Source organism: Ahaetulla prasina, chromosome 10, assembly GCF_028640845.1.
Source record: "Ahaetulla prasina isolate Xishuangbanna chromosome 10, ASM2864084v1, whole genome shotgun sequence".
Classification (NCBI taxonomy): domain Eukaryota; kingdom Metazoa; phylum Chordata; class Lepidosauria; order Squamata; family Colubridae; genus Ahaetulla; species Ahaetulla prasina.
Genome location: NC_080548.1, coordinates 114,540 through 182,180, shown reverse-complemented (window position 1 = coordinate 182,180; position 67,641 = coordinate 114,540). Strand labels below are relative to the sequence as shown.

Genomic DNA, 67,641 nt, shown 5'->3' with positions numbered 1-67,641 from the left:
CCTGATGTTCCACCCATCTGAAGCATTTGATCTTTATCTCCATTAAATCCTCCATCTCAATCAGTCCAAGCTCCCGAAATATAATAATGCATCTATATCTGGGGTGATTGTACGATCCTTCCTTTATAAAAAATTTCAATTGTTGTGGTGGCCTCAATTGTATTTAATTCCATTATCCCTCAAAACTTTTGTGATTGGTTTTAAAAATCTCCATGCCCTTTCTTCTCTTGATATATCCGGAAGACTTGAATAGTCTTCCTTCAAACTAAAGCATCTCCCAACTCTCTCACCTTGGCCATAACTTCCAACTTATCACCAAGATTTTAACCTGAGCACATTCCTGTTAGAACCATTTTGCCTTCTATATCCAATTCTAAAACACTTGCCAGGTCTGCTATTGTGAACGAAGTTATGTATCCAAATCATTAATCCATTTCAGAACCCGCTGTTTCAATTTATCCTCCTTTTCTTCTGAGATTCCTGATAACAAATTATATTTCCTCATCTCTTCTTCCAAAGACAAATTCTTATCTTGCTGCTCATTTTTATAAAATATTTACCAATTTGATCCACTTTTACCTCATGCACATGCATCTGCTCCATTTCATCTTTAATCATTATCATTTCCTCTGTTTTGCAAAGTTTTCATTCATCTCTTGCTTTAAATTCTGCATTTCAGATGTCATTTCTAAATTATCTATACGCCTGATAGTCCTGCTATTTTTCCCCAATTTTATTTAAAGCTGCAGCAAGTTGCGTTCTGAAAGTTGAGTCATTTTGAACCAAAAAAATTTCCCAAACTAGATTCAAACCAATTTTACAGAGGGTCTTAGTGAAGATCAAAGGACTGTCTTTTGAAGAATGCTTATTTGCGTTATCTTTCAAGTTCAAGGATCTCCACAAAGAAACACAAACTTCACAGCTAACATTAATCAGCCATTTTTCTCCACGCAGCAAAGCAGAAAGGAAGACAAACCAACTTAACACAAAATCCTTTTTTTTGTAATATAAACAAGCTATTAATTTCCTCAGAAAAAAAAAAAAATTAGCTCAGTAAAATCCTCTTACTGCCAAACAATCCAATAAAAAGTCAGTTTTCTCAATTAAATTTTTCTTCTAACTTAAAAAAAAAAATTCTTCTCATTATCAAATTCAGTCCTTAATATTCAGTCCTAGCCTCAATAGAAAATTTTTTAACACAGAACAAGATAGTTAATTTTGGAAAACAAAACAGTAATTTATTCCAACTTATCTTGTCTCCGGAATCAATGCTGTAGAAATTACCAATGAGATGATAAGTTTTAAATTCAATCTGCTGGGCTGTTAACACTTTCAGTTCATGATTTATTAACTTTCATCCAAACAGTGCATTCAAACGGCATAATTCATAAATCTTCATTAATAAGCCTGTGAAGAAGGAAAGGTCCTACCATTGTCATGCCACGCCATACATCAATCAAGTATTCTCATTGATAAATATCACCTGTGTTGGTTGAACAGAAGAAAGTCTGAGGATACATGAGAAGAATAGATAAGAGTCTTGGAAAATGAAGCTGAATCTCATCATCTTTTTTGAGTGATGAATTTAAATAGACACCAAAGAAGTGGCCGATTAATCCTCTCCATTCTCTTTATAATAAAATGAGGATAAGAAGATTGTTTTTATCTTTGTTTTGTTTTTGTTTTTTTCTGTTTTCTTATTGTTGTTTATATGTTAAATATGTAGTTTAATGTTTAATTGGTGGGCACAGAAAGGAAGATGCGATAGGATTAAAAATTTATATTTTAAATGGGAGTTATAAAAATAATGTCATGGAATGTGAAGGGTACAGGAATCAGATTAAAAGAAGATTGGAACTTAAGATTAAAAGGGTTTACCAGACATTTTATTTTTACAAGAAACCCATCAGAAATCTGAAGATTCAAATAGAATGTATATAAAAGGTATGCAAATATATGAAAAAGCATTTGGAACTTCAAAAGCTAGAGGAGTTGCAACACTGATATCAGATAGGTGTACTTTGAAAAATCAGTAATTTTGGATGAGATGGAAGATATGTAATAATTGTTGGAAATCTTAATGAGGAAAAAGTGACACTTGTTAATTTATATTTACCGAATGAAAACAAAGAAATTTCTTGAAAAAATAACAAAATTTTGGAGAATGAAAGTGTAGGAAAGTAATTGTGGCTGGGGATTTTAATTTAATCAGAGATAAAATAGATAGTACTAATCCCACCGCTGTGGAGGAGCAAATAAAATGGGATTTTAAATATGTGGATGCTTGAACTGTGATGTGGGAGAGAGGTTAAAGGAATTGAGAGTATACACTTTTCTCTAAGATATAATACATATTCTAGAATTGATTATATTTTCTTTCTAAAGATTTGTTGAATAATGTGGATAAGGTAGATGTGAATTTTAAAGATTCTGATCATGCAGAAGTTATGGTGGACTTAGATTTTAATTTTGAGAAAAAAGAAGCTATTGGAGATATGGAGTGTATAAAATGAAAAGGATAAAAATGGATACTTAAAAATTGGAGGAAAGTTGGATTAAATGATACGGGAGGTTAAATTTGAAATTGTTTGGGATGCGATGAAAGCGGTGTTTAGAGGGAGTATTAAATTATCAAGTAGGAAATATAAAATTATAAAATTAAAATGGAAGAGATAAAAATCAGATTAAAGAATTGGAAAATCAATTTTGCTTACTAAAGAAAAAAATTCTTCAGGAGCTTAATATGTTAAGAAATAAAATGATAGAAGAAGATACAGAGTTAGTAAAAGAAATTTGAGATTTTAAATAGGAATTTTTTAATTTAGTAATAGAAATTCTAAATTATTGGCAAAGATGGCGAAAGATAAAAGAGAAGAGAGAAATTGGAGTTTGATAGATGAGAGGTATAAGATGTTATAAAAAATTAGAGAAATGTGAAGTGGTTAGAAATTTTTCAGAATCTATATTCAAAGAAACCAGTTAATCGGGAAAATTGCAAAGCTATTTAGAAAATATGTGGTGAAAATTGATCAAACATATAAGGAATTGATGGAAGAAGATATAACACAAGATGAGATTAATGGAATAATACAAAATTAAAATTAGGAAAGCTCCAGGTGAGGATGGATTACCTGTTGAGTTTTATAAAGAATTTAAAGAATTAATAATACCAAGATTGCAAAAATTATTCAATGGAATATTACATGGTGGGGAAGCACATGGAATAGAACGGTGATATCCTAATTCCAAAACCAGATAAAGATTTAGAAAGGATTGAGTCCTATCGGCCCATTTCTTTAATTAATCAGGATGCAAAGATATTTACTGCTATTATAAGTAATAGATTAAATAGATTTATAGATAGATATATAAGTTATAATCAAGTAGGTTTTGTGAAGGGTAGATACATGAGTGATATTGTTAGAAGAGTATTAAATATTATAGATGTAGCTGAATATAATGGTGATAAAATTGGTATAGTATCATTGGATATTTTAAAGCTTTTGATTCTGTACAATGGGAAACAAGTAATTGGAGGCTTTAGGCTTTGGTAATAAGTTTATACATATTTCAAAATTGTACCAAAAGAGCAGTGCAAGAGTGAAGGTGAATGGAATATTAACTGAAGAGATAAAATTAGAAGCTGACGACAAGGATGTCCCTGTCCCCAACATTATTTTTATTGGCTATGGAAATATTGACAAAATGATAGAAAAGATGAAGAATTAGAAGGATATAAGGGTATAAGATAAATTTGTACGGATGATACTTTAATTATTTTGAAAATGTAGAGAAAGATTTGAAAAGATATATAAGCATTTGATAGAATTTGAGAAATGACAGGATTGAAAGTAAATTGGTCAAAGTCAGAATTGATGGATAGTAATGGTAATGAGTCTGAGAATATGCAAGAGCAATTTGGGATAAGGATTAAAAACATATTGAAATATTTGGGTATAGTGCTTTCACTTAAGGTTAAAGAATTGAAAAAACTTAATTATGATGTGGTGATTAACGAAATTGAGAAGAAGATAGATAAATATAAAATTTTAAAGTTGTCTTGGTTTGGTAGAATTGCAATGTGTAAGATGATGTTGCTGCCCAAGTTCAACTCTTTATTCGAGATGCTACCACTAAATTTGACAGAGAAAGATATTGAAGGATATCAGAAAAACTGGATAAATTTTGCAATGGTAAAAAGACCTAGATTAGTGAAGAAAATGGTATCAAAATCAAGGAAGGTGGATTAGGAATCCCAAATTATTTAATTATTGCGTATGGTATCCGGATAGTGGTAAAATATTAAAGGTGAAGATAACTTGAGAGACTTAGAGTTAGAGGATATAGAGAAAATTGGATCAAGGGTGTTTTTAGATAAAGCAATTTTAAAATGTGTAAGTAGAAGTTATTGGTTAAAGGGATTAAGTAGAATGTGGAATAAATTTGTTAAAATTTTAATTCCGGATATAATCTTTTGGGGAGACAACTGAATTTTATTAAAATAATATAAAACGAATGAAGTGATTAAAGAGGAAAATATAGAAATTAGAGATTGGATAAAAGTTAGGGAAATGAAAGGAGGAATAAAGAAATTATTGAAAAATTAGGTTAAGTTGGTTTGAAAAATACAGATAGAAAATGGACAAAAACTAAAGGAAAATTATTCGATAAATAGATGTGAAACTGAATTTGAATATTTAGTATCTCGGATTATGAAAGATGAAATAAAGGGACTCGTTAGTAGGGTTTATAAGATTATAAATTCTGATGAAAAATTACAAAGAGTGATGAGGACAAATTGGGAAAAAGATCTTAATATTGAAATACCAGAGTCAGATTGGAATGTGAATTGGAAGAGTAGAATTATGAGAACTTTATCTATAAGGATTAAAGAGCACAATTATAAAGTTGTTTGAAATGGTATTTGACTCCAGTAAGATTGTCACAAATGGATAAAAAATTAGTAAAAATGTTGGAGATGTGGATGGAATTGGGGACTTATGAACATATGTGGTATAATTGTGATAAGGTTAAAAAGTTTTGGCAACAATTGGAAAAAATGATATTTGAAATGATGGGAAAGTAATAACATTGAGAGTGGAAACTATATTATTGTTGGTAATTAAATAGAATTAACAAAATATGAAAAGAATTGATTAGAATTATGATTATAATAGGTAGAATTATAATAGCTAGATATTGGAAACTAGATGTGATTTTTAGAATAGAAGAGTGGAATTCTGAAATGTGAAATTAGCTTTAAATGATAAAATGACATGTGATATTAAAATTAGAAGTGGTGTGTATAAAGAAGATATTTTCTGGAAGACTTGAAACCATTTGGACTTTGCTTGAACATTGGACGCTTCAGTACCTGTACCTCGAGAACGTGGATTTTGGCAATCATGAGGATATATCCGAAGACCCAAATCTTCCTTTTATGTATAGCACAAGGGTGTAATAATGTATTTTTTTTTGTTTGTTTGTTGTAAAAAAAGTAATTAAAAAAAAAAATCTTTCCTGCATATTGTCTTTTAAAAACGCTGAGATTTTAGCCATCTCAGCCAAATTAATAACTTTCAATATCCATTCTTCTATTGTAGGTATCTCTTCTTTCTTCCAGTATTGTCCAATCAACAGTCTTAAAATTAATTCAGAATCAATTTAGTCTCAATCCCTGTACAATCCGTTATAATTCAAAGGAAAAATTGGCAGGAACTTTATCTTCTTCAGTACATTTGAATAATCCACCAAATTCTTATCCAAAAGACCTTAATTTTCTTGCAAGTCCACCAAATATGAAAATATGTAGCATCATCACAATCACACCAACATTTCGCTTGGATATTAGGATATATACATGATAATTTTTTGGGATCTAAGTGCCATCTATAAAACATCATAAAAATTTTCCTTAAATTCTGTGCTTGTAAACTTAACATTTCTAACCAAATTTTCTCCCATGTTTCCAACATTATTGGTTCCTGAATATTCTGTGCCCATTTTATCATACAACTTTACCAAATCCTTTTCCGAATCTATTTCAAGCAACACATTATACAATCTCTTTATATGCTCCTGGGTCTGATTTCTAATTTGCTTTATTAAATTTTCTCCTTTGCATTATACCAATTTTTGATCTTCTTTCCATCTAGCACTTATTTGCCCATATTGAAACCAAGTATAATTCCTCCTTCTTCATTTAATACCTGTAATGATTTTAATTGCAATCTACCTCCTTCAGCATACAAAAGTTCTTTATAAGTAATCATTTCCTGTTTCTGTTCTATATTTATATTCTCTATTGCATGTCTAGGGCTCACATATAGGAATCTTGTAATCTAATTTATAGGAATATTTTTCCAGACCAAGAAAAGAGCACTTCTCAACACATGATTCTTAAAAGCCCTATCCACTTTTTCATAAAATAAGTACGATGCCATCCATATAACAAGTCATAACCTTCTATATTCAAAATTCTTTCCTCTGTTAAGTTAAACCAGTCACTTATTACTGAAAGAGTTACTGCTTCATAATATAGTTTAAAGTTAGGCATTCTTAAACCACCTCTTTCCCGTGAGTCCTGTATTATTTTCATTTTAACCCTCGCCTTTTTATCCTGCCATATAAATTTGTTAATCCCAATCTGCCAATCTTCCAAATTTTATCCTTTTAATTATTGGTATCATCTGGAACAGAAACAAAATCTAGGTAACACATTCATTTTAATAGCGCAATCCTTCCCAATAGGGATAACTGCAATTTCTTCCAGCCACTCATATCATTCTGAACTTTTTGCCATAGCAAGTCATAATTATTCTTATAAAGTTTCTTGTTCGATGAGCTAATATAGACCCTAAATATTTAACCTTTTTACTACCTCAAATCCTGTCATTTCCTCTAGTTTTGTTTCTGTTGTATAGACATATTTTTAATTATCACTTTTGTTTTATTCTGATTTATTTTAAATCCTGATACCTTTCCATATTTATCAATTACTTCCAACAAAATCTACTTGAATTTATAGGATTGTTAAGTAACCACTACATCATCTGCAAAAGCTCTAACTTTATACTCATATTGTCTAATCTTAATTCCCTCTATTTTCATTAATTCTCGTATTTTATCTAATAATGGTTCCAGAGTCAAAACAAACAATAATGGTGATAAGGACATCCCTGTCTCGTTCCTTCATAATCTTAATAACTTCTGTCAAACTACCATTTATTATAATCTGTGCTGTTTGCTCTCCATAAATCGCTTTAATTATTCTAATAAAACATCTCCAAATTGCATTTTCTCTATTAATTTAAATAAAAATCCCAATGCAATCGATCAAAGGCTTTCTCTGCATCCAAAAATAAGTGCCGCTAGTATTCTTCTTTCCAAATATTCCAATATATTAATAATCTGTCTAACATTATTCCTCATCTGCCTCCCTTTTATAAAACCAGATTGATCAGTATGAATTCTTTGTTGTAAAACTAACATTAATCTATTTGCTATTATTTTTACAAAATCTTATAATCATTATTTAAAAGTGAAATCGGCCTGTAGTTACCAGGTTTAGAGCAATCTTGCTCCTCTTTTGGTATCAGTGAAATAAAAGATGTTTTCCATGATTCCACTCCTAATTGTATCTGATTAAATAATTCTTTAAGTGGGCCTAATATTTCATCCTGTGTTTTTTATAATAAGTTGCTGTAAGACCATCTGTACCAGGGTTTTCCCATTTTAATTGTTTAATTGCCTCCACTATTTCTCCAGTAGCTATCGGCCGATTCAGCTCCTCCTCTGTTCTAATGTTAGAATATTAACCTTATAATCTTTCAAATAATCATAAATGTCCCTATTCAATATTTTGTCTTTTTGCATATAGTGCAGTATAAAATTCTGAGAATGCCTTTTAATTTTATCCTGTTGATATATCTCTTTACCTTTATATTCTATTTTTTGTATGACACGTGCTTTCTGTTTCTTCCTTAAATTATATGCCAACCATCTCCCAGGTTTATTTGCATTACAAAAGGTATTATGTTTAGCATATTGTATATTCGTTGCCACCTGGTCTGCCATTAACATATTAAATTGACTCTGTAATATTTTTATAGCCTCTTTAAGTTTGTGATCTTGTGGGTTTTGAATTAATAACTGTTGCTTCCTTTGAATTTCTTCTTCCAAATACCTACGCTGCCTTTGTTTATTATTCCTTTGCATTGTCCAAGTAAATCAATATCCTCTAATATTGCTCGCCTCCCACACAGTTCCTATAGGTGTCCTTTGTACATATTAAAATCAAAAATTCTTTTAACTGTTTCTTACAATAAGTTACATTATCCTCATATCTAAACAGATTTTCATTCAACCTCCATGTTCTACCACCTTTTTCCTTGTAATAATTCCATCCATACTGGGCTATGGTCAGTTAAACACCTCGGAAATATCTTCTTTTCACCCTAGAAAGCAAGTCATTAGAAATTAAAATAAAATCAATACGTGAAAAGATTGATGCCTATCGAAAAAAAGTAAAATCTCTCTCATCTGGATTCCGTAACCTCCATATCTCTAAACTCAAAGTCTTCCATCATTTCAAAAAGGATTTTGGTAATTTTGTATAGGTATCTTCTTGGAGGAGGTTCTCTTATCTCTTCTTGTATCAATTACTCCATTCCAGTCTCCTAATAAAATAAACGAACTATAATCCCAGAGGGTCAACCTCTCATGTAACATTTTGTAAAACTTTTCTGATTAGGTGCATAAATACCTATCAGCAAAGTCTTTTTGCATCTATCACCAGTTCAATAGCAATAAATCTTCCTTGAATATCTGCCTCAATTAACTTAGCTGGTATATCCTGATATATACAACAATTCCATGCTTCTTTTCCAAAGTTGATGCAACAAAATGGTTACCCAATTTTGAATTAATTAAATATTTTAATCTGATAATTTTATATGTGTCAAACAATCACATTTTTTTTGTTAAAAAGTTTTTATTGGTCAAGATATATAAATACATATCAGGTATGGCAAATTTTCATTTTCTTATCTGATAAGAATTTTACTCAAATTTTTAACACATACAACAGCCATATGGCAAGCAGGTGACAGAGCTAAGTTTCAAATCTTACATTTAATAAAGAAGGGTCAAGAATAAATGAATATCATACGAGAATAAGGAAACACAATACCAAATATCTTTATTCCTAGTTTTGGATCTCAGAACCTGGGTTCAGCCTAACCCAAAGGAAGGCAGCCGCCACCGCCATGGTCTATAACCTCTTCTTCAATTCCTCATCTGATTCCAGGACTTTCCTCCACGTGTAGTAGAATTGTACTAATTTTTTTAAAAATCATCAATCCTCTGGCATCAGCCATCTGTGCCCACTCCTTCTGGTACAATTTGCTTGACAAAAGTAATATTTCTTTCTCATTTCACACCTGTCTGAATCTGCCTCAGAATGGCTATCTCCTGCCCTTAAGTCAATGTCACTCCTATGTTTTCTAAGAATTTCATCTTGTTCTTCTCACAAATTTAACATGAACTCTTGGGAACTATGCACCATATTGTGAATTAACTCTATAAACTCGATCCAGTAATGATCAGCACCTTAAGAAATTCTAAATAATTTAGTCACAACATCTTCAAATCTTCTTGGTCCACTTTTCCAAATTTTGAAACCTAAATAAGACATTTTATCCATCTGTAGTCCAAGCACAATATTGCCTGTCTTTCTCTTTTCTGCACTGCCATCTCACCCTCCAGACCTTCCACTTTCTGTTTCTTTGAGACTTGTTGAGTATCCTTTAAATCCTTTTGAATAGTCACAATTTCTGCTCTTATTTCCGTTTGCCTCTTTCAAATCATCCAGTTTCTTGTCCATATTGATAACTTTTCAGAATTCTCTCCATCTCTCCAGCAGTTGGTCTCTGACCTTTGCCATTTTAAAAAAAATTCAAAATCCTCAGGCAAGCACAGTATCCTTGTAATTTCCTCCATCCACCAGGGGCACTCACAACAACAGTCCAGAGTACAGTTAGTCAACCAGGAAGCCAAAAGTGATGTCATCAAGATTCTCATAGTGAAGGCGGACTCGCCACCACTGTTCCCCAGAGGAGGGCCTCAAACCTCCCTCCTAAATTCTCCATCACCTCTTCTCTCCAGAGCTCACAAAAAGTAATCTTCTTATAAGTTCTCCTCTCCAAAAATGACTCGTGCTCCTTCCAAAGGGGGAAAAGCACTGGAGCACTCCACTCTTACGATATCCTTCCCTTCTCCATTCCTCAATTCTCCGTTCCTGTTCACCACCAGCTGCTATAAATCAAAGCCCTGTCACCTGTACAGCAGCATAATGGCTCCCTGGCCTCAACCCGCAGCTCGCCAGCATCGGTCCCCAGTCCTGTATGTTAGACTGGCCCTCCAGCAGTGTCCTTTGAACAACCTCCGGCCATTCACTGAAAAAATAGGCGAGTTCTGGACAGGAATAATCACATCATTTTTTGTTTCAAGTATGAAATATTCCTTCTTTTCTGAGCTGAATTCAAATATTAACATTCCATGAGATTCTGCCATTATGGCCTCCTGAAGCTTTAAAACAGACAAAAGCTCCTCCTGTATCTTCCGTCTAGCTCCTCCACAGCTTCATACAGATCCTGACTTTTACTTTGAGACTGTTGCTCTTCTTTATGCTTAAGGGCTCCTCTTGTCACCCTTTGCTCTTGTGGTTCCTCTAATACTGGCAGCAATAAAGGCTCTTGGATCACCACGCCTTCTTGAGTCTCTTGAAGTTTTTCTATCATTTCTATTTCAACTTTCAAAACTGTAGAAAGAAAATCCTTTGCCTTTAAAACAGTGTCAATTCTATATCTCCTTCCTTGATAGAAGACTGTCAGTCCAACTGGCACCTCCCATCTGAATTGAATCTGATGTTTTTTAAGTTCTTGTGTAAACAAATTCCTATCTCTTAACATCTTTGAAGGAATCTCTTTCAACACCTTCAACTCCTGTTCTCCAATTTTTAAAGTTGTCTGATATGAAACTTGCAGAATCTGATTTCTCATAGTCCTTTTCACAAAATAAACCACAATGTCCCGAGGAAGCTTTCTCTGTCTTGCAATCCAGGAATTAACTGTATATATTTTATCAATTTGGTAAGATACCTCTTGGGGGTCCACTTCAATAAATTCAGCCAATGCTTCTGATATAATTTTTCTTGTCTTCTCCACTCTTCTTGCATACCACGAATTCTAAGAGCTCCTTCCATAAGTTTATATTGTAATATCACAACCTGATCTTCATTTTGATCCACTTTTTTGAACACCTTTCATTTTGTCTTCTAAATGCTTATTTGACTGAGAGATCTGCATTTCCACTTCTCAATTTTTTACTCAGTCCTTGAACTGCCATGAGAATATCTTCTCTTATTTTTGCATTAAAATTCTCCATCATCTCTTTTGTCTATTTTCAGAAAGTTTTAATTGTTCTTTCAATATTTCCTCAAGACTTGGTTCAGATCCCCTTCTTCCAGAAGGCTTTAAAGGTTTAGCTGCCATTCTGTCTTCAAAAGAATCAGGAATTCAAACTTAATAACTCTCCTTCCTTCCTTTCAGTATAAAAAAACTCCGTTTGTAACAATCCACAAATAACGCTGCTTCATCGTACTAAAATTTTTTACTTTCACTTTCAGACGCCATTTTAAAAGTCAATTAATCAAAGACAAAGAAAGGTTTCAAGTTTCAAAAAGGGAGTCGGTACTTGCCGTGCTGATTCTGCATCAAAGATCGAACGCCAGAAATTCCTGCTTAGAATATCAATCAATTTAATAAGTCCTTTAGAGCAGAAGCGACATTCCCACTCCTTTTTCCTGATAAAAACAGGAGCGTGCTGAAGTTGGAGGGAGTGGAATTCGGTGGGGTCATAAATCCAGGAAAATTCGCTCTTGAGAGCAAACCCCCTGTCAGACCTGCCACTTTCCCACAACTCTGATAACCTCTTTCACCCAGAGGTTATGCTAAGCTCAGTGAACAGTGATTTTTTTTCTGTTTCACTGACTTTTACAATCTTCTAACACGGAGTGCTCTGTTAGAGCACCCAGCAGGAGGGTGACGTCACTGGAGCCTCTCTACCACTTCGGGTTTTTGAGTCATATCTTCCAATGGGAAGTAGGTGATTTCGACCATGTCCTCAGATTCCAGCCTTTGCGCCCCTCCCACGCTTTCAGCTTGCTGCCCTTCCATCTTCACTGGGTCTTTGCACCGCTGTGGAGGTTGCGGAGGCTGGGGCCCAGCACCCCCCTAACGGGCCCCTTCCGAGCGGAGGAGAGGGTACCGTTAAGCAAAAGAAAGTTAGGGGTTTTGGAATACTGTCATGGTTCCAGAAAAACCTTTTCTGCATAAAAAAACTCAGAAGCCATTGTCTTTCAGAGTTCTTTACTAGCATAAGGAAACTGGCACATGATGAGTGAAATTCCAAAACTGAACTTCCGGATTCTTTTCCCAGTTATACAAACCCCAAGAGTCCCACCCCCCTAACCCCTTTGCTGGTCACATGGTCCCACGTTCTCCCAGTTCATTCGAATATCTTCCAGCCACTCCTCCTGCAGATGTGAACACCATCCGACCGTTGAAGAATGTTACATCCTCTTCTTTCAGGGAAAAATGTGGCAGAGTCTGGAACCCTAAGGCCTAGTATGGGTTCCAGGCCTGACAGTCTAGTTATTCTGGTGTGTAGCACTCTATAGCTTCATTTTGAGGGTAGGAGTTGAAACAGTTTATGTCCAGGATGTGAGGGATCTGTAAATATTTTCACATCCCTCTTCTTAATTCGTGCAGTATACAGGTCCTCAGTGGAAGGCAGGTTGATAGTAATTATTTTTTCTGCAGTTCTAATTATCCTCTGAAGTCTGTGTCTTTCTTGTTGGGTTGCAGAACCAAACCACACAGTTATAGAGGTGCAAATGACAGACTCAATAATTCCTTTGTAGAACTGGATCAGCAGCTCCTTGGGCAGTTTGAGCTTTCTGAGTTGGCACAGAAAGAACATTCTTTGTTGTCCTTTTTGATGATTTTTTGATGTTAGCTGTCCATTTTAGATCTTGTGATATGATAGAACCTAGAAATTTGAAGGTTTCTACTATTGATACAGTAGAGTCGGCAATGACTAGCACACATGCGCGAGGGGAACCTTACCTTTACCTTTACTGTGTTGTCTAGTATTGTGAGAGGTGGAAGTATGGAAGGGTTTCTCCTAAAGTCTACCACCATTTCTATGGTTTTGAGTATGTTCAGTTCCAGATTGTTTCGGTCGCACCACAAGGCTAGTTGTTCGACCTCTCATCTATATGCGGATTCGTCATTGTCTCAAATGTGACCAATCACTGTTGTGTCATCTGCGAACTTCAGTAGTTTAACAGATGGATCATTGGAGATGCAGTCATTGGTATACAGAGAGAAGAGAAGTGGGGAGAGCACACAGCCTTGGGGGGCCCCTGTGCTAATTGTACAGGTATCTGATGTGATCTTGCTTAGCTTCACCTACTGCTTCCTGTTTGTTAGGAAGCTTGTGATCCACTTACAAGTCTGTTCAGGTACCTGTAGCTGGTTTAGCTTAGTTAGAAGACTGTCTGGAATGATGGTATTGAATGCTGAACTAAAGTCTACAAAGAGGACCCTTGCATAGGTCTTTGGAAATTTTGGTTCAGATCTTGCTTTTTTTTTTTTTTTTTTTTTTTTTGCCGCTATGATTTTAAACTCAGTAAAAGTACATTTTCTCTATTTTAATGGAGTTGGAGGTTTTCTTTCTTGGGTTTTGAACAGAGGCAGGCCTGACATAAAGTAAGATCTGCTTTATTGGCCAACCAGGAGACCTAGTCTACTAAGGGGCTGAGCACACAATGTCAACCCATGGAAATAACCAGGAAAACTGGGGAGCCATGGGTTCAACCTCCCCCCAGCCACACCGCTGCCAGGAGGAGACAGAGTGGCTGGAGGAGTTACAGCTTGAGGAGAAACTGGTCTGAGCCAGATGGTTGCTGGGCATAGAACACATGTAAGACCTGGAAAAGCACCCCCTGGGGAAGATTGTCACCAGATGCTGGTGGGGAGATGATGCCTTGCAGGAAGCCGACAAAGAGGACATCCTGCTGCCCCATGCCCTGCAACCCCTATACAAAACACTCAAGAGTCGAAGAGCTGGGGGGGGGGAGACCTTGCACAGATGCATGCCCTGCCAGTAAGTGAAGGAACTGGAGAGGCAGCAGGAGGAGCCGGCATCTCTGCAACCCCAGCTGTGATTCCTGTAGCTCAGAAGGAGCCAGTTCTGGCAGCAGCCATCCCAGCAGCCACCTTGCTCAGCCCAGGTCCCCCTGGGAAGGCATGCCCCGGAGGCACCGAATTCCAAAGGTTCCTCAGCTGGGAGAAAAATACGGACAGGATCCCAATGCCCTGGGATTCTTCCTAGCTCAAGTCTGGAATCACATACAGAAGTATGGGGAGAATTTTGCTTTAGTGGCAGCCAAAGTGAGTTATATCACCATGGCCCTGGAAAGGATTGCAACATATTGGACGGTCACCCTTCACAACAATGATGTCACGCAGCTGAGGGATTACAAGCAAGCTTTCCTCCTCTGCCACAAAAGAGGTTCTGAGAGCTGCCAAAGGTAGGCCAGTAGCCAAATCAAGATCCATGGTGTGCTTCAGATGTGGGAAGGAGGGGCACTGAGCAGCTGATTGCTTCACCAAGCCAGGCTCCAAGCCAACAACTGCTGGGGACAGGAAGCCCAAGAAACAGCCAGCAAAGCACCACAAAACAGCACTGAAAGGGGTGGAGGTTGTTGAGTTTGCCCCTCCTGGCCAGGAGGAGCTGGGAACTCTGACCACCCAGGAGGAGAGTGAGACCGACTCCAGTGACGATTCCCTGGTAAGTCAGCATGTAGCCTCCATGACCATTCCAGTGAATCTGTGGGTGCCTTTGTCTGGGGCCCAGGGGAAGATGCTACCCCTTTTAGACTCTGGGTGCACAAGATGCGTGATTAGCTCTGAGGTGGTAAAGAAACTGGGACTGAGACTGAGACTGAGAACACTGAGGGTGCCCATAGCATTTTGCCAGATGGATGGGTCGACAGCTGGGGGAGGCCCATCTCACTCTGTAACTGAACCAGTGGAGATGTGGATGGGGGATCACCAAAAGACACTGAGTTTCACTGTAGCCTCTGGAATGGAGCAACCCCTCTTGCTTGGATTATCCTGGCTCCAAAAATGAAACCCTCTTGTGAATTGGAGGAAAGGGCGTTTTAATGAATCTGTTCCACACAGCCAGGAAGAGGGAGAGGCAAAACCCCAGCCAGAGCCGAGGCCACGAGGGAGATAGGAGCTGCAGCGAGTGCCTTGATGGTAAGGAGAAAATCCCAAAAGAATACTGGGACCTCAGGGAGGCATTCAGTGAGAGGAGTTCAGATGTGCTCCCACTCCATCACCTCACAGACTGCAGCATACAAAACCTGCTGGGGATGACATTGCAGTGATATGACGCATCTCCACGGGGCTCCATGGGATTGCACCAAATTCAACCTGCCAGGAGGTTCTGAGGTACCCAAATCTCCCTGGAGGGGTGATGGACAGAGACAACACCCTGATGATCACAAGAACACTGACTGCATATTCCTTGTTTGACATGGAAGAAGCTCTCAATCCAGTGGGAAGAAAAAGACGGCCATTGCGTGCCTGACCGGAGTTGTGACAGCAACCGATGTACCAAGCATAGAATTTGAGGAATAGTGTGATCAATCTGGGTAAGATTTTTTCAATTTCTGTTGTGGGATTTACCCCCTTAAAATAAACCTGGGAGAAAGTGGGACTCAAAGAGGAGGTGGAATTATTTGTTTTCCACCCCCAAGAATAGCGACGACCAAACTTGTGAACTATTTATAGAACTGGAAGTAGAGAAAATAGATTTTTTTAAAAAAGCTTCAAAGCTTTTAAAATCTTCAAAGCTTTTAAAAAGCTTTGAAGAATTTAAGCTAACAAAAGAGAAAGGAGAGAAATAGAGCAACAGCGACATCTACTGGAGAAAACTGCAGAGAAGCATAAGTAATGAAAGTATGAACGTGACTGTATATTGAAGATAAGCTTGGCAAAAGGGGGAAATAATGGTCTAATTGGGATTAGAACATTAAGTTTGACAACTTGCAAGAGTAATTAGATGAGGGAATAGATTAGGGAATAGATTAGGGAATAGAAGGAGAATTCATCAGTTTTTCAGAAGACATTAAACTGGCAGGAATAGCCAACACCCCAGAAGATACACTCAAGATCCAGAAGGATCTCAAGACACTTGCACACTGGGCCCTATCTAACAAAATGAAATTCAATGTAGAGAGTAAGTGAAATATGTCTCAAAAGCAGTAACTATGAGTCATCAATCTGAGTCATTAATGTGCGGTGACAGCCAAAAAAGCCAATGCATGCCTAGGCTGCATTAACAGAGGAATAGAATCAAGATCATGGGAAGTATACAGCCTTAGCAAAACCACACTTGGAATACTGCATCCAGTTTTGGTCACCATATTTTAAAACAAGATGCTAGAAAAGCATGTTGCAGTAATCCAGACAATAGGGAATGTTATTCCTAAATGGGATCAAATGGATTATCAATTCTGTAAACTACAATGACAAATGGAAAGGGTGAAACTAATCCAAACATTTATAGCCTCACCTTTGTGATATTACAGTTTTTCCAGTCAGGCTTTATTTGGGTGGAGCCCCATCCCATTTCACCTGTTAGGTGAAATCTGCCAAATACTCTTCAACATCTTCATAGATGATTTAGATGAGGGGATAGAAGGGGAACTTATCAAATTTGCAGATAACACTAAGCTAAGCCGGGGAGGACTAGAAGTCAGTGTCTCCTGGTGATCCAGAACTTCTGGTTACAACCTCAGCAAGAATAGCTGGAAAATAGCGGCCCTGCCAAGTCCCACAAAAATCCAGCTGGTAACTGCTGCCAGGAGACCCTTCAGGGTCACAGCCATCTTGTAGGGATGGTGAAGGAAGAAGAGGCATTTTGCTGACCACAAGGAATCCGCAGATTCCTTGTTAGGTCCGAAGCAAGCTCTCCCTGAATAGCAGCAGGCACGGCTGCCACTGCTGGCAACCATGAAGCCATGACAATCAGGAACCAAGATTGTGCAGGAGCGGTGTATGGACAGAACATTGAAATTGGGCGAGATATTTACCAACTTTTACTTTAATTACTTGCAATAAGAAAAGATTATGAAAAGAAAACTCCTACGCTTAAAATAGTGGTGAATTGACACATGGAGAAAAAAAATGGAACTGGAAAGGTGAAAAAAAAGCCCAAGAGAAGTTATAAAACACATTCAGTGTGGGAAAAAGCCCAAATAATCTGAAAATGACTTTAGGGAGAAATTATTTGTTTATTTGAATTTCTAAATCCCTGGGATTTATCCGACAATCAGCTGTTTTTGACAGATTGCTTAGGTTTATTTATTTATTTATTTGATTTTTATACCGCCCTTCTCCCGAAGGACTCAGGGCGGTTTACAGCCAACATAAAACGCAATTATAAATTGAATTAAAAACATTTTAAAAATCTTATTCAAATTGGCAAACCCCATTTAAAAACTATAATAAAAATATAAAACCCCCAATTTAAAAACCATAATGTATCAGGCCAGCCCTGCACGGTGAAACAGAAAGGTCTTGAGTTCACGGCGGAAGGTCCGGAGGTCGGGGAGTAATCGTAACCCCAAAGGAAGCTCATTCCAGAGGGTGGGTGCTTGCACAGAGAAGGCTCTCCCCCTGGGGGTCGCTAGCCAACATTGTTTGGCTGATGGCACCCTGAGGACGCCCTCCCTGTGCAAGGGCCTCTGGTGGCTCAACGGACTAAGTCTGTCTGTTATTAACACAGCTGCTTGCAATTACTGCAGGTTCAAGTCCCACCAGGCCCAAGGTTGACTCAGCCTTCCATCCTTTATAAGGTAGGTAAAATGAGGACCCAGATTGTTGGGGGAAATTAAGTTGACTTTGTATATAATATACAAATGGATGAATACTATTGTTTAACACATTGTAAGCCGCCCTGAGTCTTCGGAGAAGGGCGGGATATAAATTCAAATTTTTTTTTAAAAGCGCACAGGTCAGTGGGAGGCTGTCGGTGGCAGCAGGCGGTCCCGTAAATAACCCGGTCCTGTTATTTACCTTGGTTAAAGGTGGTAACCAACACCTTAAATTGCACCCGGAAGACCACTCGCAACCAGTGCAGCCTGCGCAGGAGAGGTGTTATATGGGAGCCACGAGTAGCTCCCTCTATCACTCGTGCAGCCGCATTCTGGACCAGTTGGAGCCTCCGGGTGCTCTTCAAGGGGAGCCCCATGTAGAGAGCATTACAGTAGTCCAGGCGGGAAGTGACAAGGGCATGAGTGACCGTGCATAGGGAATCCCGGTCTATGAAGGGGCGCAGCTGGTGAATCAGGCGCACCTGATAAAAAGTTCCCCTGGCGACGGCCGTCATATGTTCTTCTAACAACAGCCGAGCATCCAGGAGAACGCCCAAGTTGCAAACCCTCTCCATAAGGGCCAATGACTCGCCTCCAACGGCCAGTGATGGAACTAGCTGGCTGTACCGGGATGCCGGCATCCATAGCCACTCAGTCTTGGAGGGATTGAGTCGAAGCCTGTTTCTCCCCATCCAGACCCGCACGGCCTCCAGACACCGGGACATCACTTCAACAGCCTCGTTGGGGTGGTTAGGGGTGGAAATGTACAGCTGAGTATCATCAGCGTACTGGTGATATTGCACCCCAAAACCACGGATGATCTCACCCAGCGGCTTCATATAGATGTTGAACAGGAGAGGCGAGAGAATCGACCCCTGCGGCACCCCACACGAGAGGCACCTCGCAGCCGATCTCTGCCCCCCTGCCAACACCGTATGCGTCCGGTCAGAGAGATAGGAGGAGAACCACCAAAAAACGGTGCCCCCCACTCCCAATCTCTCCAGCCGACACAGCAGGATACCACGGTCGATGGTATCAAAAGCCGCTGAGAGATCTAATAGGACCAGAACAGAAGAACAACCCCTGTCCCGAGCCCTCCAGAGATCATCCACCAATGCAACCAAAGCCGTCTCCGTGCTGTACCTAGGTCGGAAACCTGATTAGATTGGAACATAAGAGCCATCTACTGGAGAAAGAGAAGTACTACAACACTATAGCCACAGTATATTTAATGAAAGCTAATCTAATATACACAAAGTCTAATACACAGAAAGAAGTAAGTGAATGGTCTAGTGAATGGTCTGACCTTGACTCTGTTGTTAGAAGACGACTGGGAAAATTCAGGAACATTCAATAGTGGGGAGGGGGGTTCTTTCCTTTTGAAGAGTTTCAAAAAGAACTAATTTGCAAATAAGTAAATCTTACTAAAATTGACTATTTGATTATGGATTGAAAAGTTTGGAAGAACTTAATGGAGTAACCTGGACAAATTTGGACTTGGACTATTAATGTTATTGAATAAAATATTCTGAGAGGCAAAAGAAGAAAAGGTCAGAAGAAAAGAGAGAAGAAGGAAATAAGACTTTAAAATTTGGACAATTAGGGAACTATAAGGCTGTAAACTATTATGAAATAAGATGTGGGGTTTGGGAGGTATAACTATTTGGATTGATGTAACTTGATTAAATAGAAGTTTCTTAAATATTGAAATATTGAAATAATAAAAATATACTTTTTATAAATTGTATTAAATCACTATAAAATGGATCTAGAGATGACTGAAGAAAAATTGTGCATGTTGAAAAGTCTGCATGAATCCTTAAGAAATTACAAAGAGACAAAGGAATTGTTTAAAGGTACAGAATTATTCCTGAGGTATACACTAGAGACATTAAATATTTGATTGTGAATATTATTACAGCAGCTAGGATTGTATTTGCTAAAAATTGGAAAAATGAGAAGTTACCTTCGCAAGACGAAATAATTAGAAAAATGATGGAATGTGCAGAGATGAGTAAATTAACATTTGAAATTAGACAGCAAGAAGATAAGCAATACTATAACATATGGGATTTATTTTACCATTGGTTAGATGGAAAGATATGTTAGAAAAGATAATATAAAATATATAGATGAAAGAGATGTTTATTAGGTGAATGCACAAAGAAGATATGTTAATACCCATGCAGCACGTTGTAAATTATTTTGATTGATTTGATATTGTTTTTTTTCTGTTAAAATAAATAAAAAACTTTTTTTAAAAAAGGAACAAAGAGGAGAAGAGACTAATAAGTAGAAGACAAATATATAACATCATAATTTATAAGTGTACAGAGAGAAGAGAGAGAACCCCTTTAAAAAACAAAAACCAAAGGAAGTTTTGTAGATGGTTGCTCAAAAAACGCAGCAGAAAGAGGCAAAAGGCACCCAGGAGGAAAAGTTTGGTAGATACAAAAAAATTAAAAAGAGATACAAGATTTCAAGAGAGAGAAATAAAAGACTGACCAAAAAATCAATAAACAATGGAAATTTAGAAAGACTGAGATGATGGATAATGAGAAAGTATATCAATACAATGGGAAAAACCCCAAACCCCAATAAGTTTTAGGTTAGTAAATGTTAATTTAAGACTAGACAATTTAACCAAAGTACTAATATTAACAGTGTGTTAAAAGATATTATGAATTTAAAATATTGATTAGAAATGGTGGGGACTTTGAGCTATATATTCTGTGATGGATTGAATACTGTTAATAATTGTTTTTATTTGCAATCCTATACATTTGGAATATTGATGTTATGGTTGACAACATATACTTGACAACACAGTATCAACAGTAGAAACCTTCAAATTTCTGGGTTCTATCATATCGCAAGATCTCAAATGGACAGCTAACATCAAAAACATCATCAAAAAAGGACAAGGTATTTTACGTGAAGAGTTCTCCACTCCTCCACAACCAACAAAATACCTTATCCCACCAGACTTGAAATCCTGGGTTTAGAAAACTTGGAACTCTGTCGCGTCTAACAGAACCTGGGTTTAGCTCATAGAATCATCTATTGTAATGTCCTTCCTGTTAAAGACTACTTCAGTTTCAACTGCAATAATACAAGAGCTACCAATAGATTTAAACTTAATGTCAACTGCTCCAATTTGGATTGCCGAAAATATGACTTCTGTAACAGAATTATCTGTGCTTGGAATGCATTACCTGACTCTGTGGTCTCTTCTCATAACCCCAAAAGCTTTAACCAAAATCTATCCACTGCTGACCTCACCCCATTCCTAAGAGGAATTTAAGGGGCGTGCATAAGAGCACAAATGTGCCTACCGTTCCTGTCCTATTGTTCTTTTCTTATATATATATATATGCTTATACTTCCTTGTTTCTCCCCATATATATGTTTATATATTATATAATCTTTTTGTGTGAGGCTTGTGTATATTGTTATGAAAAAATTAATTAATTAATTAAATAAATAAATAAAACCTCTCAAATCCCCATTGTATTGCAAATCCTCCCTTTGATGGGGTAGGGTAAATGAAAGAGGGCACCAACCCATCCTCAGTAAAACATGCCCCCGTTTCTCTTAATTTTCTCCAGCTCTGGTTAAAGCAAGTCTGAGCACAGAGCAAAAGGCACCCTGAAAACCCCCTCTGGAAGGAGATGCCACCACACTAAAATGTACCCTGTGTTTCTTGCCAACTTCTACACCCCAGCCTCTCTCATACAGATCTTCTGTGAGGTCAGAAAGCAAGCAGAATTTTAATGGCCTCAAGTGGGAAGTGATTAATACTGGGGAAGCAACTTAGATGGCCGGCCCGCTCCAGGGTGCTCCTGCTCTGTGAAGTCCATCTGTTCCCCAGGAGCTGAGCACAGCTGACACAGCTGGGCTGAGACTAATTCATGATCATATGGAGTGATAATTCTCTTGCCTGAATCGTCTGTCACATTAGTCAAACAAATACTGCTCTGAGTTGCTAGCCAGAGTCTGTTGTGCTGTTGCCTCTTCGGAATATATATACCATTGCATGATTCCGGGTGGTGTGTGTGTTTGTGTTGAAGCAGAATTTTAAATTGTCCTCTGTGTTCTTCCAGACACAGACTGCATAATATACAGATACATCTCCAAAACAACCAAGCTCTTTTTTATGTAATATAGTTACAAGTTTTGCTGCAGGGAGCAATTGTAAAGCTAGTGGTCCAGAGATGTCAAAGAAGCAAAAAGAGAGGGGAACCTTTGTGACTGAAAGAGGAACTTCCAGATGCTTTTGGCTTCCCTAGGAGAGTAAAGTATCCTAGGGGGATGGGGGTGGGGTCTGCAGGAAGATGGCAAAGAAAGAGAAAAATGGGAGCAACGGAGGGGAAGGATGCTGGAGATGGTGCAAAGGGGTTGATGGCAGTAGTGGGTTTCAAAATGTTTTACTACTGGTTCTGTCGGCATGGCTTGGTGCGCGTGGCATGGCTTGGTGGGCGTGGCTTGGTGGGTGTGGCAGGGGAAGGATACTGTAAAATCTCCATTCCCACCCTAGTCCAGGGGAAGGATACTGCAAAATCCCCATTTCCTCCCAATCAGCTGGGACTCAGGAGGTAGAAAATAGATGGGGGCAGGGCCAATCAGAATTTTTACTGCCAGTTCTCCAAACTACTCAAAATTTCTGCTAATGGTTCTCCAGAACTGGTCAGAACCTGCTGAAACCCACCTCTGGTTGATGGTAAGCGTAAGTTGCAGATGGCTGTAGACTGGCCAAGGCAAACACTTTCCAAATCCCAAATGTGTGTTGTGTAGAGCTATACATGCTTCATGATGATTGGTTTATCCAACTTCCTCTTCTTGGCTTTGCTGTTTGGGTGCCCAGCCTGAATATTAGAATTCACAGATGTATGAATGCAACAGTTATGCAACCATCTACAAACAACAGACACATATATTCCATCATGGAAGTGCTGGATAAGTCTTCTTGACCCTTAAGGCATGAAAGTTGGCTGGGTGGATCACCAGGAGACTTTTATTATATTAAGTATTTTATTTTTTTCCAATGTAAACATACATGTTTCAGGGACAGTACGTTGATTGGGTCAGGTCTTTTTTATACAATGTTAACAATAATAATACAAATAGTATGTAAAATTCTAATCTTCCAACTTCAAACAATACTAGTCTCATTTCATATTCCTTTTACATTTTCCCTTTAATTCATTTAAGTATAAATAACATTTCTTCGCATCCTGTGTTTAATATCCCTTAGTAAATGTTGTCATTCAATATTTTAAAAATCACTCATTATTCCACCATAGAATAGAATAGAATAGAATTTTATTGGCCAAGTGTGATTGGACACACAAGGAATTTGTCTTGGTGCATATGCTCTCAGTGTACATAAAAGAAAAGATACGTTCATCAAGGTACAACATTTACAACACAATTGATGATCAATATATCAATATAAATCATGTCCAAGATGGAGCCGCGCCGCTGAACGGGAGATGCGGCGACGGGCCTTTTTTGGACCCGACCGGGCTGGGGGGGGTCTTTTTGAGAGCTTGGACCTCCCGCCCAGGTAGAGGGCAGTGCTGGCAGTCGGAGGATGGGCAGATTGAGGCTGGGCGGTTCCGGGTTGCTTCAGGAGGAGCCCCGGAGCGCTCTCTCCCCTCGGCGGCGATATTGTTGGCGACAGCCCGGCCTTTTTCAGCAGCGGCGGCCGTGGCCGGGCTTCTTGGGATTCTTCGGCGGCGGTGGCGGCAGCCCGGCTTCGCGTGGCTTCGGGAGGAGCCTTGGAGCTCTCTCTCCCCGGCTGTGGTATTGTCGGCGGTGGTGGCGGCCTGGCCTGGCCGGGCTTTCAGTAGCGGCAGCGGCAGCGGCCTGGCTCGGCGTTGCTTCAGGAGGAGCCCCGGAGCGCTCTCCCCCCAGCGGCAGTATCATCGGCGGCGGCAGCGGCAGCGGCCTGGCTTGACCGGTCTGGCGATGGCCTGGCATGACGGTGGGCGGCTGGGCCCGGCGAACTGGCTTGGTGGTCGGAGCCGGTAGCATGACCCAGCAGGCCCGGCGGGCAAGTGGCCTATTCCAGCAGCCTAGCGGCCTGGCCGGTTGGGCGGCCTGGCTTAGAGGTCACAAACAGGCCCGATGGATGCCTTCTTTGCATCCACGGGCCTAGTGGACGCCCCCCTCTTTATCATCTTTACCATCTAGAGGACGTCTATGGGCCGCCTGTGGGGGGGGACCTTTTTAAGATCTTCGCTTCCCCCCGGAGTTTGGGAGAGAGATGGCTTGGTGGTTGAGCAGCTTGGCCCAGTGGGTGCCCGTGTGGCTTGGCGGTTTGACGGCCTCCCCCTTCCTCTTTAGACCACCCCTCGGGACTGTATATGAGGGGTTGGTGAACTGACTGAATCATGGCGGTTTTATCCATCTACTGCCTAAGAATTATTCCTCAACTGTTGCTCACCTGGATTTGCCGGTGTTGTCAGTTACCATCTTGACTGGTCCAGGATGGGCCTGCTTGCCGGACTCTTACTATGTGGACATTCACAGCGGCTGACCTTCTTGTCCTGCGAGATTCCCTTCTCTCGTGGCTTTGGCCCCCCACACTATCGAGGGCCCATCTTGAGGACGGGTTTTGGAACCCCGAGAGGTGGCATGCCAAACATAGGAGACTTGGGGGATTTTTAATTAACTGTTTTAATCGTTTTTTAAAGGGGAGTTTTAAGGGGAATTTTAAGGGGAGGGTGGAAATTGACGGGTTTGGGTCGCGGGGGTGGGGGGAGGGTAGGTAGGGGGGAAACCCGTTGGGGGGGAGATGAGTCCAGCAAGTATTCACGGCGGTAATTTAATAGGTCCGAGGGTGGCGGGCGAGGGTCTCGTTCCAGTTTATCTGGGTTCTGCTATCAATACGGTATGTGGGAGAGGCAGATATGGTGGAAGGGGGGGTACATCAGGTTTTGGGGGCATGCCCTGGCTATTTAAGAGCGATCGCGTGCTCTGGCCCCCCAGAATTTTCCCGTTCCCCGAGTGGCCAGAGTACCCGGGACTTGGGCCTTCGGCTGATGTTATGTAATGCAAGATCCGTGGTTAATAAAGCCCCCCTGATTTCAGATCTAATTCATTTTATTTTTTATTTTATTTATTTGTCGTAACAATATATACAAGCATTGCATAAAGGATTATATAATATATAAACATATATATGAGGAGAAACAAGGTACTATAAACATATATATATATATATGTAGGTCTTTGGTTGTTCGGGTTTTCTCCCGTGTAAAATTGGAAATGTCTTGGCGACGTTTCGACGAAGTCTCATTCGTCATCTTCAGGCTTCAGCTTCGTGCTTCTGGGAGCAATTGAAGCTGACGAATGAGACTTCGTCGAAACGTCACCAAGACACTTCCAATTTTACGCGGGAGAAAACCCGAATAACCAAAGATCTACATATATATATCCAATGGATTCCAAACAAATAAGATTACCAAGCTAATCCAAAAAGAACCCCCCACTAAAATCCAAGACAGAGAATAAGAAAACGGCACAGCCCTCCTCCCATATATAAAAGGCACCACAGACAGAATCAGCAAGATCCTCCACAAACACAACATCAAGACAGCATTCTGCACAAACAGAAAAATATCCACCCAAAGACAAAATTGAGTTAGAAAATCAAGGAGTATATGAAATCCCATGCACCGCCTGCCCCACCACATACATTGGACAAACCAACAGAAGAATAAGTGCACGCATTGAAGAACACAAGAACTCATTCAAAAAAGAGGAACCAACTTCTTCCCTGGTCCAACACTTTAAAGTCACAGGACATGATATTTACTTTAAAAAGACCAGAACTATCACCAAAACTGAACACTTTAACAACAGAATAATCAGAGAAGCCATTGAGATAGAAAAACGCCCACACAGCATGAACAAAGGAGATGACACCTCCCGCCTACCAGCCATTTGGAAACCCGCCCTTATTGACAAACGAGTCCCTAACACGAGGAATGACACCAGACCCACACTCACAAGGTCCACACAGGATGTCACCACCACACATCCACCCAGAAAGCAGACCCAAACCCCCACTGATCATGAAGCACGACCAAGGACCAGAAGCCAGACCGCAGCTGCAACATTAGCCATTTCAAACCCCTCCAATCCATTCATGCAGCAGACTGACACCCACTATGAAGATGTAGCACGACCACAAAGCCAAACAACAGCTATGCAGCTCACCAGCTCAAATCCCCCTGCAGCACAGACTAGACTGAGCACAACCAAGCCCCCACCAACACAGGACACACCCCCATCCAATCAGAGCACAGCCAAGCTCCCACCCAATCAGTTCAAACCTCCACTAGCAGTTAAAAGGAAGAAACAGCTGCGATCACACATTGGTCCCAGAAGCACAAAGCTGAAGCCTGAAGATGACGAATGAGACTTCGTCGAAACATCGCCAAGACACTTCCAATTTTACACGGGAGAAAACCCGAACAACCAAAGACCTATAAAAAAAACAAAACCTGGTTAAATGAATCAATTGAAGATAGCAGCCTGAACATTCCAGGATTTCAGATTGAACGGTCAGACAGGATTCCAGAAACATCTGGTAAAAAGAAAGGAGGAGGCTTATGCCTATATATTAATAGAAACTGGTGTCAAGATTTTAAAATAATTTACAAATTCTGTGACAATAATTTAGAGACTCTAATTATCAACTGCAAACCTTACTATTCGCCTCGTGAATTTTCCTCATTTCTTCTAATTGCTGTTTATGTCCCACCACAAGCCTGTGTAAACAAGGCATTACGAACTCTAGCTGACCAAATCATGGAGGCTGAAGCCAAACACCCTGATTCACTGGCCATTGTTTTGGGAGATCTAACAAGGCAAACTTAAGGAAAGAGCTACCAAAATACTTTCAGCATGTCAATTGTCCCACCAGAAGCAAGAATACTCTAGACCATTGCTATACAACACTAAAAGATGCTTATCTGTCTTTACCACGTGCAGCTGTAGGACACTCTGATCATTGCATGATTCACCTTGTACCTGCTTACAGGCAAAGACTTAAAGCCACAAAACCAATAATTAAATCAGTGAAGACCTGGACGGAGGAATCAAAATTAAAGCTACAGGCATGTTTTGACTGCACTGATTGGAATATTTTTAAAGATACCTCTGCAGACCTGGATGAACTCACAGATACTGTAACATCATATGTCAGCTTCTGTGAAGACCTATGTGTACCTACAAGGAACTTGTGAATATACAGTAACAACAAACCTTGGTTCACACCTAAACTTAAGCAACTACGACATTCCAAAGAGGAGGCCTACGGAAAAGGTGATAAAATGCTGTACAATCAGGCCAGAAATGCACTAACAAGGGAGATCAGAGCAGCAAAAAGAAGCTACTCTGAAAAGCTAAAGAATCAGTTTTCAGCAAATGAACCAGCAAACATGTGGAAAACTCTTAAAAATATCACCGGCTATGGCAAACCTCCTTCCCAGGCTGAAGGTAATCAACAACTGGCAGATGACCTGAATGAGTTTTACTGCAGGTTTGAAAGGAAACTACAGCCACCTATCTCCACAACCCCCATCTCAGACACACCAACAACAGCCAAGCCTCCTACAACTGACCCCATTTCATTGGGTTCACAACCCCTAGTGATCACAGAAAAGGAAGTGCAGGACCTATTTCACAGACAAAAGCCAGGAAAAGCTCCAGGCCCAGACAAGATAACTCCTTCTTGCTTAAAAGTCTGTGCTGACCAATTGGCCCCATCTTCACCCATATTTTCAATAAATCACTAGAGATGTGTTATGTTCCTTCTTGCTTCAAACGCTCTACCATCATCCCAGTGCCGAAGAAGCCCACCATCAAGGAACTGAATGACTACAGACCAGTTGCTTTAACATCTGTAGTCATGAAAACCTTTGAAAGGCTAGTGCTTTCCTACCTGAAAACCATCACGGATCCGCTGTTAGACCCTTGCAATTTGCATACCGAGCAAATAGATCAACAGATGATGCTGTTAATATGGCTCTGCACTACATCCTACAACATCTTGAGTCTCCAAAGACCTATGCAAGGATCCTTTTTGTAGACTTTAGTTCAGCATTCAATACCATCATTCCAGACATTCTTCTAACTAAGCTAAACCAGCTACAGGTACCGGAACAGACTTGTAAGTGGATCACAAGCTTTCTAACAAACAGGAAGCAGCAGGTGAAGCTAAGCAAGATCACATCAAATACCTGTACAATTAGCACAGGGGCCCCCCAAGGCTGTGTGCTCTCCCCACTTCTCTTCTCTCTGTATATCAATAACTGCATCTCCAGTGATCCATCTGTTAAGCTACTGAAGTTCGCAGATGACACAACAGTGATTGGTCTCATTCGAGACAATGACGAATCCGCATATAGATGAGAGGTCGAACGACTAGCCTTGTGGTGCAACCAAAACAATCTGGAACTGAACATACTCAAAACCGTAGAAATGGTGATAGACTTTAGGAGAAACCCTTCCATACTTCCACCTCTCACAATACTTGACAACACAGTATCAACAGTAGAAATCTTCAAATTTCTAGGTTCTATCATATCGCAAGATCTAAAATGGACAGCTAATATCAAAAACATCATTAAAAAAGGACAACAAAGAATGTTCTTTCTGCGCCAACTCAGTAAGCTCAAACTGCCCAAGGAGCTGCTGATCCAATTCTACAGAGGAATTATTGAGTCTGTCATTTGCACCTCCATAACTGTCTGGTTCAGTTCTGCAACCCAACAAGAAAAACACAGACTTCAGAGGATAATTAGAACTGCAGAAAAAATAATTGCTACCAACCTGCCTTCCATTGAGGACCTGTATACTGCACGAATCAAGAAGAGGGCCGTGAAAATATTTGCAGATCCCTTGCATCCTGGACATAAACTGTTTCTACTCCTACCCTCAAAACGACGCTATAGAGCACTGCATAGAACACTGCATAGAACAACTAGACACAAGAACAGTTTTTTCCCGAAGGCCATCACTCTGCTAAACAAATAATTCCATCAACACTGTCAGACTATTTACTGAATCTGCACTACTATTAATCGTCTCATAGTTCCCATCACCAATCTCTTTCCACTTATGACTGTATGACTATAACTTGTTGCTGGCAATCCTTATGATTTATATTGATATATTGACCATCAATTGTGTTGTAAATGTTGTACCTTGATGAACGTATCTTTTCTTTTATGTACACTGAGAGCATATGCACCAAGACAAATTCCTTGTGTGTCCAATCACACTTGGCCAATAAAATTCTATTCTATTCTATTCTATTCTATTCTATTCTATTCTATTCTATTCTATTCTATATGTTTTTTTACTTATGACAATGTTTTTGTATACTGTTGTGACAAAATTAAATTAAAAAAAAGATGCAAGAAGACCTCCACAAGAGGGCGCCAGGATGCTTTAACTCTGACAACAGTTTTTCAAAAAGCTTATGCAAGTAAAGTAACAAAAAGGGAGGGCCATTTTGGCCATGTGCAATCCCCAGCATAAATACAGGGTAGTCCTTGATTTATGACCATGATTGAGCCCAAAGTGTCTATTGCTAAGTGAGATATTTGTTAAGTGACCTTTCTTGCCACAATCATTAAGTGAATGACTGCAGTTGTTCATTTAATAACATGGTTGTTAAGTGAATCTGACTTCCCCATTGACTTTGCTTGTCTGAAAGTCGTAAAAGATGATCACATGACCTCAGGATTCTGCAACCATCATAAATATGAGTCAGTTGTTTCTGAATTTTAATCACATGGCCATGTGGATGCTGTACCGGTCATAAGTATGAAAATGATCATAAGTCACTTTTTTCAGTGTTGTTATAAATTTGAACGGTCACTAAACAGACTGTTGTAAGTTGAGCACTACCTTTAAGAGTTTGAATTCTCACTATACATATAAACAGATGAGCTAAAAACCAAGTATGCTCTGGATGGCAACATCTGATCCCTAAACACTTGGAAGGCTGAGAAAAGTGTCAGTCAGAGGCCTAGGAAAAAATGGCTGTGCAGGGCAGCCACCCGGAACCCAAGCCGCAGATCTTTGCTGCCACGCAGCCTCCTCGGCCAGCTACAGGAGAGGAAACTGCCCACAACACAATATAGGCTGCCAGTCAAATGCCTTGTCTTCGCTTCCCTTATGAGAAAACAAATCATTCTGCATCCGTTGGAGGGGTGGGGGTGTGAGCATCATGTGTTCCTGCCCTCCAGAAGTGGTGGGTGGCTGTTCCTCACTCTGGGGAAAGCAGGAAATGCAGAGTTTGGGTTTTTTGCTTGATAGCATCAAACATTGAGCAGCTTCCCCTTTCAGATTCTAGGCCTCTTTTTGTTTGGCCACTGTATTTTATAGAGAGAAGAAATGTGAATATAGCAGGAACAGAATTATAGAGATGGAAGGAACCTGGGGGTTCTTCTTGTCCAACCCCTTGCTCAAGGAGACCCTTTGTCATTTAGTTGTCCAATCTCTTCCTTGGGTAACCTTGGGTAACCTTGGGTTACCCCACTGCTTACCTCCCTTCATGTAGATGTAGTTCCATTAAGGATTATACATTTGAGTGCAGTGTCAGTCAGTTACAAATCCATCTGGTGGTGATGCTGACTAACTCAGATTTTTCTACTTTACCAAGTAGGTTGTGGTCTATTTTGTCAAATGCCTTACTGAAGATGTATACTTTGTCCACAGCATTCTGAAGGTTCTCTAAGTCAATTTGTCAAAGAATGATAATATTTATTTGACATAATCTGTTTTTGACAAACCCTTGACAAACCAGACAAACTTCTTGTTATAACTTTGCTTGCTCCTAGATGTTTGCAGGGACCACATCTAGGGATGTGGTGGCTGAGTGGCTAAGATGCTGTGCTTGTCGATCAAAAGGTCGGCAGTTCAGTGGTTCAAATCCCTAATGCCGCATAATGGGTGAGCTCCTGTTACTTGTCCCAGCTTCTGCCAACCTAGCAGTTTGAAAGCACATAAAAAATGCAAGTAGAGACCACCTTTGGTGGGAAGGTAACAGCGTTCCATGCGCCTTTGGCATTTAGTCATGCTGGCCACATGACCACGGAGATATCTTCGGACAGCGCTGGCTCTTCGGCTTTGAAACAGAGATGAGCACCGCTCCCTAGAGTCGGGAACGACTAGCACATATGTGCGAGGGGAACCTTTACCTTTTTAGATGTTCGCAGATCTGTTGCTTGGTTATCTTTTCCAGTATCTTCCCAGGATTGATGTCAGGCTGATTAGTCTTTAGGACAGGTGTTCTCTTACCATTTTCTTGCCTATTTTAATTCTAATTCCTAGTCTGTCTTTTACAGTTGTTTTTGGTAGGTGTATATGTGTCTGAAGACAGATGCAAAGAATGAATTAAGCAGCTCTGCTTTCTCCCTGCTGCCTGTCACTTCCTTGCCATCTTCTTCCATTAGTGGACCAATTGTTCCTTTGATTTTTCCATTTTTTTATATGTTGAAAGAAGCTTGTTTTATTATGTTTGACATTTGTTGCAAATCTTACTTCATTCTGATCTCAGCTTTTCTGACTTCATCTTTGCAGATTCAGGCATTATGTTGGTATTCTGCCTTATATGTGTCCCTCTTCCCATTTTTCATACTTATCCTTTTTATCTTTCAGGTTATCTGAGAGTTCTTTGTGCAGCCATGTAGGTTTCTTTACTTTTATTTTATTTATTTATTTTTGTCACACAGTATATATAAGCATAAGTATGAAAATAACTATACAATATATAAGCATATATATGAGTATGAGTATGTAATAACTATATTAATTGGATATAACGAAAGGAAACAATAGGACAGGATGGGTAGGCACATTTGTGCTCTTATGCACGCCCCTTACAGACGTCTTAGGATGAGGTCAATGGTAAATAGTTTTTAGTTGAAGCTTTGGGGATTTTGGGAAGAGACCACAGAGTCACGTAGTGTGTTCCAAGCATTAACAATTCTATTACTGAAGTCATATTTTCTGCAATCAAGATTGGAGCGGTTAACATTAAGCTTAAATCTATTGTGTGCTCGTGTATTGTTGCAATTGAAGCTGAAGTAGTCTTCAACAGGAAGGACATTGTAATAGATGATTCTATGAGTTAAACTCAGGTCATGTCTTCTAGTTTGGAGAACCAGTAAATACCACCTCTCACTGGCCCCACCCCCATCTATTCTCTGCTTCCCGAGTCCCAGCCGATCAGAAGGAAATGGGGATTTTGCAGTAACCTTCCCCTGGAGTGGGGAGGGAATGGAGATTTTAAAGTATCCTTCCCCTGCCACACCCACCAAGCCATGCCACGCCCACCAAGCCACGGCCACATAACCTGTACTAAAAAATATTGAATCCCACCACCGGTGGGAAGTTCCTCTCCCCTCCCCCTGAGAATGAAATATTTTGGGGAATATTAAAGAGGCAGGTTATTATATTTCCCCAAAGGAGAAAAATCTTAAGAAAGGCAGAAAGCAGCCCATCTTCCTGCCTCAGGAAAACAGCCTCAAACAAAAGCCTCAAATCATTAGAGATGGATATTTTGTACCCATTAAGATAGCAGGCCATCCTATTCAGCCACAGCTATATACAAAAGCCCACCTATCTCAACCCCATTTTGTCAGCCACTAAACAAGAGACCTTCCTTTCCTCGCAGCAAGCCTCCATTTTATTTCCAGCACCTTTCACCCAGATTTTTCTTCCAATACTATTGTGGTGTGTTTCCTATATACATTAGTTCTGCTTGGTTGCATGGCAGGAAGTATACATCTGTGGCAATGTCATTTTTTCCCCTTTTATATTGATCCATATGGATTCTAAGTTTTCATCCTTGGTTTTGTGTATTTTTGTAGAGATTAGTGATCTTTTGTATATAATGCAAGTCCACCTCCTCTTTCATTAATTCTGTTTCTTTTAAATAGTTTATATCCTTCTTCTTTTTTTTTTATTGAAAAGGTTTTACAACAACAATTAAATTTTTCCCCCTCCCTTCCCCCCTCCCTCCAAAACCCTCCTCCCCCCCCCGACTTCCCGGAGCAAACACAAGGTATAGTTCAATAAACAAACAATCATACATTAAATTTTTAAAATCTAACACAATTATAATCCTTCTCTCTCACATAACCTGACTTCTTCCATTAAAATCAAAAACGTCCTTCATTCAAAGGCAATCTGAAATTTCTTAATCTGATATCTATTTTGAATATAATCAATCCAATTCTTCCATTCTTTTAAATATTTTTCTTGAGTATTGTCTTTCAAGAAGGCTGAGATTTTAGCCATCTCAGCCAAATTGGAAACTTTCAATATCCATTCTTCTATTGTGGGTACCGTATATACTCGAGTATAAGCCGAGTTTTTCAGCACGTTTTTTGTGCTGAAAAGCCCGGCTTATACCGAGTCTACCTGCAGCTGGGCAGGACGAGCCCAAATGCTGCCGGCATGCTTTGCCAGCTCGGCCGGCCTGCTTTGGGGCGGCTGGCCTCCGGCGTTTTCTTCCGCCGCTTTTGATGGCGGCGGCGGTGGTCGGCGGAGGAGGCGGGGCGGAGGGGCGTCGACATTTTCGCCCCTCTCACTGCCCTCCTCTCGCCTCGGAGGGGCGGAGGCGTTGTCACCCCGCCTCCTCTCCGAAAAGCCGAAATTGAGTGCGGCGGCAGTGGGGTGGGTGGGGAGGCCGCCGTGAAGTGCCGGCAGGACGAGCCCAAATGCTGCCGCCATGCTTTGCCAGCTCGGCCGGCTCGTTTTGGGGCGGCGGCTGGCCTCCGGCGTTTTCTTCCGCCGTTTTTTGATGGCGGCGGTGGTCGGCGGCGGCGGCGGTGGTCGGCGGAGGGGGCGGGGGGCGGAGGGGGCATTCGACATTTTCGCCCCCCTCACTGCCTCCTCTCGCCTCGGAGGGGTGGAGGGGCATTTGTCACCTCGCCTCCTCTTACTCGCCTCCTCTCGCCTCGGAATGTGAAAGAAACGTGGAAAACTCCAACTACAGTATAAAAAAAACATTTGCACTCAGTACTTTTTATTTTATTTTATTTTTGCCAAGTTTTCCTAGGGTTTTTTTTCCTATGGAAATTGGGGAGGTGGGGAGAAAGAGGTGAAAAGAAAAGCCTCTTGGAAAGCGGAGAAATACGGCAAGAACAAACGATTTCTCCCCGCCCCTCCCGCCGTCCTTCTCTCCCGCCACTCACACGGTTCAGTTTTTTTCAGGCTAACTATACTTTGCTTTCACTCCCGAGTGAGGAAGAAGAAGGAGGCAAAGAAACCGACCCTCGCGCAGATCAGCAAATTAGCTTTCCTTCTCCAAACCAATTGGAGGCGGGGCGACGCTGCCGAGAAGCCGCTGATTACAGAGAGCGAAAAGCCAGGGAGACCTTGGCATAGGTGGGCGGCTGGTGTAAGGAAGGAAAAGAAAAGAAAAGGGGGAGTGAAAATAAGAGCAGTCCGAGCTCTGAACTGGGGAACGAGAAGGAAAGAAAGAGGGAGAGAGAGAGTAAGGACTGCCACTGGGGTCAGGGAGCAGAGCACCAGGAAACAGGGCGGCCAACGCGCATACTACACACACACAAACACAGAGCCAGCTCCTCCTGCCGCTGTTGAATCTTACTTCACCGCACTGAGTCCTGGGAGGGCGGTATAATAATAATGATGATAATGATGATAATAATAATAATAATAATAATAATAATAATAATAATAATGATGATGATGATGATAATGATAATAATGATAATAATAATAATAATAATAATAATAATGATGATAATGATAATGATAATGATGATGATAATAATAATAATAATGATGATGATGATGATAATGATAATAATGATAATGATAATAATAATGATGATGATGATGATGATGATGATGATGATGATAATGATAATGATGATGATAATAATAATAATAATAATAATAATAATAATAATAATAATAATAATAATGATAATATTCAGCCGTGCTTCGCTTTGATGGCAGCCTGACGTAAAATGGGGGGCAGGGGGATACATACACGGTTAGGGAAAAATAACAAAACAACGTTTTGGGCTCAATTGCAGTCTTAAATTGAGGACTACTTGCAATTTGAACCTTATTGGACACTTCATTCCTGGAGGGTTTTTAAAGAACAGACTGGACAATCCTTTGTCTGAAACAGTATAGGATCTCTTGCTTGAGGAGTGGGGACTGGACTAGAAGATCACTGTTAGTTTGGGATATGTTCAGAGCCCACACATCTGATGACATAAAAAAATTGGCAAAGTCATCTCAAGTCACTTTGGCCGTTATTCCAGGTGGGCTTACATCTGTATTGCAGCCCCTAGATGTCAGTTTAAATAAACCTTTCAAGGACCGTGTGCGAAGGATGTGGCATGAATGGATGACATCTGGTCAAGCTCGTCTGACAAAAGTTGGAAATCTGAGAAAGCCAGACATAGAACTAATAGCACAGTGGGTTCGTGATGCATGGGAAGATATTCCAGAGGACATGGTGCAACGTGCCTTCAAGAAATGTGGCATTAGTAATGCTATGGATGGCAGTGAAGACAGCGCATTGTATGAGAGTGACAGCAGTGATGATGACGACTGTGAACTCTGATGACGACAACGTATATGCGGATAACATCACAGAAGCTGAAGTAGCTGAAGCTCTGTTTGGACAAACAGATGATGATGAGGAGAACTCCAGTTTTGAGGGATTTTAGCTCTCGTTAGCTTGGTTGCTGTTACTTTTAAAGATACTGTATTTTTGATACCATATTCTTTTTGGGGACCCCCTTTTGCACTTTTATTGTTTTTCGTTCAAATAAATATTCATGTTATTTTACTTGGCTCTATCTTTATTTTTTACATTGACCAGTAGCTGCCTCATTTCCCACCCTAGGCTTATACTCGAGTCAATAGTTTTTCCCAGTTTTTTGTGGTAAAATTAGGTACCTCAGCTTATATTCGGGTCGGCTTATACTCGAGTATATACGGTAGTTCTTTTTTCTTCCAATATTGTCCAATCAACAGTCTTGCTGCTGTTATTAAATTCAAAATCAACTTAGTCTCAATCACTGTACAGTCCGTTGTTATTCCCAAAAGGAAAAATTGCGGTAGGAACTTTATCTTCTTCTTCAGAACATTCTGCATAATCCACCAAATTCTTATCCAGAAAGACTTAATTTTCTTACAAGTCCACCATACATGAAAATATGTAGCATCATCACAATTACATCTCCAACATTTCGCTTGCATATCTGGATACATACATGATAATTTCTTAGGATCTAAATGCCATCTATAAAACATCTTATAAAAATTTTCCCTTAAATTCTGCGCTTGCGTAAATTTAACATTTCTAACCCAATTTTTTCCCCATGTTTCCAACATTATTGGTTCTTGAATATTCTGTGCCCATTTTATCATACAATCCTTTATTAAATCTCTTTCAGAATCTATTTCTATCAACACAGTATACAATCTCTTTATATGCCCCTGGGTTTGATTTCTAATTTGTTTAACCAAATTTTCTTCATTTTGAATAATACCAATTTTCTGATCTTCTTTCCATCTAGCCTTTAACTGTCCATATTGAAACCAAGTATAATTCCTCCCTTCTTCTTTTAATGTATCCAAAGATTTTAGTTGTAGATTTCCCCTCTCATTATATAAAAGATCTTTATAAGTAATCATTTCTTGTTCCTGTTCTATATTTATATTCTCTACTGCATGCCGAGGACTTACCCATATAGGAATTTTATAATTTAACTTATAATAATATTTTTTCCAGACACGCAGAAGAGAAATTCTCAACACATGATTCTTAAAAGCTTTATCTACTTTCTTATCATACAATAAATATGCATGCCAACCATATAATAAATCATAACCTTCTATATTCAAAATCCTTTCCTCCGTCAAATTAAACCAATCACTTATTACTGAAAGAACAACTGCTTCATAATACAGTTTTAAATTAGGCATTTTTAATCCTCCTCTTTCCCGTGTATCTTGCATTATTTTCATTTTGACTCTCGCTTTTTTCCCTTCCCATATAAATTTATTAATTCCAATCTGCCATTCTTCCAAATTTTTGTCTTTCTTAATTATTGGTATCATCTGAAACAAGAACAAGAATTTAGGCAAAACATTCATTTTTATAGCTGCTATTCTCCCCAACAAAGATAATTGTAATTTTTTCCAAGTATTCATTTCCTTCTGAATTTTTTTCCATAACACATCATAATTATTCTTATACAATTTTCCATTTGATGAAGTAAGAAAGACTCCTAAATATTTAACCTTTTTTACAATTTCAAATCCTGTTATTTCCTCTAGTTTTTCTTTCTGATTCTTAATCATATTTTTGGTTAACACTTTTGTTTTATTTTGATTCACTTTAAACCCTGAGACCCTTCCATATTGATTAATTACTTCCAACAAATATACACTCGAATTTATAGGCTGAGTCAACATAACAACCAAATCATCTGCAAATGCTCTGACTTTATATTCATATCTTCTAATTCTAATACCTTCTATCTCCTTTAACTCTCTTATCATCCAATAAAGGTTCCAAAGACAAAATAAACAATAAAGGTGATAAAGGACACCCCTGCCTTGTTCCTTTCGCAATTTTAAAACTATCTGTCAAACTACCATTAATTATTATCTGAGCTGTTTGCTCTCCATAAATTGCCCTAAGTATTCTTATAAAACCATTTCCAAATTGCATTTTGTCTGTTAATTTAAATAAAAATTCCCAATGCAAACGATCAAAAGCTTTCTCTGCATCCAAAAATATAAACGCTGCCGGAATCTGATTTTTCTTTTCCAAATATTCCAATAAATTCACTATCTGCCTAACGTTATTCCTCATTTGTCTCCCTTTTATAAAACCAGACTGGTCAGTATGAATCCTTTGTTGTACAATTTCCATTAATCTATTTGCCATTATTTTTGCAAAAATCTTATAGTCATTATTCAAGAGTGAAATCGGTCTATAATTCCCAGGCTTAGTACAATCCTGATCCTCTTTTGGTATCAATGAAATAAAAGTAGTCCTCCATGATGGTGGCACTCCTCCTCCCATCAGTATCTGATTAAATAACTCCATAAGTGGACCAACTATCTCATCCTGTAACTTTTTATAATATATTGCTGTAAGTCCATCTGTGCCCGGGGATTTCCCTATTTTTAATTGCTTTATTACCAAAATAATTTCCTCAGAAGTTATAGACCGATTCAACTCTTCCCTTTGTTCATTAGTTAAACCTTTAACCTTATATTCTTCCAAATATTTATCAATATCCATATTCAATATTGTATCTCTGGCATATAAATTTGTATAATATTCCAAGAAAGCTTTTTTAATTTTATCCTGTTGAAATCTCACTTTTCCCTTATATTCAATTCTTTCAATAATACGTGCTTTCTGTCTTTTTCTTAACATGTAAGCCAACCACCTCCCTGATTTATTGGCATTACAAAAAGTATTATGTTTAGCATATTGTATATTGGTTGCCACCTGATCTGCCATTAACATGGCAGATTGACTCTGTAATAATTGACTCTGTAATATCTTTATTGCCTCATTAATTTTTAAATCATGTGGATTATATACCAGTAATTGTTGTTTCCTCTGAATTTCCTCTTCTAAATCCCTACGCTGTTTTTGTAATTTTCTCCTCTGTCTATTATTAATATATATCAAATTACCTCTCATAAAGGCCTTGCTAGCGTCCCACACCATTTCTATCAAAGTTTCCATATTCAAATTATACTCAAAAAATTCTTTCATTTGTTTTTTACATTGATTTACATTATCCTCATATCTAAACAAATTTTCATTCATTCTCCATGATCTTCTTCCACCTTCATATTGCAACTCCATTCACACCGGACTATGATCAGTTAAACACCTTGGAAATATCTTTGTTTTCTTAACCCTAGAAAGCAAGTCATTGGTAATTAATATAAAGTCAATACATGAAAAAGATTGGTGCCTGTCCGAAAAATAAGTGTAGTCTCTATCATCAAAATTCTGCCTTCTCCATATATCTTTCAACTCAAAATCTTCCATCAAATCAAAAAAAGATTTAGGCAGTTTTGCATGCATAGGAATTTTCTTAGAAAGAGTTCTTTTATCTTTTCTAATATCCATTACACCATTCCAATCCCCTAATATAATAAATGTTTTATAGTCCCAAAGAGTCAATTTTTCATGTAACAATTTAGAAAATTTTTCTTGTTGTTGATTAGGTGCATATATGCCAATCACAAGTGTCTTTTTTCCTTCTAAAATCAATTCAATAGCAATAGATCTTCCTTGAATGTCCGTTTCAATTAATTTAGCTGATATATTTTTCTTCAAATATATAACTATACCATTTTTCTTATTCGGAGCAGAAGAAACAAAATGTTTACCTAATTTCGAGTTAATCAAATATTTCTGATCTGATAATTTTATATGTGTCTCTTGCAAACATATCACATCGTTTTTAAATTGTTTCAAATAATGAAATATTTTTCTTCTTTTCTGTGCTGAATTCAAACCATTAACATTCCATGTCAAAAATTTATTTGCCATCACTGGCCTCTTGAAGCTTCTGAGCAATTAGCTGAAGACTCTCACTCTTCGGATTGGCTCCTCCCACAGCTTCAGTAGTAGAATCCCGTTCCTGTCTTTGAAGTCGTTCCTCTATCTCCTTACGCCTAACAGCTCCCCTTGTCACTCTTTGTTCTTGAGGTTGTTCTTGAGGTACTGACATCACAGGTGTAGTTTCAACTTCCCCACTCTGTTTCTCCTGAAGACTTTTATCCACTGTTTCTACATCCACTTTCAATACATTAAAAAGAAAATCTTTTGCTTTCAACTCAGTATCAATTCGATATCTCCTGCCTTGAAAAAATACTGTTAAGCCAATTGGAACCTCCCATCTGTATTGAATCTGATGCTTCTTAAGCTCTTCTGTAAAAAATCTAAAATCCCTTCCGGTGGCTTCCGTCTTCCCCGGAGGACATCTGGAATGGCATCCCGAACCGAGATTCTGTAAAAGCTGGTGTAACAGCTGTACTACTACTACTACTACTACTACTACTACTACTAATAATAATAATAATAATAATAATAATAATAATAATAATAATAATAATAATAATAATAATAATAATGTTTTAATTTGTATACCGCCCTTCTCCCGAAGGACTCAGGGCGGTGAACAGGCAGATAAAATACAGACATACACAATAGTTAAAACAACCCTTAAAAAACTGATTTAAATTTGCCCAAAAATTAAAATAATATACACCCCCATAAAATTACAAAAATTTAAAAACCCGTCAAATTCAATTAAAATTAAAATTAAAGGTAAAAATCAAGCTAGTCCAGCCATACGAAATAAATAGGTTTTAAGTTCGCGGCGAAAGGTCCTAAGGTCAGGTAGCTGTCGAAGCCCGAGGGGAAGTTCGTTCCACAGGGTCGGAGCCCCCACAGAGAAGGCCCTCCCCCTGGGGGCCGCCAGTCGACACTGTTTGGCTGACGGCACCCTGAGGAGTCCCTCTCTGTGGGAACGCACCGGACAATGGGAGATAGAGGCCGGCAGTAGACGGTCCCGTAGATAGCCCGGTCCTAAGCCATGGAGCGCTTTAAAGGTGGTAACCAATACCTTGAAGCGCACCCGGAAAACAACAGGTAGCCAGTGCAGTCTGCGCAGGATAGGTGTTACGTGGGAGCTCCGAACCGCTCCCTCAATAACCAGCAGAGCTGCTTCTGACTAGCTGAAGTCTCCGGGTGCTCTTCAAGGGGAGCCCCATGTAGAGAGCATTGCAATAGTCCAGGCGAGAGGTAACGAGAGCATGAGTGACCGTGCATAAGGCATCCCGGTCCAGGAAGGGACGCAACTGGCGGATCAGGCGAACCTGATAGAAAGCTCTCCTGGAGACGGTCGCCAAATGATCTTCAAAGGACAACCGACCATCCAGGAGCACGCCCAAGTTGCGTACCTTCTCCATCAGGGCCAATGACTCATCCCCGACAGACAGCCGCATCTGCAGCTGACTGTACCGAGGTGCCGGCATCCACAGCCACTCCGTCTTGGAGGGATTAAGTTTGAGCCTGTTCCTCCCCATCCAGACAGTACTTCGACAGTTTCACTGTTAGCCAGCTTCAAAGCTTTTCTCTGGGTGAAAGAGATTAGCAAGAGGGGCTGGATAGCAGAAGATTGCCCCAGGGGCTCTGCTTTCTTATGCAGAGTCTCGGAGGGGCGCCTGCCTAACCTAGCCCTACTCCAGACTAGGCTCGATCCTGCTAATTAGGCAGGACAAGAGGAAGACGCCCACTTCTGCTCAATTGATTCCATTTTAAATACTAGAAGCAGACGGGGACAAACACAAGTGATCGATTACTGGGGAAGCAAGAAGAGAGCTGACTTCTACTTCTTTTTTAAAAAAGGGGAAAACTTTTTTTCACTTTAACTTAGTGAAGGAAAAATGGCATCTGAGAGGAAGTGGATTGCAGGCTGCTTGTGAGAGAAAGCGAAATTCGTCTTTGTGGATTTTAGCTGAATAGAAGCTCTCCATAGGAGCCAAGGTGAAAGTTTTTATTTTACAACTTTAATTTGAGACTTTTTGAGACTTTGAGATTTTACAATTCTAATTAGAGACTTTACTTAAATTAAAATGGCTTTTAAGCCACCAAAAGCTTCCATGACGAGAAGGGGGTCTGAAACTAACTTGGAAGATATGTTAAAGGAACAGAACAGAGTTTCTGAAGAGAGATTTAAAGAAATTATGAATAATATTCACGGTGTGAAGGATCAACTTAGGGAAGAAATTAAAGAGACTAATAAAAAAATTAGAGATGATTTATTGATGGTTTTTCAAGGTTTGGCAAAAAAATTGGAAGTAATGGAGGATAAAGTGGAAGTAATTAGTCAAGCAAATCAGTATTTGGATAATAAAGTTGGAGAGCTCCAAAATAAAGTGGATAAAAATGAGGACCATCTGGTGGTATTGCAATATAGAACGTTGGAGAAGGCTTTGAGAATTAGGGGTCTCCAGGATCGAAAGGAAGAAGATATTTAAAAAGTTATATCAGAAGCCTTAGCTGAAATGTTAGGAATGGACCCTCAAGAAGTTGATTTTCAAATTGATAAGGCATATAGGGTTAATTCTTGGGTAGCGAGGCAGAAAAAGCTCCCAAGAGACATTGTAATTTATTTTTTGACTTCTACAATAAGAAATCAGATTTTGCAAGCTACATACCAAAAGAAATTGCAAATAGGAGAACAGGAGGTGTTGGTTTTGAAAGAGATCCCTGCTAAAATGTTAAAGAATAGTTTATAGCCTTCCATCGGTACATTCCAGTCATGAGTTTTAACCCAAGTTTCAATAATGGCAACTCCATCGTATCTGCTTTCACAACTAATATTTCAAGTTCACTGTTTGTTCCCCAGACTTTGAGAGTTGGCACTGAAGTCCTTTTTTGCCGACCCTGGGGACGCTGCCTACCTTTCCTGCTGCTTGGCCAATAAAAAATTCTATTCTATTCTATTCTATTCTATTCTATTCTAATGAGGTTTTCCTTCCTTCCTTCCTTCCTTCCTTCCTTCCTTCCTTCCCTCTACCTCTCTGTTTGATTGGTTGTCTTGGAGTTTCTGTTTGGGATTCGGTCCTAAACACCTTAAAGGCCGGTCACCCTCCCCCCAGAGTCTGTTTTCCTCCGGGGAAGGAACCGGCAACTCCCTCGGCTCCACACAGTCTGGCAACCGAAGGCCAAAGGCCTGGGGGTAAAGAAAGGGTCCAGCGAAACCAGGAAGCGAGCGCTGTTCTTCCCGGGGAGCCCCTCTGCGGCACGGGAGGCAAATCTCCCCCGTCCTCGGGCGGCCTGCTTTGCATAGAGGCCGGGTGTCCTCGGAGGAGTCCCGCCCCGCCTTCTCGGGCAGATGCGCCGCCGGATGCTGGACAGCGGCCAATCCCTGGCGGGCGGGCACGCAACACTCCCAACCCCCCTCGAACGAGCCTCGTTCGGACGACGGACTCATCTGGGGCGCCCCCGCGGGCTCGGCTCTTCTGCAGCCGGCAGCGGCTGCTGATCCAAGGCCCCCCTTAAGGACTGGCCCGCGCCCCCTTCCCTGAACCGGCTAGCCGGCCTCCCCAGGACAAAAGCTGCTCCAGCTTTTCGGCTGCCCTCAAAGGCCGCGTCGATAAGCGGTCTCACCCTGGTCCCTCAGGGCTCATTTGCCGGTTGCTAAACCGCCGCCACCCAGGAGCTGCCGGGGGTAGAGACCCCCCCATGACGCGCCCCCTTCACCGGCGCTGCTCTGCGGGGAAAGCCGAGCCCCGCCCCGCCCCGCGAGGCAGCAGCTCCAGGGCGCTGTCGGGGCGCTGCCCGACAGACGCAGCTCGTTCAGGCGGAGCCCCCGAGGGCGCGGCCCCTTCCCTGGACTGAAGGCAGCCTTCTGGCTGGCGCAACGCCCCACCTCCGTTCCCAGCTGAGGGACGCAGGGAAATTCTTCACTCGGCCGCCGTTCCCGGAAGGCTCCGGCGTTTCAAGCGCCGTTGCGGGAGGCCCGGAAGGGCAAGGCCGAGGTGAGAGGAGCCGCCGACGGGAGCTCCAGGCCCCGCGTTCCTCGCCCTCCAGCGCTTCCAACAACCCCGGCAGGCAGGCAGGCCCGTCCCAGCCAACCCCCGGCGACAGGTCCCGCCCGCCGCGTCTCTTCCGCGGAGACCTTCGCCGACAAGCCCGGAGGAGGAGGCGGCGCAGGGGGCGGCGGCGGAGACTCCACCTGGGGAACCTTCCCCGCTCTATAAAGAAGCGCCCGCGCGCGGACGGCAACACTTCGGCCTCACGGAGGCGCCCGGTAAGCGGCGGGGCGGTTCGGGACCAGCGGGGCTTCCCTCCGCGCGAGCGGGGCGAGTCGGCAGGGCGCTGTGCGAACCGGGACTGGAAGGCCCAGTTCCCGCGGAAAGTCCCTCTTCCCCCAGCCTTGGGGCGGGCGCCGCTGACTGCCCCGCCACCCTCCGCGCTTCGGGGAAGCCCGGCTGGGCGCCCCGTCTCGGGTCTGGCAGCGGGCGGAGAAGCGCCGCGCCCTCCCTCCCTCGCTTCCTTCTGGGCCTGCTGGGGAAGCGCCGCTGCGGGGCGGCCGGTTCTCTTTTTCGGAGGGCGGGACGCGTTTCTGGGCGGCTGCTGGGAGGGAGGGAGGGAGGAGGCGGACCGGCCTTGCCCGACCCGCGGGTGCGCCTGGCTTCCCGGCCCGGCCGCCGTCCTAGTTGCGCGCTTCTCTCGGCAGGCCGGGCGTGAGCGAGGAACGGCGCCGCGAGAAGCAGCCATGGATCTGGACCGACTGCCGCCGAGTGCCCTGCGCTTCCCCGGCTGGAGCGAGCCCTCGCTGCCCTTCGGCCGCACCGTCGGCAGCGGGCGGGAAGAGTCGCCGGAGAGCGGCTACCTGAGTCTGTGCGGCTGCAGCCTTGAGGGCGGCGGAGAGTCCGGTGGATCCGACCGCGGCCCGTGGAGCCCCCCGGAACAGGGCCGAACGGAGAGGCGGAGGAAGGTGGAATTCTTCCGCAAACTGGGCTACTCCTCGCAGGAGGTGCTGGGCGCCCTGCAGAAGCACGGCCCGGAGGCGGACACCAACACCATCCTCGGGGAGCTGGTGAAACACGGGGCGGCCCCGGGGGAGAGGGAGCGGGAGCCCGCCCAGGCGATCCCGGAGGCCCCAGAGGCGCCGCCCACCCCCAGCAGACCCCCAACGCAGCCCGGGCCTCCGGACGAGCAGGATGGGGATCATCTGCGCCCGATCGTGATTGATGGGAGCAACGTGGCTATGAGGTATTTCTGGGCCGGCTCCTCTGCGCTGGGGCGCCGTTGGGCTGGGAAAGGTTCTGCCGCCGTAGCCGCAAGCAAAGGCCGGATCCCCACGCCCGATACTTTAGGGAAGGAGGAGGAAGGGGCAGGCTGCGCCCCGAGGGGGAGCTTTGGCCTTGGGAGGTGGAGAGGTTCCAGCCTTAGTCTGGAGAGAGCTGCTTCCAGCCACGGGCCCGCAGGCACACGTATTTATACACACACAGACACACACAACCCCCGTCTCCCTCGTTGTGAGCTGCTAGATCTCTCATCCACTGAGAGTTCTGAGCTGGAAACAAAATGGTTGTTCTGAGAACTTAAGTACCACCAGGCTACCATTTCCTCATGATGTCCTTGCCCATGTGATCCGAGTCACATCAGCCCCCCCAAAAAACAGATCTTGGGATCTGGTTCTGATCTGGAGTGGGGAACAATGGAGGATGCACAATGGAGAAGGTAGAGACTGAAACCCCTATAACATCTGTCCTGGCTTTGGTTGGCTTCCTTCCTTCTAAACCCTGCAGGTGGCAATAATTTTATCTTCTTGGGAATTTAATAATGATTGGTTGCTGGATTTTGATAATACTGTAAAGCTATGTGATTAGATGAGATTTTACAGGTGGGTTTTGGGCATGGTGTAGCCTTGTCTTTGTTACATGTGAGGGGTCTGCTTGGGACCGCCTGCAGTTCCCTCTATCTCTGAAGCAGGAAGGATTTTGCCCGGAGGGGAGAGCATGCGGGCATCCTTTTGACTGGCAACAAGTTTTGTGGCTCAGGCAACTCTGCCTTTCTGCTGCATTGACTCTGTTGGGCAAACATTCTTTCTTATCTAAACAGGAAGGAACCCAGCCCGCACGTGACTCAAGCACCAGTGCCTGGAGGAGCATTTCTCTCTTCCTCCAGAGGTGCCTTTCCTCCCTCCCCCCACCCCAATCAATTGGCCTCTCAGTGGGAACGGAAAGGGATGAGGCCCCAACAGAGAGGCATCTGGGCACAATCAGGTGTGGCCTTTAGTGCAGACTGGGAGCTTGCTCCTTTCAGAATTGGAAAGAAGGGCGGAGGGCCCAGTTTAAAACAGAATGAAGCTCCGCCTATCCTGGGTGAGAGGGTGGCAAACCCAGGGAAGGGAACTCACATTGCTTCCCTGTCCATGGGGAAAACATTTTGTTGTGCTTTCTAGAAAAACAACTTGTCCATCTCCCAGGATTCTAAACGTGTTGGAAATACAGTAGCTCTCAATTTACGACCACAATTGAGCCCAAAATTTATGTTGCTAAGTGAGATAGTTAAGTGAGTTTTGCCCCATTTTATGACCTATCTTGCCACAGTTGTTAAGTGAATCACTGCAGTTTTTAAGTTAGTAACATAGTTGTTAAATGAATCTGGCTTCCCCATTGACTGCTTGTCAGAAGGCCACAAAAGGTGACCATTTGAGCCCGGGACACTAACCGTCATAAATACATGCCAATTGGCAAGCGTCCAAATTTTGATCATGTAACCATAGGGATGGTGCAATGATTGTAAATGTGAAAAACAATCATAAGTCACTTTTTTCAGTGCTGTTATAACTTTGGTAGCTAAATGAATTGTTGTAAGTTGAGGATTACCTTGTACACAATAGGGCAAGGATCCATGAACATTTAAACTGAGCTATAGCTGCTTAAGTGGAGAATTTGCACTTGAGGATGCTGGAAGATGCTGTATCCTCTCCCTAGCACCTCAGATGGGTTAACCCAGAGGTTCCCAATCTTTTAGAAATGCGCCCCATGACGATAGCGCGGCTCCCTGGGGAGCCGCGGCTCACACTTTGGGAATCACTGGGTTAACCACTGAACCTGGAACTCTCCCGGCAAGCATCCTCCCAACTGATCCCGTGATGCTGGCAGTTGTGGGGCTGCAAAAATTTGGACCGCCACCAGATGGCAGGAAAAAGACAAGTGAGCCCTAATTCTACTCTTGGCAGCCCAGACCTGGTAGCCTGCACGGGGAAAGGTCAGCCAGCAGTTATGGACTTCCGCCCTTTCCTTGCTGTGTTTAAGATAAGCCAGATTGCTCTCCAACTGTAAATGCCGGCCAGAGGGCACTTTCTGTTGAAAGGGAGGGGGACGAGTGGAGGTTCTGAGCGGTGCCTGGAGCAGCAGAGACGGAGTTTCTGAACAATCTCTTTTCAAGGAAAAAAAAAATGAAGGGGAATTTTTACAGACTGCTTCCTGCATGAGTGGAGTGACAAACTGTTCCTCACCGATTCACCCTTGCTTGGATAATACTTGTGGCAGGTTTATGCAAATCTTGGAGGGGTGTGTGGAACAGATTTGTCCCCGACTTCCTTCTACGGGAATTTCTCACATCTGTTGCCACATCAGATGAACTACTTGGACCCTTTTCTCTTCAGTTGAGAATGTGGAAACGTTGGAGGAGACCCATCCCTGGTATTCCTTGCTCATCCTGCATTGCACTTTCAGGGTACTGAGGGGGAGCAGACGGGCATGGATTGCTAGGCACCTTTGTGGAGGGAGTACTTTTCAGAAAAAGTAGTAACAAGAGATGTTGTCTTCCCTCGCTGCTTTTTCTAGCGCTGGGCCCAGGAAATAATAGAATGACAGAGTTGGAAGGGACCTTGGAAGTCTTCTAAGTCCAACGCCCTGCCCAAGCTGGAGACCCTGTGCCCTTCCAGACAAGTGGCTGTCTCCAGTGATGGAGCCATCACAACTTCAGACTCAATGAGAGTGGCAACCTTCATAACAGGCCACCCTCTGAGACGAGTATGTCCTGGGGGACTGAGAGGCAAGTGCCAGCCTTGCCATTTATTTCACTTGATCTATGTGAACTGTACATTAAGCTGGATGGTGCTGGGATTAAACTGGCATTAAACATTCACCCAGTAGCAAGAGATGAAGAGTCATATTGCTTGCTCTAAGCCAGGGGTCCCCAACCTTTTGGACCTCAGGGACCACCAAGTTCATAATTTTAAATTCCGCAGACCACTAATAGGTATCCAGCATGCCGCTTGCTGAAGTGCCTGGACTCCCAGTGACAGGATGGGGTCCTTCAGGCACTCTCCCTCGTCTCTCTCTTTCCCCCCTCTCCCACTCTTTCTCATTCTCTCTCTCTCTCTCTCTTTCTCTCTCCCCCACTCATTCTCTTTCATTCTCTCATATCTTTCTCTCCTCCCCCTCTCCCACTCTTTCTCATTTTCTCTTTCTCTCTCCCCCACCCTACTCTCTCATTCTGATTCTCTCTCCCTCTGTTTCTCTTTCATTCTCTCTCTCTCATTCTCTCTGCTTCTCTCTCTTTCATTTTGTCTCTTTTTCTCTATTTCATTTTACGTGGCATCAGTATTCCGCCTCAGTATATTTGCAGCAGCAGGTGGAGCAAAGCAGTCCTTGTCTCCTGCTGCTTGGGACTCAGAGCAGTAAACGGCGTCTGGTCAGGGGAGCAGCTGGATTTTGCTCTCCATTGTGGACGCCAGATCAGCCCCCTGCAAGCTCTCGTCTCTCGAGGAGTCCGGCCGAAGTTTCCCATGCCACTTCAGCGAGCACTTCTCAAGAGACGAGAGCTTGCAGGGTGCCGATCTGGCATCCGCAATAGAGAGCAAAATCCGGCTGCTCCCCAGACCAGTCGCCATTTACCGTTCCGAGTCCCAAGCGGCAGGAGACAAGGGCTCCTTTGCGCCACCGGCTGGGCAAATATACTGAAGCAGAATGCTGATGCTGCACAAGTGCAAGTAGTGCTTCACTCTCACAGTTTCCAGTCATTGCAATCGCTACTTCAGCCTGCTTGCACTGGCAAAAATACAAAGATTTCTCCACGGACCACCAAAATTTTCTCGCGGACCACTGGTTGGTGACTGCTGCTCTAAGCAATAGCACTTAGACTTATATACTACTTCACAGTGCTTTACAGTCCTCTCTAAACAATTTACATCTTGGATGAGAACTGAAACGTCTTCAAAGAAAAACCAGAAAGTCTAGTTACCTCTTGAAAAAGCACCTTTGGAACAATCATGACCTGGATGACTGAGAATCTCCATAGACACTACTTGCTCTATACTGTACTAGTGAGGTCACACATGGAATATTGCACCCAGTTCTGCTCACCACAATACAAAAAGATGCCTAAGCTCTAGAAATCATACAGAGAAGTGAAACAAAGATGAAAGGGGGTCTGAAGGCTAAATCATGTGAGCATGTTGAGAGTGGTTTGCTCTCCAAGCTTGTTTCAATTTAGTTTCTGAACGTTCCATTACCAGACTAGGTAACATCATGATGATGTTACCAGGTCTGGTAATGAAATGTTCAGAAACTAAATGGAAACAAGCCTGGAGCACAAACCACTGCCAAAATCTAAAACCCGAGCTACAAGTATTTTCTATTATTTCCATGTATGATGAAGGGTTGAGGGAACTGGATATGTGTGGGTGACTGAAGGGAAGGATTAGGGGTGACATGACAGCTGTCTTCCAGTACTTGAGCTGTTGAAGAAAAGATGGGGGTCTCACAATAGGCAATAAAAACTGATATAAAAACACATCAGACCCTTCCGACCAGCCATCCACTGACCACCCCCAATTCAACACTTCCCAGTCCAATGTTTAAGGGAAGAGCCAAGTTTGTACAGCCTTCCAGAAAACTAAAAGGATAACGCCCATCTCAGCAGGAGGTTATTCCAAAAGTCCAGGCAGCTACCAAGAAGGTGCATCTCCAAGTTCTGGGAGAGGTGATGACCAGTATCTTGAATCATGCAGGAGCCAGGGCAATTCACGCAAGACTGATGTAATGTGGGCAAACTGTGGAGTGCCCAGAACTGTGCATGCCTCTGCATGTGCATGTGATCTTCAAAGGCAGCCCCATGTAGTGTGCAGTGTAGTAGTCCAACTGAGAAGTGACTGCTGGCAAAACCTCACAGTTTTGCTGTAGGGGTTTTCTGTAGGAATTAGGAGCTTTGTGTTGTGTGAGAAAGGGTGATGGGGCATGGGAAGGGGAAGGGGTTCTTCGTTTGGATGAAGCTGCAAGGAGTTTTGGATTTTTATTTTTTATTTTATTTTTTATAAAAATATCAAATCAATGAACAGTGTGGCACCTGGGTGTCATACATTCTAATACAAATAAAACTAATCAAGTTAATCATCCATACAGTCAATCCGTTTATATATTTCTAATAATAATACATACTTATATTAAGTTATAGTCTATCATTGTTCAATTATTCCACATTTTCTCTTATTACTTTCATTTTATGATATAAAAATGTATACACTAGTATTCCCTTTTTCTTATTTCTATCACTTATTCTAGCTTTTAATCATATCACCCTTTAAGACTTTTTCTTTCTTATCTAACTTCTAATCTTGTCACCTACTTAAAAAAAGAAAAAGGAGAAGAGAGAGAGGGAAAAAAACAGAAAAGAAAAATCATCCAATTATCATCTCTTGCCCGCTTCAATATTTTAATTGCTATGCTTTAAAAGAAAGATAGGCAAAGAAGGGTAAATCAAAGCAACAATATAAAAATAAAAAAAGAAATCAATCTATCCATTGTTCCTTGTCCGCTTCAATACTTTAATTGCTATGCTTTTTTTTAATTTGCCTCCCAAATTCCTCTCTTAACTCTTTACCTGCTTCTTGGATGTTTAATCTAGGTATTCCTCCCACCTCTACCCTCTTCCACTGCCTAATTTCTAACATTTCTACCCAGGCCCCTATCTTTCTTTCAGACATATCTTCCCACTCTCTTAATATATTTTCCCCCGGTTTAATTCATCAATCGTTATTATTTCCATTGTTGCCTCCTCTTTGTCTTCCTTCTTCTTCATTCCTTCTGTTGATTCCTCCTTTCCCTGTGGGTCTTGGTCTTTACTCATCATCCCTCGTATGGTATTTTCCATTTTTTCCATAATCTCCTTAAATCCTTTCTCCATGATGTCTTTTGTATTTTGAAAAAGTAAGTCCAGCTCCTTCATAATTCCACTCATCTCTTCTTTATTAAGTATCTTGTTTTGTTTTGTTTTTTTAAAAAAAAAATTTATCCAGCAGTCCAAGAACTATTTATTCAATCTTTAAGTTACCCTTCAAGGAGTGCACTAGTCCCAATACTTTATGTCCCATAGGTTCCATTTAAGTCAGGGGTGTCCAAACTACGGCCCGCGGGCCAACTGCGGCCCGCGGGTCAGTTTTTATTGGCCCGCAGCAAATTCTGAAAGTATAATTTAATATGGCCCTTTTAAGTGAGGCTCATGCCCTCCCCATGGGCGGGGAATAATGAAGGGAGGGGGCGGAGGAGGCGGTGAGCGGGAAAGAGGCTGCTGGCCATGCCTGACCCCAGCAGTTCTACCCTCGCCTTCCTCGGGCCGCCTGGCGAGGCTCCTCACGCCTCCCCATGTCGGACACGCGTGGCGGCAGTGACAGCCATCAAGAAACAGGTGAGGCGGCGGCAAGCGGGAACGTGGCTGCTGGCCGTGCCCAACCCCAGCAGTTCTATCCTCGCCTTCCTCGGGCCGCCTGGTGAGGTTCCTCGCGCCTCCACCCCTTGGGCATGGAATAACGAAGGGAGGGGGCGGAGGAGATGGCAGCAAGCGGGAAAGAGGCTGCTGGCCGTGCCCGACCCCAGCAGTTCTATCCTCGCCTTCCTCAGGCCGCCTGGTGAGGCTCCTCGCGCCTCCACCCCTTGGGCATGGAATAACGAAGGGAGGGGGCGGAGGAGGCGGCGGCAAGCGGGAAAGTGGCTGCTGGCCGTGCCCGACCCCAGCAGTTCTAGCCTCGCCTTCCTCGGGCCGCCTGGTGAGGCTCCTCGCGCCTCCACCCCTTGGGCAGGGAATAACGAAGGGAGTTTCAAGTTCATACCAAATACAAAACAAAAGCCAAGATCAGGGGTGTCCAAACTTGGTCTCTTTAAGACTTGTGGACTTCAATTCCCAGAGTTCCTCAGCCAGCTTTGACCACAAGTCTTAAGGGACCAAGTTTGGACACCCCTGGCCAAGATGAATGAATATGAAACATATTCATAAACTGTGCATAGGGACTACCCAGACAGCTGAAAAAAGTGATTTCTGACAGGTTCTCACACTTTTGACTGGTCCTCACACCTACAACTATCTTTACATTTTGCACCCTATCTTGTAACCGTGGTGAAGAGAAGCAGTTGTGAAATGAGTGATATGGTTGTTAAAAATGCTGCAGTGGGCATAAATGTGAGGATGGTCATAAGTGTGAGGACTGGTCAAAAATTACTTTTTTTAGCCCTCTGAGTAGTTTCTATGCCCATAGCCACATCCACTCAGTCACATGAGCAGTTAGCCACGCCCACCAGTCACATGACCACCAAGCCACACCCCAAAATAAGCCACGCCCAAAAAACTGGCACAAAAAAAATTCAGCCCCCCCCCCACTGGTGGCCCGGGCCTTTGCTTATTTTTCTGTATTTGGCCCTCACTCAAAAAACTTTGGACACCCCTGATTTAAGTAGTCCCAGAGGTTATACTTTAGTCTCGAATAATCCAGTAGTCATAGGGTGGTTAAACACACCTTCATATAGGTATTTCCAGACTTGTAATATAGACTTTTTTCCAGACTTGTAATTTTCCCTTTCATCAGCAAGTGGCACTCTCAGATTAAATTTCAATATCACCATGTTTTCAGGGTTCTTTTAGTTATAGAAGAATTATAAAAGCAGAATAAGTTTTGCAAATAAATGATTCCAGCATTTTAAAATGCCTTCCCAGTACCATGCCTTCCCAGCTTAAGGATTCAATTTTCTGTATATTTCAAAATTTCAAAAGTTTATTATTTTCATTCCTGCATCCTTCACTTCCAGTATGGTGGTTTCTCAGAATGCCTAGATGCTGCTTTGACAGCATCTGAGCAGATAATTCTAAATTGTTCCTTGGAGTTAAATTTAAAGTGAAAGAAAAATCCTCTCCCCCAGTTCCACTCACTGTTCACCTACTTTGCTCCAGCATCAGTCTTGGATGTTCACCGGCTGTCCCAACTTTGTGGCGGCCAACTTTAGGCTGCCTCTTCTTGCCGTGGCTGAGGGGGAGATAGAACCCCAGGGCTGACAGGAGAGTTGCAACTCTCCTCGACTTCTCAGGGTGCCTCTCTTTGATTCACCGCCCCTACAGGGCAGCTTTGGCTCCTCTTGGAGCCCACAAGCATGGAGAAGTAAGTGCAGGGGACGCGGAGACCCATTCCCTGCGTCTATATCGCCGTGACGTCAACCAAAAGTCCCTAGCTGCAAGGAGTTTTGAATGTGACCATGATGAGCCTTTGACTGGGAGAACTGTCATGAGGACTGGCGATGTGCAAGATTTAGTCTCACCACAGAAGTTGCTTTAATGAGAAGAGAGCCACTCCACCCGTCCTTAGGGAAAGCCCTTTTGGTTCCCTGGTTTTAAATGGACTTGCAGAGCTGGCTCTTTATGAATCTAGATAGTCCTGAGGCTTTAGTTGGGGTGGGGGAACACAAGTGGTGTTTTTCCACTTCCTAGTGGTACAGCTTGAGAGCCATCTTTCCTCCTTGAAAGGGGGGGGTGGGTGTCAGGGAAAAGTTTCCCCATGGCAGGCCTAGTTCTTGTGCCAGCTCCACCAGGTGGCAGCCCTTCTTTCTGCTGTTCACAGCTTTCCTTGCTCTACTGCTTTGGCCATCTTATTAGTGCTGACACTGAACATTAACTCATCTTTCCAGATGAGGGATTTGAGTAGGGAGAGCAGCAGGGGGTGGGTAGAAGAATTGGGTGTGTGGGGTGTCACTTTTGAGGGTCACTTTTGAAGGACCTGCTGCAACCAGGCCCAGCCCTGTCAAACTTCATAACAAACTTTTATCTTCCGGTAATCTCTCATTTCAGAACAGCTCTTGATTTTTTAAATTGCAGTGCCATTGTTTTCTGGCAATTGTCAAGGAGATAGGAGAGCGAGTTGTTAATTAGGAGGACCATTTATGTTTGACTGCTGAAAGTAAAACTGCAGAAATGCCAAGGGCTTACACTGTCATGCTATGGGATGTATAGAGGGGCTTTGGAGTTCCCTTCTCTTTGGCAGAGAGGGACAAGGCATCTCTCTGGCAAAAGAGGGTCTTTGGATAGCCATGGAGAATTTGGAGGTCTCCAGTATTTAGTAGATTTATTGTCAAAAATGAAATTGCATTTACTTGGAGGAAATATCAGTTTCATTACCCAACACAATACTGTCTTTTGGAGTAAATAACATGGTGCAAAAGTGGGTGAGAAACAAGTTAGCAAGGGCAATTCAAAGCAGGAGAGAGATAAAGAGAAACAAGGAAGGAAACCAAACTGCTTTATATCAACACCATCTGCTGATATTTTTACATTTATTTCTAGTTTGCCAATAGATCCCTTGGCACATTGCCTTTTGCGCCTCAAACTTCTCATTCTTCTTAAGAATCTCACCAAACTCACAATCCAACAACTGCTTTCCCTTTTCTCAGGATCCTGACTCAACTATTTGTTTTCAAGTTCCATCTTTATTCATTCTTTCAATGAGAACACCAAATTTCTACTCATGTTTACCTGTCTAACATACGGTAGTTCAGGCTCTCAGCCTAGAAAAATATATCTACAGCTAACACATCTCCAGAGCCACCACAAGCACACCTTTTGTATTTTCCAAATGAAATTTTATTTATTTTTATTTTATTTATTTGATTTTTATACCGCCCTTCTCCCGAAGGACTCAGGGCGGTGTACAGGCAGAATAAAACCAACAAAGAACAATATACAAAGTTAAAATATCAATTAAAAACTTATTAAATGAGCCTGAAAAATTTAAGAAATTTACCATAAAACCAAAAACCCCATTAAAATTGCTAAAAATTTGAGTTTAAAATTCTATTCAAGCCAGCCCCGCGCGAATAAAGAGATATGTTTTCAGTTCGCGACGGAATGTCCGAAGGTCAGATATCTGGCGTAAGCCCGGGGGGAGTTCGTTCCAGAGTGTGGGAGCCCCACAGAGAAGGCCCTTCCTGGGGCCGCCAGCCGACATTGTTTGGCGGACGGCACCCTGAGGAGTCCCTCTCTGTGAGAGCGTACGGGTCGGTGGGAGGCATGTGGTAGCAGCAGGCGGTCCCGTAAGTACCCAGGTCCTAAGCCATGGAGCGCCTTAAAGGTCGTGACTAACACCTTAAAGTGCACCCGAGAGGCCACAGGTAGCCAGTGCAGCCTGCGCAGGAGAGGTGTTACATGGGAGCTGCGTGCAGCTCCCTCTATCACCCGCGGGGCTGCATTCTGGACTAACTGAAGCCTCCGGACGCACTTCAAGGGGAGCCCCATGTAGAGAGCATTACAATAATCCAAGCGAGAGGTAACGAGCGCGTGAGTGACCGTGCATAAGGCATCCCGATCAAGGAAGGGGCGCAACTGCCGAACCAGGCGAACCTGGTGGAAGGCCCTCCTGGGGACGGCCGTCAAATGATCTTCAAACGACAGCCGATCATCCAGGAGGACACCCAAGTTGCGCACCCTATCCTTTGGGGCCAATAACTGCTTCAACAGCCAGCCGCGGTTGCAGCTGGCTGAATCGGGATGCCGGCATCCACAGCCACTCCGTCTTGGAGGGATTAAGCTTGAGCCTGTTTCTCCCCATCCAGACCCGTACGGCCTCCAAACACCGGGACAGCACTTCAACAGCTTCATTGGGGTGGCCCGGGGTGGAAAAGTACAGCTGGGTGTCGTCAGCGTACTGCTGGTATCTCACCCCAAAGCCACTGATGATCTCACCCAGCGGCTTCATATAGATGTTGAACAGCAGGGGCGAGAGGATCGACCCCTGCGGGACCCCACAAGTGAGGCCCCTCGCGGTCGACCTCTGCCCCCCCGTCAACACCGTCTGCGACCGGTCGGAGAGATAGGAGGAGAACCACCGATATACGGTGCCTCCCACTCCCAATCCCTCCAACCGGCGCAGCAGGATACCATGGTCGATGGTCCCACTCTCTGCCAGTGCTGAGCCACTTCCCTTAAATCTCAGCCACACTTTGTTGTTTTTACTGCATTCCAATTCCACAGACAAGCCCTGCCTCCATATTCTTCCAAAATGTCCCATAATGCAAGCCTATTCACGACATTATGCTGCTCTGAATCATAAATAATTGAAAGGACAATGTTGCCTTCCTTATATTTGTATATTTCTCATGACCGGCTAAAAGGCAAATGAGTGCTTCCTACACCCTATTCCTAGCAAAAAGTTGCAATGTGTGCTCCCTCATCAGCCTGGTCTCCCACAGGATTTAGCAGGGGCCCCAAGGAGAGGGGGGTAGTCCCTCTGGCACCAAGAGAAGATCTTTTCACCTGGGAAGAGAGGCAGAAAGCTGCAGAAGAAAGGGAGTGCGGAAGGAGGTGGGTGCCTCCCAAGCATCTTGAAGACCGGCTCAGGGAGAGAGAAGGGGTCAACAGAACAGTCCGTGCAGGCTGAAGAGGAGGGGGAGGGATAGAACAGGTAGGTACAGGTGAGAAGGCCACAGTGATTTTCAAGAATGCAGTGTTTTCCCTGTAGGTTTCTCATTCATCTAAGACAATTGGAATTGGGCGTGCCTAGTCTAGTGAAAAGAAGCACTGGGGGTGGTATGATAGCAGTATTCCAATATTTCAGGGGCTGCCACAAAGAATAGAAAGAAATAAAAAAAGAATAGAATAGAATAAAATAGAATAGAATAGAATTAATTGGAAGGTACCTTGGAGGTCTTCTAGTCCAACCCCCTGCTTAGGCAGGAAACCATATACCATTTCAGACAAATGGTTATCCAATCTCTTCTTAAAAACTTCCAGTGTTGGAGCATTTACAACTTCTGGAGGCAAGTTGTTCCACTGATTAATTGTTCAAACTGTCAGGAAACTTCTCCTTAGTTCTAGGTTGCTTCTCTCCTTGATTAGTTTCCACCCATTGCTTCTTGTCCTGCCCTCAGATGCTTTGGAGAATAGCTTGACTCCCTTTTTGTGGCAGCACCTGAGATATTGTAACATTGCTACATGTTGAGTGCAGTTGGTCAGCCAGTTACAAATCCATCTAGTGGTGATGCTCTCTAACCCACATTTTTCTATCTTATCAAGTAGTAGGTTATGGTCTACTTTATCAAATGCCTCACTGAAGTCCAAGTAAATTATATCAACAGCATTCATTTGGTCCACTGATTTTATCATTTTGTCAAAGAATGCAATAAGATTAGTCTGGCATGATCTGTTTTTGACAAACCCACGTTGGCTTTTGGTTATTACTTTGTCTGCTTCTAGGTGTTTGCTGATTCATTGCTTGATGATCTTTTCTAGAATGTTCCCTGGTATTGAGGTCAGGCTGATAGGTCTGTAGTTTCCTGGATTTATTTTTTTTCCCTTTTTTGAAAATGGGAACTACATCAGCTCTTTTCCAGTCCTCTGGCAGTTCCCCGGTGCTCCAGGATCTTTGAAAGATATAGTTCAGTGGTTCTGAGATCTCGTCTGCCAGTTCCCTCAGAACTTTGGGGTAAAATCCATCTGGTCCTGGTGATTTGAACCCATCTAGGGTGGACAGGTGCTCACTTACCATTTTCTTGTCTATTTTAACTTGTGTTTCTAATCTATTTTTTATGGTACTGTTTTTGATAGGTTGGACTGTTTTTTCCCTTTGAGTAAAAATGGATGCAAAAAATGAGTTAAGTAGTTCTTCTTTCTCTCTTTGCTTGTCACCTTCTTGCCACTTTCTCCCACTAGTGGACCAATCATTTCCTTGACTTTTTTCTTGTTTTTTATATGTTGAAAGAAACTTTGTTTGTTAGTTTTGACTTTTGTTGCAAGTCTTAGTTCATTTTGAGCCTTACCTTTCCTTACTTCATCTTTGAAGGCTTGGGCTATTTGCTGATATTCTGCCTTATTTATGTGCCCCTTTTTTCACTTTTTATACTTGTCCTTTTTGTCTTTCAATTTATCAGGGAGTTATGTAGCTGGTTTCTTTAGAGAGCTGTTATTTTTCTTCTTCATTGGTACTGTGCTAGACTGGGCTTTTATAATCTCACTTCAAAATTTCCAAACTTCTTGAGTTGTTTTCCCCATCAGGATTCTCATCCATGAATCCTTCCAAAGCTCTCTCTAAGTTAAGAGTGAGTCATACTATTCTCCAAAGCAGCAGAGGGCAGGACGAGAAACAATGGATGGAAACTAAACAAGGAGAGAAGCAACCTAGAGTTAAGGAGAAATTTCCTGACAGGGAGAACAATTAACTAGTGGAACAGCTTAACTTCAGAAATTGTCACTGGAGGTTTTTAAGAAAAGATTAGTCAGTCATTTGTCTGAAATGATATAGGGTCTCCTGCTTGAACAGGGGATTGGACTAGGTCCCTTCCAACCCTGTTATTTTGTTATTCTGTGACAATCAGTCAATTTTCTGGCATGATTGAATGAGTTTGGGCCCAGATCGCTCTCCATTGATGAGTCAACTTGGCTTGGTTATGAATAACAGAAGGGTAGTGAAGGGTAGTGAACAGAAGGGCTACTCCTCACCTATGGCTGCATAAGGTCTCTTTGATGCCAGCACATGAGGCCAAGTGGGGGAAGCATTCTGAACCTGCAATTCTCTTCCATTTGCAGTCATGGAGACAAAGACACCTTCTCCTGCCGAGGCATCCAGCTGGCTGTGACCTGGTTTCTGGATAGAGGACACAAGGATGTCACAGTCTTCGTCCCATCTTGGAGAAAAGAGCATCCACGCTCTGATGTCGCCATTACAGGTAACAAGGTGCCCTTGGGCAGTTGTCCATCCTGCATTGATGCAAGCTAGTGCTGGGCCCCTATGCTTCTTTCCTAAGGATGGGGAGACACTTGACTAAGATGGGACATGCCACTTCTTATCCCTCCAGTGGGAATTTTGCTTCTCAGTGGCTTTAAGAGGCCACTCCCCGAATTTTGCTGCTGGCCAAAGCATAAGGAAGACTGTAGGAACCATTCAAGTAGTCAACCCTGTTTCCAGAAGTCTATCTGGAATCACCTGAACATTTACAGCTTCTAAAGGCAAAAAATGTGTTTGCAGATTTTAAAAAATGCTACAGCATTTTTAGGAGATTGATTTGTATTCTTGACCTTCTAAAGCAGGGTGTTCAATCTTGGCAATTTTAAGACTTGTGAACATCAACTCCCAGAATTCCTCAGCCAGCTATTCTAAGAGTTGAAATCCACAAGTTTTAAAGTTGCCAAAGTTGCAATCCCCTACTCTAAAGCATAATCTTGTTTAGACATTTAAATTAAGGGCAAAGCTATGGGAGGCAGCACCTGGAAGAAAACATGCAGGAAGAGGAAGAGGGATATCTAGGCAAACAAAGACTAGAAGAAAGGAAGGAAGGAAGGAAATGATTTGGCAGACCACTCATTGAGATCATCCAAGGGCCTCTTTCTACCAAGGGGCTATCTGTAACACCCACACCTAGGTTCACCTGATCTTTCCTCTGTAAGAAGCCTCAGTGGGGATGACTTTACCACCTCTTCCTGCAGACCAGCACATCCTCCATGACCTCGAGAAGAAGAACATCCTTGTCTTCACTCCTTCCCGGCGAGTGGCAGGCAAGCGAGTGGTCTGCTACGATGACCGCTTCATTGTGAAGCTGGCCTGGGAGTCAGATGGCATTGTGGTTTCCAACGATGTCTACCGGGATCTGCAAGCAGAACGGCCAGAGTGGAAGAAGTTCATTGAAGAACGCTTGCTGATGTATTCCTTTGTCAATGACAAGTAAGTCCTTGGCCTTGGGGAAGGCTGGAGGTTGGCCATGAGACTGACCAGGGTTCTGGGGGGTGAAGAGTAGCCCCAAGGCTATGGCTGAGAATTCTGGGACATGAATGGCTAGGAAGCACCCTTTTAATTCGCAGCCTGCCTACTTCTTCAGCTTGAGCTGACACCATGCCCAGCAGAGTCTTCTTAATCTCTGCTGAGCTTACCAGGCCCACCAGTTGCTCACTTCTAACCAGTCTTTCAGGAGGCGGTGGAGTTGGTGGGAGGTGGAGTTGGTGGTACTCCCGGCATTATGGCACACACTCTTGCCTTGGCAGATGGGGAAGGGCTAGGCCTGGCCTTGGGACCTGTAGCTCTTGATGGATGTGGTTCCTCTGCTCCCCAGGTTCATGCCTCCCGATGACCCCTTAGGGCGCCATGGACCCAGCCTGGATAATTTCCTGAGAAAGACACCAGCAGTGCCCGAGCACAAGAAGCAGCAGTGCCCATATGGTGAGGCCACTCTCCTCTGCTCAGGACAGAACAGCTTGAAGGGTTTGGGGCAGTGGATGCCTGTCACATGGCTCGCCTTTCTCGTTGCAGGCAAGAAGTGCACCTATGGAATCAAGTGCAAGTTCTATCACCCTGAGCGGCCGCACCAACTGCAGCGCGCTGTTGCTGATGAGCTCCGGGCCAACGCTGGGCTCTCCCCCACCAGGACTGCGCCAGCCATCAAGGAGGAGAGGAAGAGCAGGAGGCCCCCCCATGGGGAGTGCTGGGGCTCTGCACCTGCAGAGAGTGAGAACGTTCCCCTGCAGAAGGCCTTGGCTGAGAAGATGAGCTCTGCCCCTCACATTAGACATGGTGATGTGCCACCCTTCTTCCTCAGTGCCCACGGCATCCCAGCCCAGAAAAGCCACAGTTACAGGAATTCAGATCAGTACCAGCTGTCTCCCAGGGATTCCCTTGCCCATGTCTCTCAAGACCACCTTGACTCAGGCCTTGGCTCCCTTGAGAGCCAGCTCTCTGAAATGTGGCCCAGCCCCTCGGCTAGTCCTGTCAAGTGGGCCCAGCAAGAGCTGCTTGGGGGGAGCAGCTGCAGGGGGCAGGTGCCTGCTTATCGGGTCCCTCCTGTATCCAGGAGGTACAGCCAGTATCTGCCTCAGAGCTTCCTGCCATCCCCATCTGAACAGGTCGCTCCTCACTCCTTTCCTGACTATGATGTGGCCACCAGTGCTTCTCTGGGCCCTGGGCGTGAGTACTGGTCCGAGCCGTACCATCCGGGACCTGCAGCGCACCAAGACCTGCCAAGGGCTCCCTGCCTGGCCTACAAGGACTCCTCACGCCATTGGGCCACTCCGGACAGTTTTGCAGATGAGCGTGCAAAAGTGCATGTCAAGCTTTGTGGGATCTTCCATCCTCACCTGGTGGACACTGTCATGAGCCGCTTCCCACACCTCTTGGACCCACAACAGCTGGCTGCTGAAATCCTTACATACAAGACCCAACACCCCGGGGTGTGACATGGCTGGAAGCCCAACTCTGGGATGGGGCAAAATGTCCCTTTCTGCCTGCAGTTTAGACCATCATCCAGTGGCCACTCATGGAGGGCATGCATCAGACTTGTTGGTGGCTCAGGTGGGATGAAAAGGTCTGCCTCAAGCAATCCAAGAAAGTGGCCCAGGAACCACAATGCTGAGCCATTTTCTCTTGCTGCATGAAGCTTGACTGTCTGGTTTGTTCCAAGCAGAATGCAGGCAGCACGGCCTTGCTGGCAATGAGAGTGTCTTTTGCTCCTGACAATGGCTGCTCAGAAGAAGTTGACATGGAAAGGAACATGGAGGAAGTCCCAAGTTTTCTGGCTATGGCACAGCCAGAATTGGAGCGGAGCAGAGAAGATGTTACGATTTACAACCATAGCTGTTCCCCAAATGGCTGCAGTGGGACGTGGCTGGTCACAAAAGAAATCAGAGGGAGGAAAAAGTTCCAGGGTCTGCAGAATGTACTGTGAGGAATGAACTGAATCTGACTTGCATCCTATCTGCCCCTGCTTCCAGGTGGCCGGGAAATGCTTCCTTCTTCACCCCAAGGCAGACAGCAGCCCAGTGGGTGTAGTGGTGGTTTCTCCTCATTGCTTGGGTGGAAAACAATTCTGAGGTCCATTACTCAGATTTGGGGTATTGCTGTCTGTACCCCAAGAGCTTGATGCTTGTGGAAAAGAAGCTGGCAAGGACAATGACTGCCCAGGAGAGTAGGAGGGAAATTCTGGAAGGGCTTCCTCCCCCTCTCTGCTGGTGTGGTTGTCCCAGTGGTCTCCTTTCCCTTGGTTTGGAACCTTCTTGGATTGTGAAGCATAACATTTGTTTCAAGCCAAAAATCAGCTGTCATTTCAGTTCCCCAAAGTTCTGTGTTACTCTTCAAGAGTAAGATTTGAAAATATCAAGGCCTCCATGTTATTTCCTCATGGCTATGAGGGGCTCTGCATCCCTTCTCCTCCAGTGCTGCTGATGGCAGGCGAGTCCTGCATGCAGGGCACCTACAACTCTTCTCAGAGCGTTGTGGCTTCTGCCCTGAGATAGAGCAGTGGTGCTAAAAATGTTCCATGGGGCATCTTAACAATGTTAGCGTTATAATCAAGTTTATATTTTAAGCTCAGATGTCACAAACCCCAAGACTAAATGCAAAACGTATTAATGTGAAACCAGGGTCTCCAGAAAAGCGACTTGCTTGAAATCAACTGTTGGGGAGCCTCTTTAGTGCCAGCTGTTTTGGGCAACTTGCTTGTCTGCTGACAGAAGACAACTCTACCACTTTCTCAGTGGCTGTAGAAAGGCCCACTAGAAACTTGAGGGGGGGGGGCGTGTTTAGCTAATCCTTTTCTATCAGCTCAGTCTTGAGGATTGGTAAGTCCAATATGGACAGTTACAGATCCTTCGGTAATGAATTTGCAACAATTGTCCCTGGTCCTGCCCTTTTCAGAATAAGTGATTCACTTGCAGGCCGGGATCAGTTGATCAGTTGATGCACATTGCATCGGTCTCTTGAGTGGTTCTTTGGAGTGGTTGATGCTGAAGTCATCCCAGGGGCTGCTGCCTGGGGGAAAAGCAGGGCAGAAGTCCCTGTGGGCAGCTGGCAATGCCACCAGGTCCTGCTGCTCTCCCTGCAAAGTGCCCTGAAGATTGGTCAGCCATGCCAGCACCGTGTGCTGAGGAGGCCACATGTCCAAAGAACCCCTGTTGTATCTGGTTAATTATGATCCATCACAGAAATGTGGTGTTTCGTGTTAGTAAGCAAAATGCTTTTTAGTAATCATTTATAATCTTACAACTTTGCACTTGTAAATTACAAGAGTCATAGTTTTTAATGAAATGCTTTATGAGGCTGCTTTGGTGATGGTTGGTCTCCCTTTATTCTGCCCTAGGCAGAGTTGCAATCAAGTAAAAAAATAAACCAACCTTGAACCTTGGAATGGCTGTCTCTTTTTCTTCAAGGGTGAAGTCTCTTTCCAAAGTACCAATCAAAGCTTTGGATGCTAAAACCACTCTTCGCTCTTTGCTACAAAGCTTCTCAAAGCAAAAGGGTAGTGCCCTCTGCCATGGCCCAGAGGCTTCGGAAGGTGGCCACGGGATGCTAGGAAGTCCACAGGAACATGTCTCCCCTCCAGGATAGCTAAGCTGGGGTCAAACCCATTGGCCAGTAACTGAGCGGGCCTGCATCCAGAGGAAGAAGAGGGAGTTCAGAAGAGCTCTTTACCACATGAAGGTGAACATTTGCTCTCCTATGGCCACGCTAAGGTAGGAACAGGCAATCCAGCTTGTGCGATGATTTGCAAAGCAGTTCACACTTTACTTCACTGCAGGCGGAAGGCAGAGGATAAAGATGCTTAAGAACAGCAATGCACGCAATTAGGTGGGTCCCATTATGAGCAGGACAGAGATCGACGGGGGGGGGGGGGCGGACGTTGAGGTCTTGAGTCTCCTGAGAGAAAGCGTTTCACCCAACGACCCCTCTGCAACTGCCAGAAGGCAGGGAGGGGAGGTGTCCAAAGACTTCAAAAAGAGCCTGTTTTTTCCGGGAGCGAGCTGATTCCTAAAGCAGGGGTCTCCAACCTTGACAACTGAGGAATTCTGGGAGTTGAAGTCCACAAGTCTTAAAATTGTCAAGGTTAGAGACCCCTGTCCTAAAGAACCGTCGGAGCTCTCAACCTGCAGATGGCGAGAAAATGACGGGGCCTCCCGGTTCCTTCGGTGCTGAATCCTGGGGCGACTTCTGGGTCGGCAGCACCTCCCAAGCGGACCTTCTACGGCCAGGCCAAGGGCGGCTTCGCACATGCCAGCGCCCACGCCCGAGAGCGACAGGGCGGAGCGCGCGGCCCTCCTCAAAGCCCCTGGGGCTTTCCCCTCCAGCGCGGGGCTCCTAACAGGGACTTTCCCTGAGCGCGGCCGCTTCCTGCCGGCGAAGGCGGCCTGACGCAGCTACTCGGGGGGTGGGTTGCTCTAAGTGGGGAGGTGTAGGCTCGTCGGGAGGAGGGCTTCCTGCAGGCCAAGAAGGCTCCGGCTTTTCTTAGGCAGAAGCCAAGAGAAACCCGCGGCGGCGGGGGAAGGGAAGTGGGGGAAAGATTCATGCATTGGCTTCTCTCGTAGTTCATGACGGGGGTATCCCCGCTCCAAAAGACCCTTTCTGGCTCCCCAAGTATGCAGGTAGGATGGCAACCCGGATTCAAGGACTTTCCTCTCGGATCCAGAAACAGGCTCTGATGGGAGCGCATGACCTTAGCGCGCCTCCTCTCCCCCAGCCGCGGCCGCCGTTTTTATCCTTCCCCTCTTTGGAGACAGGCGGCCAGCCGGTGTCCTCCTCGAACCGAGGATTGATGGCCTCCGGCCACGAAACCAAGCGGCTATTAAGTGCAAGTCGGAGGTCAGAAGGGATGAACTTCCTTCCTCTCCCAGCCCAGCCGACTCGGGGCGAAACTTGGAAAGTCCCCACCTCTAGACGCAGACTTGACGCGCAGGACTTTCCGAAAATGGCGGAGCAACTCCTTAGGGCTTAGGACGAAGGAAGGAATCCCTTGGGATCCGTTCCCCAAGGAAAAAGCCACCAGTGTCAATGTCTGGAATGCAGTACCTGACTCTGTGGTCTCTTCCCAAAATCCCCAAAGCTTTAACCAAAGACTATCTACTATTGACCTCACCCCATTCCTAAGAGTTAAGTTAAGTTGACTTTGTAAATATATACAAATAGAATGAGACTATTGCCCTATACATTGTAAGCCGCCCTGAGTCTTCGGAGAAGGGCGTGCATAAGAGCACAAGTGTGTCTACCATCCCTGTCCTAATATTCCTTTTTACTTACTCTTTTCATTTATCCAAATCATGTTTATACTTTTACCTGTTATCTTATATATGATTGACAAATAAATAAAATAAATAAAAGTTGCATCTGAGCATTATTCACCTCATAGGGAGGGAGGGAGGGAAGGAAGGAAGGTCCTGTGCTAATGAATAGAAAGAAGTGAGGCTTGGGGAGCTGAGCAGCACAGATGACCAGCTTCTGCCCAGTGCCCCTTCAGCAGCTCCCTCTCCTAGCAACTCTAAAGGGCGAAGGATGCCATGCTGCTCTCCTGGGGAAGCAGCACAAGAACAAGAGCCCCAGCTGTGCTTCTCTGCTTCAACTTCTGCGCATGTCCAAGATGGCCGTCTAATGAGGTCTCGGAGCGGGCGTTGGTGAGATGTCCTGTGTCCAGAAGCAGCGTTGGACGTTTTAGCCGACTTGGCTCTATTTGGCCGGTTAGATCAGCTACTCAGCAACCGCAGGAGGGGTTTTTCGCCCTCGAGGAGTTTGCGGTTGCTGAGGGCTAGGCCAGTAGAATTGAGTCGGCAGAAAGGGCGGAAATGGCGACGGCTCTATTGGGGCGGGGCTGCGAGGCTCCGGCCTGCTTTCCCGGCCTTCTTTCCCGGCGGAGATTTCCTGATCGCCGACTGCTGAGGCTGGTATTCGGCTGGAAATCGATCGGGCCGACCTGCCTGCCTGGCCGGATGGATGATCTGCTTGGCGACCATGGGAGGGTTTTGCCCTCGAGGTATTTGTGGTCGCCGAGTTCCGGGTCAGGGGCAGAGCAGAGTCGGCGGGAACGGGGCGGTGAAATGGTGGCGGTTTCGATGGGGTGGGGCGGTGATGCCCGGCCTATCGTCCAGCCTGTTTTCCAGCCCGTTCTTAGGCAGCATTTATCCCAGCTTCTCCGGCCTTCTGGGGCGACAGTACTTGCAGTTTGGATGAGGGTTGTTTTGAACTGCCCCTTAACAACTCGACTCAGGAATCCCGGCTTAACCTGGGTTTAACTTTGGTTTAAGCTACCGATTTTCAGCATCCCGTCGAGGCCCCCCCCCCACGGGCCCGGTGGAGTGGAGGATGTCATCTGGGCCATTGGGATGTTTATTAAACCGGCTATTTCTACCTTTCTACCTCGATGGTCGGCGGAAGAGATTATGCTCAAGGACTGCTTTGAAAGCATTTATCCTGCTTTTATCATCTTGTTTTATCATCTTACCTTCTGTGGGCCATGCTTTACGCCCTCAAAAAAAATGACTGCTGTATTACCATCAGTGACATTGGACGAACCTTTGTTATGCCCGATATGAGATATTCTCCGTTGGAACTCCGTCGTCTGCGAGGTGCCCCCGCCTCGCAGAAATGGCCCTCTACGTTATCGGGGGCCTATCTTAATGACGGGTTTTGGGACCCAGAGAGATGGCATGCATCGAAGAAGAAACTTTGGGGGTTTTTTAATAGGTTTTTAAATAAGGGGTTTTTAAAGGGGAGGTGTCGGGTAGGGGAGAAGCCCGTTGGGGAGGGTATGTCCAGTCCCAGCGTCAGCTCACGGCAGCACTTTATCTGGTCCAAGACAGGGGGAAGGGGTGTTCCAGTGTAGAGTGTTATTCCATCGTACGGTAAGTGGGAGAGGCAGATATGGCGGAGGCAGGTCGACGTTTTTGGGAGCACGTGTCGATGTTTAAAGCGATCACGTGCTCCGCCCTCAGTCCTTACTGCTCCCGGATGGTCAGGATCCTCAGAGCCTGGGTTCGACTGATGTTATGCAATGCCCGGTCCGTGGCTAACAAGGCTCCCCTGATTTGTGATCTTATTCAGAGGAGTCCGCGGACTTTATGGGCATTACGGAGACCTGGTTGGGCACAGAGGGGTGCCGCAGGGGTCGATTCTCTCGCCTCCTGTTCAACATCTACATGAAGCCGCTAGTGAGGTCATCAGTGGTTTCGGGTGAGTTATCATCTGTACGCTGATGATACGCAGCTGTACTTTTTCCACCCCGGATCACCCCAACGGCTGTCAAGTGCTGTCCCGTGTCTGGAAGCCGACGGGTCTGGATGGGGAGAAACAGACTCAAGCTCAATCCTCCAAGACGGAGTGGCTGTGGATGCCGGCACCCGTACAGCCAGCTGCAGCCGCAGCTGGCTGTTGGGCGAGTTATTGGCCCCAATGGAAAGGGTGCGCAACTTGGGCGCCTCCTGATGGGCGGCTGTCGCTTGACGATCATTTGGCGGCCGCCTCCAGGAGGGCTTTTACTCACGCTTGGTCCGCCAGTTGCGCCTTCCTTGACCGGGATGCCTTATGCACAGTCACCACGCCTTGTCACTTCCTTTGGATTATTGCAATGCTCTCACATGGGCTGCCCTTGAAGTGCACCCGAGGCTGCAGTTAGTCCAGAATGCAGCTGCGTTGTAATAGTGGGAGCAACTCGTTGCCCCATGTAACACCAATCCTGCGCGGCTTGCACTGGCTGCCTGTAGTCTTCGGTGCGCTTTAAGATTTTGGTCACCACCTTTAAAGCGCTCCATGGCTTAGGGCCCGGTACTTGGGACCGCCTGCTGTTACCGTATGCCTCCCACCGACCTCACGCCACACAGAGAGGGTCTTCTCAGGGTGCCGCCGCCAAACAATGTCGGCTGGCGGCCCCCAGGGGCAGGGCCTTCTCTGTGGGAGCTCCTACGCTCTGGAACGAACTTCCCCCTGGATTACGTCAAGTGCCTGATCTTCGGACCTTCCGCCGTGAGCTGAAAACACACTTATTTA

General features: G+C 43.5%; 1 protein-coding gene across 1 annotated transcript; it reads left to right on the top strand.

Annotated features, from left to right (window-relative positions):
* The first annotated feature begins 43,341 nt into the window (after positions 1–43,341).
* ZC3H12A (zinc finger CCCH-type containing 12A) lies at positions 43,342–63,492 on the top strand. Its single transcript, XM_058195622.1, has 6 exons — positions 43,342–43,896; positions 44,326–44,864; positions 58,443–58,582; positions 59,340–59,574; positions 59,960–60,066; positions 60,157–63,492. Exons 2-6 carry the CDS (start codon positions 44,365–44,367, stop codon positions 61,074–61,076), a joined length of 1,902 nt encoding a protein of 633 aa, XP_058051605.1. The 5' UTR covers positions 43,342–43,896; positions 44,326–44,364; the 3' UTR covers positions 61,077–63,492.
* The last annotated feature ends 4,149 nt before the right edge of the window (positions 63,493–67,641 follow it).

Bases quoted from the DNA above. Each gene is read 5' to 3' on its own strand.
- ZC3H12A (XM_058195622.1), top strand. From the start codon at position 44,365: ATGGATCTGGACCGACTGCCGCCGAGTGCCCTGCGCTTCCCCGGCTGG. The intron at 59,575-59,959 runs GTAAGTCCTTGG...TCTGCTCCCCAG, and splicing joins TATTCCTTTGTCAATGACAA to GTTCATGCCTCCCGATGACC. The intron at 60,067-60,156 runs GTGAGGCCACTC...TTCTCGTTGCAG, and splicing joins GAAGCAGCAGTGCCCATATG to GCAAGAAGTGCACCTATGGA.